This window comes from Jaculus jaculus, chromosome 7, assembly GCF_020740685.1.
Source record: "Jaculus jaculus isolate mJacJac1 chromosome 7, mJacJac1.mat.Y.cur, whole genome shotgun sequence".
Taxonomy (NCBI): Eukaryota; Metazoa; Chordata; class Mammalia; order Rodentia; family Dipodidae; genus Jaculus; species Jaculus jaculus.
The window spans coordinates 132,185,627-132,257,715 of record NC_059108.1 but is presented as its reverse complement, the minus strand read 5'-3'; positions in this window follow the sequence as shown (position 1 = coordinate 132,257,715).

The following is a 72,089-nucleotide window of genomic DNA, read 5'->3' as shown; positions in this document are numbered from 1 at the left end:
ATTTTCCCTTCAAATGAATTAGGCTAATAGTTTCTACAGATTCTAAAACTGCTAAAATCAGTTGCTAATACCCCAACACACATACAGCACTCGTGTTCTAATTTGAGGTCCGTGTGTGTATGAGTGTTTGCATTTTAAATCATATGCTAGGAGCTCCTGTTCAATTTGCAGATTGACTTATCTTTACTATATGTCTTTTCTTCCTATCTCAGATCAGAATACTTAATTTTTGCAATTAAAAAAAAAAACTAGAAGAGCTTCTCTCAATAGTTTCAGATAATACTCCTTTGAGCAGAACAAGTATCCCAGGTGGCAGGGACATCTTCCCTCTTCAGTAACTGCATCTAGCTAGCTTGCACCTGTGTGTGGGGTCGGGGCGGGGGGTGTGCTGCATTTGAGTGCTGGTAGCTACTAAGTTCTCAGTAGGAATATGCAATGGTCACAGAATTTTGATCTACATGGTGTGTAAAAGGAAATAAGGATGACTTGTTCCCAGTGTCTTGTGATCTTTTTATTCATTTCTATGTGTGTATATGATTGTGTGTGATTCCTATTTATGCATGTGTGGGTGTACATATGGTATGTACGTACACATTTCTTGTGTGTTGGTATGTGTGCAAATTTTTCCATGTGAAGTACACAAGTGGAAATCAGATGACTTTCTCAATTGTTCTTCATCTTTTTATTTCTGACAGGGTCTCTCACTGAACCTGGGGCTCAGCAACTAGTGTAGAGTAACTGACCAGGAAGTACCAGGAATCCCATGTCTCTGTAGGCCCAACACTAGCATCATAGGCTTGTGCCACAATGCCCAGTTTTTAAGTGGGTTCTGGGAATTAAAACCTATTGCTTATGCTTAATATTGTAATCACATTACTGATAAAACCATCTCCAAAGTCCCATAGATGTATTTTAAATGAATTTGAATGCTGAGTGATTTAAAGTCCAAGTATCTGTGAAGATCTCTTAGACAAATTTCTGTTCTTTAACTGAATTAGACCAAGAATAAAAACTAAGCCTACTTCTCAATTAAAAGTTTTCTTCTGGGGCTGGAGAGAAGAGTTTGCCTGTGAAGCCTAAGAACCCCAGTTCGAGGCTTGATTCCCCAAGACCCATGTAAGCCAGGTGCACAAGGTGGCACATGCATCTGGAGTTCGTTTGCAGTGGCTGAAGGCTCTGGCATGCCCATTCTCTATATGTATCTGCCTCTTTCTCTATCTGTTCCTCTCAAATTTTAAAAAAAAAAAGTTGTCTTCTGTGAGAATTTAATGAAGTTCATTTTTTATAGCAGACTTAGCTAAACAACAAATGCTGGGAAGATTTTACTTCCAATGCTGACTTTCTTTGTAGCATCTAGGACAATAGGAGTTAATACCTTAATATTTCCTTTCCTCTTCCTCATGTTCTCCCTCGCCCATGATAAAGAATTCTCAGCACCATCACCAGGAAAGAGGATTCCACAGGGTCTGGCCCTAGTCACATTTCAGCCTGAAGATAGATACCTTGTTTAATAGGTAGAGTCCTAGTTAAAATCATATTTCCCAGGCTGGAGAGATTGCTTACTGGTAAAAGTGCTAGATTGCAAAGCCAAAGGACTCACATTTGATTCCCCAGGACCCACATAAGCCAGATGTACATGATGACAAATGTGTCTGGAGTTCACATGTGCACCCATGCTTTTTTTTCCTCTCACTCTCTCTCTATTAATCATCTATCTATCATCTGTCAATAACATCTATCTATCTATCTATCTATCTATCTATCTATCTATCATCTATCATCTATCTATCTATCTAGCATCCATCCATCTACCTCTTCTTCTCTCTCTCTTAAATAAATATATATTTTTTAAATTAAAAAAAACTTAGTTCCTAATCACAAAACAACCATCTGAAATAATCAATGCATAAGGAGAGAGGATTTAATTTGTTTTACATGTTTAGAGGTTGGCCCTATCTTTTAGGGCCCATGATGGGACAACATGACAGGGATGTGTCATAGCAGAACCATTTACCTTCTGGCCTCGTTTGAGAATATAAGGAAAGGACTAAAACCACACTATCATATTGAGCAACATTCGTCTATTGACTTGAATTCCTCTCAATCAGCCCATTTAAAAAAATTATTTATGTATTAGTCTATATTTTTTTGTGGTGGGAATTATGCTCCAGGGCCTCTGTAAATGAACACCAGGAGCTGGTACCATTGTTTTTGTGTCCAGCTTAGGTAGATAGTTTAGGATTGGAATTTAGGCCCGCAGTCTTTGCAAACAAGTGCCTTTAATCACTGAGAGATTTTCCCATCTCCTAACCTGAAGTCTTAAAGTTTATGCCACTTACCAATCACAACAACTTGGCTTCATTGGATCTTGGGGGGCAATTAGCATCCAATCTATAACAGAAACCAATGCAAAATTTAAGGTTTTGATAAACACTCATTTTCTTTAATCTTCATATCAATAAGGCAGGAAAACTAAGATGGATAAACAAGGCAAGGATACTGAAAATATGCAAATCCTACCCTACTCTATTCATGACCAAAGACAACATCACATATATGCACAAGCCCACATGCATACTTTACATCCTCTAACACACATGCACACTCACATACAAGTAGATCCTCTTAAATACAGGGTAGAGGGCTAGATAAGTATAAAGGCTTAGGGACCTCTGTGAGAGCATAGGAAGAAAAGTCATTTAACTAGTCATTGTGTTAATTTAGGGACATTGGATCTTCTTTCAGGATTTCTCTCTTTGAAATAACATCATTATACTTTGGCAATCTGCCTCTGTCTGTCTTATGATGGCTATTAAATGTTGTGCTGGATTTTTGAATACCAAGGTACAAAGCCACAACATAAAATCGCTGGAGCAGCAGTGACTAATCTTACATAAAAAAATGAATTATTATTGATTTTACTCAAATGTAGGCAGGTTTTCCAGGATTTTCAATATTTGTGCAGAAGTTTTCCTTTCGTGGTCTTGATTCTGTCTCAGCTCTTCCTTGTGCATTCCAACCCAGCATGGTCTTGGTTCCAAATCCCATGCATTCCCCGTGCTTAGTAAATAAATGTCTATATATGTGATCAAGAGGGCATTTCCAATTCAATGAATGTGACATTTACTGTGTGATTTTAGCAAGTGCACTTAACCTCTCTGGGCATTACTATCTTTCTCTATAAAGTAGAAAAACAGGAATCTTCCAGGAGTTTACTTAAATTCTCTGATTCAATAGCATTTTAATGTTGTTCCCATAGTATATTTTCATTTCTTTATAAAAATATTCATTATTTTAGACTGATCTTGGGAAATGAAAGTATAGCAAAATAAACACATTTCTTTCAGCCACCTAAATGGCCTCAGGTTTTTGAAAAGATATTAGTTTTAGTTCTTCTTTCCAGACATACACTTCATATTTTCTTTTGGGGCTTCCTCTCTTGGGGAAAATAACCAATGTTTAAAATAAAGCATTGTGTATCACAGAAATCATAGCCTCCACTTATGCTTATCCAAGGACAAGAATACATCTAAAAGAAAGAGACTTTGTCCTATGTTGAGGTTAAATGCTTACCACTCCTTGGGAAAGCTTACATTTCTTTTGTGCCTTGTGTCTGTGAATGTTTTATGAATCCAATTGAGCTTTAGAATCAAGTTTCGTGGACAGACACAGTTTATTCAGAGGAATAAAGATACAGCAGAAAGTTATTGATTTTTGAGGGATCTACGCCTTGTGAAAAATTAACCAGACATTCCTTCAAGATCAATATGATTACCCTTACCACTTCAGAGCTGTAACTCTGCCTCTGACTAAAGAATGTCTCCATTACAGAGGGCACTGCTGGGCTCAGGGGTCTTTTGAAAACCACAGGAAGGTGACTTCGCTATTTGTTATCTCCTTTCCTCCCATGTTTTCATAACTTTTCCTCTTCCCACAATGTAAGCTTGAAAACATTTTTAATTTTTCTCAGGGACTATATATGAGGCTCTTAGACTTTCATCATACTCGCATAGACACCAGGAATTACCTACTGAGTCCACTTCCAGCATTTAGACTGTAGAGTTAAAATTAAAATAATACCCATCTCCCCATTAGGATTGCGTGTGGTGTTCCGATTTTTGTTACAACTTTGCTTTGTAGAACTTATCAGTTTGATTGTATTTTTCATTTCTTTTTTTTTCTCACAGCTGAAAACAGGTTGCCTTTTCCCATCTCTGCTCAAAACAAGAGTTCCCATTGAATCAATATAAATTCATGCATTTATGTATTTCTATCATTGTGTTTAGTTCAATGGCAAGGAGCTAATGTCTACCTCCAAAGTGCATGCCAGGCAGGCCAGAAAGCATGATGCTGCTAGAATGACATAGAGGAGAATCACCAACTGTGGTCAAGGAGATGGCTGATCCATAGAATGTCGTCAAGATTGGCATGTCGTCTTCACCTTTAGGACAGTGAAAGCCCTTTGCCTTGCCACTGGTGCTTTCCAGGCGTTTGCCATCCATGATCCTAGCCAGAAAAGCCATGGCCCCTGTTTGTTATGCTGACAACAAAATGCTTATAAACAAATTTTAGAGAAGTATCACAGGGTTCCTTAGTGCTCACCTTGACACCTGAATTCCAGACTTCTGGGATATTCTTGGAACAGGCCCATTGGCAATAGTCTACTATAGTCTTTGCTTCCTAAACTCTTGTTACTCATGTAAATTCTGGTGCACTCACTTGCAAAAGTGTTTTTTTTTTTTTTTTTTTGAGGGGGAGGTGAATTTCATGTTCCTTGAATATGTCCTTGACATCTGATCCCCCTACCTTCCTATCTCCCAAGTACTATGACTATAGGTATGTTCCATTATTTTCCTTGAATAATTATCTATCTAGTGTATTTTTCAGGGTGATTTTTACAAGGAAAATTCTGTTGTTTCTTCTCTTTATTAAGCAACTGATTTAAATATTTATTTTTCAGTAAGAAGCTGCTAAAAGATAGATATGTGGGAAATACTGATATAAGTTTAAGTGACTATGGTCTCTATCCTTGAAGATGCTACATTGTATTAGGTGGCAAAAAATATCAATCAGATGATCACATAAACAGGTGGAATTTCAAAAATAACTGTAAAATGAAGAGAAAATCCACTGGGCATGTGTAAGGGGAAACCGGGCCTTGTCAGAAATGGCTAATAAGAATATAAACAATTGAGAATTGTCACTGAAGAATGATTTGGAAGGTGATTTGGGATGAAGGAAGGAGGAGAAGAACATGACAAAGGGAAGGGCAAATGTCTTCTCCATTGGAGAGCAGGAAGATTTCAGAGGTGGAGGCCAGGCCAGTATGGGGATGCTCACAGTGCTGTGTAAAGTAAGCAGTTGTCAATGGAACCAGGCTGGACAGCCAAGAGTAATAAGAAATACCTGGAACATTATGAGCAAGATGAGGGAGGGATTCTGTGACACTTTCCTGCTTTTGTTTGGAAAATATTAATGAATAAGCCGGGTGTGGTGGCGCACGCCTTTAATCCCAGCACTCGGGAGGCGGAGGTAGGAGGATCGCCGTGAGTTCAAGGCCACCCTGAGACTCCATAGTGAATTCCAGGTCAGCTTGGGCTAGAGTGAGACCCTACCTCAAAAAACCAATATATATATATATATATATATATATATATATATATATATATATATATATATATATAAATGAAGCTGTAGAGTATGTTGTACATAAGGGTATAAAAATTAAATGATTTCACATTTGCCTAAAAGAAAAATTCAATATAAGATAATTTCAGTGGTCAGAAAGAAGGTCTGCACATAGAAACCCAGAAAAAAACTGGGTCAAGGTTGTATGTTCCACTGTTATAAATTTTTAAAGTGTCTTTGGGGTCTTTCCATGTAGATGGATACATGTTGTTAAAAAGCTGTTAACTCCAAGCATTGGGAATTTATAGGAATCAAATTTCGAAGTCACTGCACCTAGAATGAGATGCTAATCATAGACTGAGTGGCTTAGGGAGAGTAGCGATCCCAAACAGCAAAGGACCAAGCTCTAAAGACATTGTACAGAATGTGCCCAAGCTATGAAGATGTGTGGAATGAGAAAGTACCAGTGGCAGAATTTCTAGATTATGAGAAAAAAAAAATTAACCTGAAATGAAAGCAAAAACCAGCAGAATTTTTGAAGGAAATGGTGTTAAAAACATTAGACACAGAAGATGAAAAATGGCAGGCAACACTGAAGTCAGGTGGGCTTTATTGTTTATTGTTTACCTGGAAAGAAGAAACTGAGGAAAGATGGGAGAATGAATCAAAAGTTAGAGAGAAGTTAGAGAAAGAGGCAAATGTATACTCAGAGTAGTGTATTTCTCTAATGGAGAAAAATTTGAAGCCAGATGTAGAAGATAATAGATGATAGATTAGAGATAGATAGATAATAGATAGGCAGATAGATAGATAGATAGATAGATAGATAGATAGATAGATAGATAGATGGATGGATGGATGGATGGATGGATGGATGGATGGATGGATGGATGGATAGATAGATAGATAGATAGATAGATAGATAGATAGATAGATAGATAGATAGATAGATAGATAAATGAGAGGTGATTAGATGAGAATTGATAGATGATCAATGAAAGACAAAACATGGAAAGAAATACTTGTCCACCAGTCATAGATATACACCTGTATGTATATGCATTGCATAGAAGGTTCTATTTGATTTAGAAACCATAGATTATACAAGATACAACATGCATTGCTAGATATAGAAATGAAAACAGTGGGTGAATTCATTAAAACCAGAACTCATGCTACAAAGATTTGCCTAAAACAGGGAGATAGTCACTCAGTTGGGACATAATGAAAGGAGCATGGGATGATTATTGATGTAGTTGGTTTAGAAAGACAATCAGTATTGTAAACTTTCAAACGTTTAAAATATAATTCATTTATTTTTTTGACAGAAAGAGAGAGAGAGAGTTAGTTTATGGGCATACCAGTGCCACCTGCTACTGCAAATGAACTCCAGATTTGTGTGCCACTTTGCATCTGACTTATGTGGGAACTGGGGAATCAAACCGAAGCCATCAGAATTTGTAAACAAGCACAATTAACAGTTGAACAATCTTGCCAGCCCTGGAATTTTAAATTTTTATATGAGAATAATATGTTGCTTATCTTGGAAAGGGAGAAAATGAAATGAAGAGTAATAAAAGCTAAAATGATAATTAAAGCACAGATGTTTAGTTATATAGAACTAGTCATAGAAAATGTGTAGAACAGGCAAGGTAACTAAAATATAGTTGGGAGCTGGAGAGATGGCTTAGAGGTTATGTGCCTGCCTGTGAAGCCTAATTCCCCCAGTTTGAGGCTCTATTCCCCAGGATCCACGATAGCCAGATGCACAAGGGGGCACATGCCTCTAGAGTTTATTTGCAGTGGCTGGAGGCCCTGGGGTGCCCATTCTCAATCTCTCTCATCTGTCTCTTTCTCTGTGTGTGTCTGTTGTTCTCAAATAAATAAATAAAAATAAACACAAAAATAAAAATATATACTTGGTTGATTATGGCACCAATTCTAAGACAATAATCAGCTTGACATGCATGCATTCATCAAGGTGATGTCTCTGTGCATATTTAATAATTAATATTCTAAGTTGCAAAGCAGGATGCAGTTTTCTGAGTGTTTCTATATTAGATTTAATTTGATATAGTCGCAAGGTACAAATGGAAAGTAAGGAAATATATGTAGGGGTGTGTGTGTGTGTGTGTGTGTCCCCATATATGTGCATGCATGCACATCTTCACAAATGCAAGGTGATAAAAATCTTTCATATTTGAAAGAATTGGGCAGCATTTTCTGTCCTATCTTACTGAAATTTAATTCCTATTCGCAATACCATTTAACCTATTTGATTTTAACTTTTAAGTATGGAAAGTCAATTAAACTTTGGCTTAGAATATTCAGATTAATTGATTTGTTTAGAAAAATAGCTATGGATGTGAAGCTAGTCTTGATACCAGAACTCACTCTTCCACTTATTGTCTTACATTTTAACTCATTGGAACAACTGTGTTGCTTACATGAGGAAGACATTAAATCCACTTTGCAAGACTCTGGTGAAAATTAGAAGAGGATCTTGGTATATATGATCTCTAATGCCACATAATTAATTAATAGAAAGTATAGTTTATAAAATAAAAGAAGTTAAAATTTAATATCAGTCAAATTTTAATTTATTCAAATATTTATAGTTTCAGAGAGGTTTAGTTTATGTGTTTCTATCATTGATATGGGTGATAGTGTCATTTTTTTTCCATAATGAGACAAGATTTCACTATGTCATCTAAAATAATTCTCCCTCGGCTTCCTGAGTACTGACATTATAGGTGTACAGTACCAGAGAACAAATATTTTTCTTTTTATTAATTTTGCAAATATTTCATATTTCTATTCATTTTTAAATAAACATACAAAAAAATGGTTTCCTACATACTTTCTTCTTATTTCATTTTTCCCGTCTTCAGTGTCCATCTCACAGTAAACTTATTGCCCATCAATAGCTCTCCCTTGCCCTCATGCTATAAGTCATATGTACTCTATTACCTCCCTTTTATTCTTCTCTCTCCTCCTCCCTTAAGGTTCTTCTTTTGTCCTTTTCTATTTTTGAACTCATGCTATATCCCCTTCAGATAAAATTAACATTCTGTATTAGAAAAAAAGGGTCTTTTATGAACTTTTAATTTTCCATAAGCTTATTATAAGAGGATATTTTAAAAATTATAGTCAAAGAGAAATGTTAATAAGAGATACATTGTGTAGAATATCTCTTCTATTTTTTTCTAGGCTATAATTGCTCATTATTCACACGTATCTTTTGACAATGCCTATGGCTATTTTTGGAAATGACAACTCAAATTTTGCTCTGCTTTTGTTTTCATTTTAAAGTCTTTGGCCCTCCCATCAATAACTTCTTACATCTTTGACACAGGGATTAGTGGATACTTATTTAGCCACCAAAGCTGACTGCTGACAAGGTCACATGTCATGCAAAAGTCAATCTTGCTTGTATGTCAATTGGTAAAATCCTAAGAATATCAATTAAATTCTCTCATATTACCTGAATTAGCTTGATTTTAATGAACTACTTTAATTTCCAAATGCTTTCTTCTCTAAAACAAATTCCTTCCAGAGCCAGGTAGAATTCAGTGGATAATGAATATCATCAAATTGAATGGCATTGAATGGGATAACTCTTCACAGCTAATTGGGTTAGCTTAGGCAAATCATACCTTTCTTTTCTTATCTATCTGGTTAATGTTGAAAAGAGATCAGTGAATTTCCTAACTGTGTTTCCTGCTGCCTCATAGTTTTAAACAAGTGCCCTGAAGATGATTTGAGGGAAGAAAAAAAAATGCTCAGCTTATAGTACAGCATGAATATGGATATCAGAGGACAATCTCTGGCGTGTCCCCACTTTCTACCTTGTTTAAGTCAGAGTCTGTTGTTCACCACTTTATTTGCAAGGCTACATGGCCCATTTAGTCATAGCAACACTGGTGATCTACAATCAGGTGCATATGTGGTGCAACAACAGCACTGCCTGAGCAATCTCCCCAGCCAGAGAAGAAATACTTTTATTGATTTGTGTTTAGATGTATTACATAACACATTTTATTTATTTAATGATGAAGTCTATGGGAGCACCATTAAAGACACATTGGTCCGTGTGTTTCTTGTTCTTTATTTCTTACCTTGTCTGTGTTGATGAGTTAAAAATCTGAGGCGCATAAGAATCTTTGAGGCATTGGTTAACAAATCCTGTTGTCAATTCAGGTGTTCCTGGAAGAACAAGCAGAAGCATTTTATTACAACGCAATATAGGACAACATACTTAATTGTGCAGAAGTGACTGATACATTTAGCTCGTAACTCTGTACAATTTGCCATCCCAGAGCCCATGATGTATTGGAGCAAGTGGAAACAAATATCTGTATATATATACACAGATGAACATATTGTGTATATTTGTATATATATGTGTATACATTAAGTACTAATGCAGGATTGTAAACAAGCAGTGTAAATGATGGAAGCTTCTTAGTTACTATTGATGTACGCCAAACAGTCTGGTATGGTGACTCAGGACTTGAAATATCTCACAGCAGATATTCTTGAGACTACTTCATGCTTGAGACCTGGAAATGAAAGCATGTCATTATATGTTTATTCTCTTTATTAAATTAATCCATAGGTAGGGGTAGGCCAGTTTCAGAGGAGAAGAGCAAATGAATGTGTGAACACGGGCAGCCATACTCAGGTAGTAGTTATAACAAACCATTCTGGAAAGTTTTAGCATAGAAATGTCAAGTAGGCAGGGCTTCTTGGAGAAGACAGGAAGTCAAGACAATTTGGAAGATCAGGCACAGTGGGCAAAGACCTGGAGCAAGCATGGGAAGAACCAGAGCAGAAAACAAATGAACCCGACATGGGAAATGGTCACATGTGTAATGAACTGGAAAGTGACCATGTGGAGAGAGTGGAAGCAATAAGTGGAAGACAGTGAGAAATAAAGTCTAAAAGATAGATGGATTTAAATAATGGAGAGTTTCTTAAAGGTCATGGTCAGAAGATTGAATTCATTTATTTTTGTTTTGTTCTTTGTTTTTTGTTTGTTTTGTTGTTGTTGTTTTGTTTTCAGGTAAGGTTTCACTTTATTGCAGGCTGACCTGGAACTCACTGTGTGGTTTCAGGCTGTCCTGAAAATCACAGATAGTCCTACCTCTGTCTCCTGAGTGCTGGGATTATAAGTGTGCCCCACTGTACTCCACAGAAGATTGAATTTTATAGTTTTCCAAATTATACACTAAATCATACACATAAAAGAAAATGGCAAAACTCAGTAGCTTAAAGCTAACTTACCTTCTATGCGAATTACCTGATTAAAGCAACAGTAGAAACATAGGTCAGGAGGCAATCATCACTCTGCACATGAAAACATGACAAGAATTTGTTATGGCAGTTGACAGTAATGGAGCACAGACAGATAAATTCTAGACAGAAATGCACTTCAGATATGTATGTGTTGAGGGGCAAAGAGAGGCATGACGTCAGGACAAATAGGGGATGTTGCCATATAAAGAACACTGGAAGGAGCAGGTGTTGACAGCTTAAGAAATGAAGAGATTTATTTTTTTTTCTGTTTTATATAGTTATTCATCATCCAGATGGATTTGGAAACTGAGCAATGAGGTATCCCAGCTCAGGGGCGAAAAAGACTCAGAAGCATTTATCTGGTCTTTATAGTCATTGGCAGTGTATATCACTAAGGAGAGTATAAATAGATAAAGCAAACAGGAGACAGAGGGATTCGAGGTCAGGAAAAGAGGAAATGGCCAACGAAGGAGACTACAGGTAAACAGTTCTATCATCTGATCACATCAACGATACTGCTAGCTGTAGGGAGACTTGAGTCTCCCAAGGGAGGTTGAAAGGACAGGGGAAAGTGAGAGGGAGAAAGGGAGGAGGAGGGGAACTTCATACTCATTCAGGAAGAGATAGAGTAAGATTCAGTGTTTACAAGATAAGGAGGAATTACTAAAGCTTTTTGTTTTCTTGGTTTGGTTTCAGAGTGGTTTGTTCAAAATTATTAATTTTAGCTTCTGAGATTAAGTTCATCTCTTTTTTGGGGGGAGGGGAAGGTCTCATTCTAGTTCAGGCTGACCTGGAATTCACTCTGTAATCACAGGGTAGCCTCAAACTCATGGCAATCCTCCTACCTCTGCCTCCAGAGCGCTGGAATTAAAGGCATGCACCACCAAGTGAGGATGGAGAATTCAAAAAAATAAGAAGCATGTAGTAGAGCACAGTTTGTACACAAAGTTGGTATGATAGAACAACAGCTGCTCTTCCAACCCAAGATAAGACAAAACCATTGAAACGAAACTTCATTAGCACACCATGCGATGACTTAGACCACTTGGTAAACATAGGTATTCCCCAGGACTATTTTCTCCATTTTGAAAGTCCAAGTTTCTTCAAGTCTCATTATGACTTTTTAGTAGCTCCTGTTTTTATTGCTTGGAATCTCCTAATGTGCAAGCCCATGGACTTATCCACAAGAAAGACCAATACAAAATGCTACACTTGTGTTATTATTTCTATGAACTTTGGTACTTAGAACAGTTTCACTATGAATAGCATAAACATTTGCTGCCCTCTTGTGGGCAATGACTGGGGATCAAAATCTGTGGGTCTTTGGTGGCAAAAGTGTGTGTGGGTAACACCAGCATGAAACAGAGAAGTCTAAAAAAGAAGGCACTTCATACACATCAAGACTGTCACTCATAGCTACATAAAATATTTACCTGGATACTGCCATTGAAGTTAATGGGATACAGGCTGTATATTTATTCAAATGGCAACCCTACTGTCATGGTTTGATTCAGGTGTCCCCCATAAACATAGGTATCTGAATCTTAGGTTCCCCAGCTGATGACAATTGGAAATTAAAGCCACCTGCAGGTGGTGTATTGTTGGGGGCAGGATTATGGGTGGTATAACCAGTTTCCCCATGCCAGTGTTTGGTATACGCTCCTGTTGCTATTATCCACCTTATGTTGGCCAGGGGCTGATGTCAAGCCTCTGCTCATGCCATCATTTTCCCTGCCATCATGGAGTTTTTTTCTCAAGCCTATAAGCCAAAATAAATCTTTTTTCCCACAAGCTACTCTTAGTTAAGTGATTTCTGCCAGCAATGTGAACCTGACTGCGACAGCAAAGTTGGTACCAGAGGAGTAGGATGGCTGCTAGACACCTGACTGCGTGGCTTAGGCCTTTTGGAGCTGATTTTTAAGAGAACCGTGGAGAGATCTGAAACCTTGATCTAAGAGATGCCTTGAAGTGCTGTAAGTACAGCCTGATGGGCTATTCTAGTCAGAGTTGAAAGACCTGAATGTAGTAAGAACTATGGACTGTGAGGTTTGGCTTATGAGGGCAAAAAAGAGCTTTGCCTGGACTGGGCTTGAATCAGTTTGTGTGAGAAGCTTGCTGTTATGCCTGTGTCCTGAGAACTTGTGTAGGGTTGCTTTGCATAAAAATGGACTGGTGTGTGCAGAGGGGGATGGCACAGAAAGTAATGTTTAAGCCGAAACTGCTGCCTGTTCAGCTGCATTTGAGACGTTACAACCTTTGAGATTGGGCCAGCTGACCTGCACGGGGGCCATAGGAAGAATGTAGACTCTTTTGAAGGGGCCTGAGTGCTGAAGGAGTGCCCTGTTCTTCAAAGTCTGATTTATTCCTTCCTGGATTAACAAATTGGTACCCTATCTGGTATTATGGAGTATAAGAAATGCAGGAAAGAGAAGGTCTTTGTATTTGCAGTGTGGTCTTGTGTTTTGGAAACAGCCATGGGCAGTTTGTAGCAGGATTGCTGGATGCCTGCATGGAGACCTGATAGAGCCATGAAGATTGACCATGGGTGGCAGTGGAGACCCACTGGAGATGCCAAGGTCATGAAATGGCTGCTAAGGAGAACTGCCAACTCCAGATGAAGTTTTCTAGGACTGTGAGTAGCCTAGCTGGAGGGGCAGAATTGGACTCCAGAGATGTGTTGCTGATTGGAATTATTGGAATTGGAGAATTATCACTGACTGAAATTGTTGGACTTGAAGCTACAGAGTTGGGTGTTTTCCCTATTTAAATCTTATATTGGTTGAACATTTCTTTGCTATTCCCAATGCCATCTTTTGCAGTGTGGATTTTTATTACGAGCCATTATGGACTTTTTTGTTTGTTTGATATTTTTGTTTTGTTTTTCTTTTAGTATTATGGTTCAGTTAAAATATCTTGGACTATGGGAATGTTTGAACATCATTAGGATTATTGAAAACTATGGGAACTTTTAAAGTTTGACTGAATGCATTTCATTTTATATCATGGATGGCTATCAGTTTATGAGGACCAGGGGTGGAATGTAGTGGTTTGATTTAGTTGTCCCTTCCATAAACTTAGGCGTTTTGAATGCTACTTTCACAGCTGATGGCAACTGGAAATTAAGGCCTCCTGGAGGCGTGTATTGTTGGGTGCAGACTTATGAGTGGTATAGCTGGCTTCCCCTTGCCACATTCTCCTGTTCCTATTGTTCTTCTGATATTGGCAGGAAGGTGACATCCACTCTCTGCTAATGCCATCATTTTCCCCTGCCATTACTGAGCTTCCCCTCAAAACTGTAAGCCAAAATAAACCTTCTTTTCCCCCTAAGCTGCTCTTGGTCTGGTGATTTCTGCCATCAATGTGAACCTGAAAAAAGCACCTACCATTTCATTTTTCACCAGAAGTCAATAATACCATGATGTGGCCTATTTCTTTATTTATATAATTACTGAAATTCTGAAATTGAATATGATGAATGCAGGTATCATCATAATTCAAATGCCTGGGTTTACTAAAACTTAGGCAGGTTGTGGAGTAAAAAAGACCCCTCCACTAAGTTTAAGTATCTATGCTTCATATTTATTTCTTGTTTGGGGACTGATGAAAATGCCACTTTCTTTAAGATTGGCACCACTGACTCTACTAACAATGTTATGAAGTTGCCATCAGGTCCAAAGGAAACAACTGCTTCACCATACCACCTTACCTTTAAGATTCCCTCAACTTTACTCATTTTCATACACTTCTCAGTGCTGGAATGAGCAATAACTGTCAGTACCTTCCTACAATAATTACAGCTCAATTCTCACACAGCTACTCAGAAATGACAATATAAACCTATGAGAAAATCAAAAATTATGAAAGGTTTTTATGATTTTTCTTATTGTTATAATTTCTATAATGTATACAGTGCATTTGATCCTCCTACTTCCTCAAACTCCCCTTTTAGATCCCACAGTGGTTCTATTATTATTTTTTTTTAATGTTTCACTGTTTCTTTTCAAGGGTGGCCTGTATTACGCACTTTTAAATGTTGCATCCAATTGTATTTGCCGTGGAGAACAATACACTGGCAAATCTATGATGTCTATCCACATTCAAACAAATAAAGATCTACATGATCTATGATGAGTAAACATTTTATTTTCATCTAATAAGATTTTTTGTTTCTTGTTTCTCTTGACAAATGTACTGTACTAGTTCGTTTCACCAAGGTAAATTCACATCTGAGGAGAAGATAGGAACTATTTAAAACCAGTTTGAAAATATTACTGTCAAATAAAAAAAATATTGCATGTTATTTCCTCTATGTTATATATACTAAAACTGAACATACATGTATAGTCAATATACATATGCATATACATATATGCATATTCATATATGGAGAGAGAAAGGATGTCGCACTTGAACTATAAGAATTTAGGATATCAGGGCTGGTGAGATGGCTTAGTGGTTAAGCGCTTGCCTGTGAAGCCTAAGGACCCCGGTTCGAGGCTCAGTTCCCCAGGTCCCACGTTAGCCAGATGCACAAGGGGGCGCACGCGTCTGGAGTTCGTTTGCAGAGGCTGGAAGCCCTGGCGCGCCCATTCTCTCTCTCTCCCTCTACCTGTCTTTCTCTCTGTGTCTGTCGCTCTCAAATTAAAAAAAAAAAGAAAAAAGAAAAAAAAATTTAAAAAAAAAAAAAAAAGAATTTAGGATATCAAAGAGACCTTGTCCTGATCTGAGAAATTTGAACTCCTTCAAGGAAACATAAACATAAGAAATGCATCTGTTTAATCCCTACTCTCAGACCCGGAGGTAGGTGTATAGTGCATGTGCAGTAATAGTTGACTCATCTGAAACAAGGCTGCAGGGACTTCAGGGAAAGTGACAGCAGAGATAAAGTGAAAGTTGTAGGCTCCTAGAAATAGAAGATTACTAAAGGAAAACACTTAATATGACTTAATATTGGTTAACAAGAATTAAAATTTCTAAATTACACTTTTAATTAAGAATCTCTGAGTTACCATCATGAATCCTTCTCTGCAAATTTATAATTCGAATTATTGAATTAGCCACAATGATGGCTAAGTCCGTGGGTTCTGACTCTGCTAGGTGTGAGGATGAGTCTAGATACAGAAATTAAGTAGATAATTTGATGCTGATATAATCTGTCTTTAAGTAAAATATTTAACATTCTACTATGAAGAAAAGATTATGTACCCCTAAAGGGAATTATCCAATATATCATCTCTACTGTTGCGGCATGAATCGTTAAAAGAAGACTCTGAAAATGTGGGTAAAACATAGTCATAATACTGTGAAAGAAATATTTTAGGCATGGTGGAAAGGATGCTTTGGGAAAGAAATAGGGTAGAATGTCACTTCCCTCCATGACAAGACAAGGTATAATTTGATATTGTTATCTGATAATAAGTCTTTTATTGGATGGATTCTCTATCACATGTTATATCAAATACAGTAACTAAACTCAGAATTTCTGTGGTCTCCCCTGGAGACAATGTCATTCTTCTAAATAAATTTCCCATATTTCCCCCTAAAATAAAATATTTTGTCAGGCTTGGTGGCACACACCTTTAACCCCAGCTCTCAGAAGGCAGAGGTAAGAGGATCACCATGAGTACGAGGCCATCTTGAGATGACATAGTGAATTCTAGGTTAGCCAGGGCAAGAGTGATACCCTACCTCAAAAACCAAAAAATAGCAGAAAATATTTTTTAACTTTACTTGTCCATAGGTAGAAATATAGGACACAACACAATCTTTTGAATGAGGGTTTGTAAGCTTTTATGGTGTATTCTCTCAGTTTTCACTAATAATGGTCAATGACATTTCTCTTTTCTTCAAATAATGAATAAAGATAACAATCAAAAGCTGGAGTCAGAGATTTTAACTCATTGTTGCAAAAAACTTAATAATATTTTGAACCCTGAATAAACTGATTTAGTTTTAACATGATTCTTAAGACCTCAGTCATAGGTGACATTTTGCTTCTCATTTTTTTTTCCTTAGAGCTTTCTCTACATAGAATTGGGATGTATAAATTGAAGTTCACCAAGTGAGCTTCATCAAGCTGAAATGGGTTAAGCAAAGATGACTTTAAAATAAAGTAGCATAAATTTCAAAAGTAAATCTTTTATTCACTTTTAAACAGATAGAGCAAATGAAAATAAAACTTTGCTTCAGAAAAAAAGAAAAACTGTTTGAGCAAGTTACATAGCTTCTTTTTGGTCATACATAAATTTTAATGGTAACTTTAACATATAAGCATATACATATATATGAATAAAGATAACAATCAAAAGCTAGAGTCAGAGATTTTAACTCATTGTTGCAAAAAACTTAATAATTTTTTGAACCCGCAATAAACTGATTTAGTTTTCACTTGATTCTTAAGACCTTAGTCATAGGTGACATTTTGCTGCTCATTTTTTTTTCCTTAGAGCTTTCTCTACATAGAATTGGGATGTATAAACTGTATACATATTATATAATATATATAAATATTATATAATATATTATATATATATTTGGTACCATTGCTATCAAGTTATCCTTTTTGCCCCTTCTCTGTAGCCCCTATTCTAATGAGAGACCTCCTCAGTGGGAATATGGATAATGACTAACCGGGGGGGTCATGATGGCACCAGGAGGTTCCGGGGCAGAGATCAGTGACTCTTCCATATCTTCTTTAATATCTTTCATGATATATTAAAGTATGTGTACCTCTGCTTGCTAGAGCTCTTTTAAAGATTGTGATGGTTAATGATCATTGTCAACTTGACTGGATTTACAACAACTATGGAAATACACCCCTGTATGTATGTATGTATATATATATGTATGCATGCATGGATAAGGCTGCTTCCAGAAAGAGCAAAGAACAATCTTAAGTTTGGCCAGCAACATCCTATTGACTGTAGTACTAGATTAAGCATTAAGAAGAAGGCTGAAGGCTGGAGAAATGGCTTAGCAGTTAAGGCTCCAGCCTGCAAAGTCTAAGGACCTATGCTCAACTTTTCAGATCCCACATAAGTCAGATGCACAGGGTGACACAAGCCAGCAAGCTTACATGTGTGTACAAGGTGGCACACACATCTAGAGTTCGATTACAGTAGCTAGATGCCTTGCAAACCAATTTTCTCTCTCTCTCATAGATACACACACACACACACACACACACACACACACACAGAGACATTTAAAAAGGGCAGTTGGGCTTTCCTCAAAAAAAAAAAAAAGAAAGAAGAAGAAGAAGAAGAAGAAGAAGAAGGAGAAGGAGAAGGAGAAGGAGAAGGAGAAGGAGAAGGAGAAGGAGAAGGAGAAGGAGAAGGAGAAGGAGAAGGAGAAGGAGAAAGAGAAGGAGAAGAAGAAGGTGGTGGTGAGGTGAGTACCACTGAACACAGCATATCTCTCTGTTCTTCTCTCTTCCCACCTCTCTCCTGACAGGTGATGCAAGGTTACCAGCTTCCTTATCCTCCTGTTATCCTAACTTCCCTGCAATAAAGGGCTGTGCCCTTTGACTATGGCCATGAACATCCTTCTGTCCTTAAGTTGTTATTGCCAGGTACTTTATTACAGCAATGACTAAACATAAACTAACATAATGACTAAATGGAATAACATCTGTTACTTAATAGGTGTACCTGAGACAAATAAGTACAAAAATGAGATTAAATGTGATTACTTCCTTTTGAAACTAAAAATACATTTATTGTTTCCAGACCTTACTGAAGCATTCTATTACATGTCTAGTTCAAATGAGCATTTTCAGCAAAATAAGTTATTTATTTAATATATGAAGAAATTTTAACAGATAAGACCTGAAAAATGTCAAGGCACATTAATGTGTGTTCCATAATTATGCAATTTATCTCAAATAATACATGGTAAGTGATTGGAAAATAAATAAGAGCAGGGGCAAAATCAAGAAGTATACCAGACCTACTGCATTGAATTAGTGGCATTAAAATGAATAGAAAATTAATATGATTAGTGCTTTTCTCTAAATAAGTGTTATTGCATAGAACTCTCCAGGTAACTGAATAAAAGTATATGATGAATCAATAAAAAATATAAGAAAATTGTTTCTTCTGTATCTTAGGTAAAGTGACTTAAATTTGTTCTTCTACAAATACACTGTCAATGTCCCTGACTTGCTCACACAGTAAGATTAAGTTTAATTCTTTTAATGACAAAGTTTTCTTAGGTGCTAGATGAAGTTAACCAGGGCACAGTAAGTATAAACTGAGTTTTGAATAGGTGAGCAGACATAAAAGAATGCAGTAACAAACCCTGCTAATGTTTTAGGAATGATTTAGGCTATGCTTACTGAATTGAGTACAACTAGAAATAAACAAAGGGGCTCATCAGCATCTGAAGTTGGAAAGAATTTCTTTCACTTACTGAGTTTTCATATATACACAACATATGTTTTAGAAAGGTCATACCACCCAGACCAAACACGCAGGCATCCCTTCTTCCTTCCAAGCGTTTGAAATAATAAATAGCTTCATCAGGTCCAAACACAGCTGGATGTTTCCTAATAATATCTATAGAATCCAACACCAGGTGTGTTGATGTATTTCCTTCCCCAAATATAAACAAGACATCAATAAAGTTCAGTTTCATTTATTTGATGGGACGAGAAGCTGGGAAGATAATGGCAGATGTTTCAATCATTTTGTCACTAGCTTGCTCTCTAACTCTTTCAGTCAATAGACGTTTGCTGTTTTATGTTGCTGAGTTGGTCAATGGAAATGCAGTTATCCATACTCTCCTTTGACTCATTTATTACAGCCAGACAAATTTAAAGGCAGCATTTATTAAGCATGTTTTACCAAGTACTGTCTGCATGCGTAATGCCTTCAGAAACAGTAAGAGAATGCTTGAGATGCAGTTCAAAACATTCACAGGGAGAATATTACAAATTACAGGCATTTATTTGGCTTTGGGAAACATGTACTATGCTACTCTAGCGATTTCCATAACCAATACTTTTCTTACCCCCTACGTTTGGTTCTCTCATTAGTACATGCTACCATGAAAACTTCCCAGTATATATATATATATATATATATTTTTTTTTTTTCAAAGCGTCTCTCTGACACTCACTTCACCATTCAAGTATCACTGTCACATGGCCATTTGGCACAGCCTGAATTGACATTGTGTAGGTTTTTGATCATACCATCTAGAAAAACTGATAGTGAGAATTAGTTCTGCACATCGGTTCAAAATTTATCTGACTTAACTTTCCATAGTAGTTGTGTTTGGCAAGGTGATGGTGAAGAAGCTGAATTACAGCCCTACATTTGGGAAGAAATTACCAACAATAACCAGCTCTCTTTTGGATACAGGAAACAAATCAATGGGAGGGTCTATCTATCACTAGAGAAATACTGCAAAATAGCTACTACCTACTGCTCATGAGATAACAGAATCACTAAGGATGTAGGTGGGATTAGATGTGGTGTCTAAATAAAGAGTGACATGACCTTTGTTTCCAGGAAATAAATAGCTTTCTCACTTGCAAGAGAACATCACCTGTAATAAATGTGACCAGCTAGATCAGAGGAGCACCATTCAGGAGCTGTGTACCTTCCCTAGACTGTCACCTAATACACCCAGATCCCTGCTGAGAGAAGCAGAGCTACCCCTCCCCTCCCCACGCACCTCATTGCACACGTCCTAGATGAGGAAACGGGTGTATAGGAAGGTCAATTCATGTGTCTGCTGTCATTCAGTGAGCAAGTGAGTATGAATACTAATTTTGGCTCTCAAAATAGCTTCTAGATGTACAATGTAAAATTTTCTGGTAACAAATCAAATACTAATAATTCAGAACATTTTTGTACATTAAATAACTCTGATAGCATCCTAAATACCAGCCTAGAATCAGTTTCTGTGTGCTTTCTTCTTGAAGAAAAGCCCCCATGACTTACCTGCCCCTGCTTCCGACAAGACCTTCAGCAAATTCACTGCCCTCCTGCTGGACTCCAGTTCCTCAAATTCCCCATCCCCTCAAACCAAACCTGCCCGTCCTGTAACTTTGTATTTTCTATTTCCTTTTGCTAAAAACTTAATTCTCTATGCTTCTCCAACAGCCTTGAGTGTCTCATACTTCTTATCCCTTTTACCTAGGCCATTTTGCATCCTTGGAATTATACTGCTTTGCACATTCAGAAAGGTTCTCTCCATCTTGCTAGCCTATGCTGGTTCATCTAATGTGCTCATGAACTCAACCTACAGTTCACATTCTTTGCCTAATAATAATTTTGTACATTCTCCACTGAAAAGAAAACATTAGGAGGTCAAGAACTCTGGATAAAATGATGTTAGGGAAGAGACACAAAATGGTATATCTGCAATTTTAATTAATATTTACAGTGTTTATGTGTTGAGCCCAAGTGCAATTAAAAAAAAAAAACTTGTAAAGAAGGAAATTGGATACAAACAAAATAAAATACAATTTAGTCCAAAAACCTGCTAGCCACAAGTAGACAGATTAGATAGAATTCAGATTTGACTTCACTCCAAACTATGTATTCATTTTTGCTCCTGTATTTCATCATATCTTGTCAATGCTGAAATAGGATTGTGTGCTATTAAGAGAATGCAAAGAAATTAATGGAACAGTGATGTTTCGCTGGCGACAGTTAGAGATGCTTCTCAGAACTCAGTCACAGGGTTTTGAAACTTAGGGAGAATTTGACAAGTGAATAAGAGTGACAGGGAGACAATGTCAACAGCGAGGAAGGTATGTGCAGAGACGCATTGCTGTATAAAGAAACAGAGGTCCTTTTAACACCTGCCTTCTTGAAAATAGACTCCCCAGTGGCAGTGGAGTTTTTATGAGATGTTTGTAAGGATAGCCACTTAAAAAGATTTAGCCCCTAAAATTCAAGCCAAGACATTGATAGCTATCATTCAGCCCACTGGAAGGGTCACAAATCCCCACCTGCTGCTTTCTTCCCACAGTCGACCATGAAGGTCATATGCTGTGCCTACACCTCAGAAGCTCACTGGGAAGGGCAGCTGAGGACAGAGGTCACTTCCATGCCTAACTAGTGGACTCTCATCAAGGATACAGAGTTCCATCTGCCATTTTTTAGTCATGTCCATTTGAAACCCACCACCACATCTCCAAGGTTAGCTGCCCTCTGAATAGCAGCCCAGCGTCTGAGGATGAGAACATAGGTATTGATTGTCAGGCTTCATAAGATGAGCTGGAGTTAGAATTTCCTGTGAGAACAGAATAAATATTTGCACACCCCATGTGTCTAGAGAATTGTTTCTGAGGTATATTTAAGTTATAATTCAATGGTTTGTCAAAAATAATTCCTTCTTTATGCAAATATGCAAATAGGTGCTGCTAGTTCATGCCTGTGTATTAGCAAGAAAACCTTGCTCTGCAGAACAGTGTAGTGTCGGTAAGGAGGCAATTTCCTGGCAGAATGTAGTGTGAATGTACCGGTACATCTCAAAAGTGAAGTGCAGATTATTTTTTCTGCCACATTGTCCTTAACAGGTAAATTGAAGTAGAATACAAACAAGATAGTTTTATTGAAAGGACTTCCTTACCAATGATATCTGTTAACTGGAATTAGGGGCTTTGATGTGCATGTATGTGTGCACATGAGTGCATGTGCCTGTGTGTGTGTATGTGTGTGTAGGTATGTGCTTGCCATGTACATGTACAGAGGTCAAAGGACAACTTCAGCTCTCCTTCTTTGCCTTGAACCTTGTTTGAGACAGGTTCACTCATTGTTTACCACTGCCTATGTCAGGCTCGATGGCCCAAGGTATTCAGAAAGACTGAGAATCTACTGTTTCCACCTTTATTTTTACTTTAGGAGTGCAAGATTGCAGACACACTACAGTGACTTTACGTGAGTTCTGAGGACTTGAACTCAGGCCTTCACACTAGTTTGGCAAGTATTTATCCACAGAGCCATCTCCTTTGCTCTCACTCCCATCTTTAACCAGAATGAGGGGAAGTCCCAGTTAATCAAAATCAAAGAATATGAGGGCCATTTCTCTGATAAATTCTTTCAATGGTTGCTTTCTCAGAGGTATGTCTTTGGGCTGCTTGCATTTTAAACATTGGTAATAGGTTATATGCCACTTCTAACTATGTTACAGCGGAATCATTTGCATTTCCAAGAAATTAAATGGTTTCATTAACTTTTTATTTCATGACCATACACATGTAAATGTTTTTGGCATTTTTGCTACTCAGGGGTTTTGCACACATGTGGACATTAGAACATGGGAAGAGATTTAACCAACCCATCTCACATCCCTCTTCCCAGCAGCCAGTAGGAGTGCACTTATGAGGTAAACATAAGGAAGGCTGTTAAATGCACCTTTAGAACACTGTTCAAGATACAATTCAAGAGAAATACTTCTGTTTCTGCTTCACGTCAACCAGTTTTGATTTCTACACAAAGGGAATATTAAACCTTGAAAAGTCCTAAAAAAGATAAAGAATATGTCATTATGAACACATTTAATCTACCAGACTTATACTTTGTCATAAAATTTTCATGATTAGATATAAGGTAAGCAACAAATGAGGGGTCATTGCTTTTTTTCCAAAAAAAATCGATGAGCTCTTTGCCCATCAAATCATTATGGATCCCATTAAAATGTGAGTTAATGAATTGGATGAGTTATGTTATAGAATCTCCACTGGCCATACAATCTTCCCACATTTTTTTATTAGATAACCCAATAAACAAATTATTTTAGAAGGAGGAGGTACAGAATGAGATAATTGGCAAAAGGTTCACCAGCATGCTCAGAGTAAAATTATGTAAAAATCTCACTTTTGATGAAAATCAAAGAAAACATACAGAATAAATGATTTTATATAGAGGGGAAGCATTAAACATGTTAAAAAGTAATCTCCTAAAGTCAAACTTATATTCAAACAAGTGATATTTATAGAAGTTGCATTAAATATACTCTTTCATTCTAGAAAGGATTCATGAATATATTATATGATAAATTTTTATTTTCATGTAATTTACAGTCAAATGAAGATATATAATAAATAAAACCAACTGCTACTGGGTCATGTTATTTTAGCTTGACTCTGGAAGAGAAAGAGAGAGAGAGAGAGAGAGAGAGAGAGAGAGAGACAGAGGGGGCGAGCTAAGATTTGGGGTGGCCATGATCATAAATAAGCTTGTGAAAGACATTACACAGTTTCAGAATTGAAGAACATCCCCACAAACATTCATTAACCCATCAACAAACTGTTCTTGGCTTTCCTAGCAAAGAGGGTTCAAATTCTTCCTTATTGAGGTGTTTCTAGGGCTTGTTTCTCAGTGGGCACAGTGCTTGCCATATGAACCACAAAAACAATCCAAATCTGAGTTAGATCCCTAGCACCCAGGTAAATGCCAGGCACATTTCTGTGGGCCTGTAACTCTACCTCTGTGAACCCAGGGACAGGGGGATCTTTGAGAAAACCTGCATAGTAGAATCAGTGAGTTCTGGTCATGCTGAGAGATCCTATCTTAACAAATATATATAGTGGAAAAGTGAAGAAAACACTCAATGTCAACCTCTGGCCTCCCCATGTATGCACACAGAAGTATACCCACACACAGATGTAACCACACGTGCATGCACACACAGGCACATACTACCCCCCACACACATATGATGGGATTAGTTTATACTAAAACTCCAAAAGAAGAAGAAATTTGTCAGTTTTCTAAGACTTACTGAGGAAATTTTAATTTATTTGGGCTTCCAATTTTAAAAGGTGAGTTTTCATAGAGGTTAATGGTCAGTATGCTTTCAAAGGTTTAGATTTCTACAACAGCCCTTAACACTGCTTACAATAATGCTTGGCACTCTGGATATTGGGAGCCTTTTTTTCTTCAGAAAGGGAATGGTGACTTTGACTTTTCATTAAACCAGCACTGTACTAAAGTCAGTCTCAGCTATGGAATTCTTATTTCAACTGGATTCTCACAAAAGCTGCCTACAAATGCAGAACTACACCAGGACCTTCCACTGACACCCTTCCTACAGGATGACAACACTCTGTTCTTTGGATTCCTATAATAGAGGAACTGAGAAGAATGCCATGCACCCCCACACTGCTATTTATATTGCATCAGAGTCTACATTGCACAATGCAAAACTGGTCTATTCAAAGTCAGCAAAGCTAAAGGAGCCCTCCATTTCATTTTCCATAATGGAAGAACAATTTATTTGTCACATGGAGTGACATTCTGAAAAGAACCCAGTCCTAATATTATGAGAAAGATAACCTTTTAATTTTGAAAGTTAATAAGATATTTTTAAAAGATCTTTTGTTTTGCATGGACAAAGAGTGAATTTTTATACAATCACTTTGGAGGGGGGAGGATAGGGAGAAGGATAAAATGGTCTCAACATGGCTGTTTACACATTGAGTATGTACATAACTAATAAAGAAAAAAAGCCTACATAGCTTTGCAAAAAAAAAAAGAAAGCAGTAATACACACAATCATGAGTTCTTTGCAAGTTTTATGTAGTTACAGTCTCAAAGAGCAGTGTGCTGTGTGATAGCAGCCAAAGTTGGAGATGTTTTAACACTTTTTTTTTTTTCCTTGTAGTATGCAGAGGCATCTTGACTGGCGTTCCTTGAACGTAGGAAGCTAGTTATCTTAAAACTCTGGGTATATGGTCTGAGAAGAAACTAGAAAGGGGGATATCATCAAAACAGAACCCAATAGGCTGAGTAAGATCTTTTCTTGAGCAATTGAGGCCAGAGCTGGAAATTTACTTGTAATCATACCTGCATAGTACATTTATGAGGCAGTCACTCAAAATCTGCAGTCTGTCATATACCATCATTTTTATTATTCCCACACCAGATTTTTCTTTGTTTGGAAGCAAATGGAATTTGAACTTGCCAGAAAGTTTGCAACAAGAAAACTTTCTGAGTTCTTTGAAGCCAATACGAATCAACTGGTATATGTAGTATTAGTGGAGGGACTAGGAAGCAGGAGAAAGAACTTTGCTATTGCTTGAAACTCTCTCTGAATTAATTCATATGATCACATTGCATCCATTCCCCATCACAAATGATATTATTATGGAAAAATATTTCCATTGTTATAAATCTATATTATTTGTTTCATTGATGTGAGGATTGGAACAACAGGGCTTTGTTTTCCCCTTAATAGTGCAAAGTACAAAGTTCAGGCTAAATAAAAAATTTTGTTTTGTTTTGTTTCATTTTGTTTTTAAGGTAGGGTGTCACTCTAGATCAGGCTGACCTGGAATTCACTATGTAGTCTCAGGGTGGCCTTGAACTTTCTGTGATCTTCCTACCTCTGTCTCTCAAGTGCTGGAATTAAAGGTGTATGCCACCATGCCATGCTTAAGAATAATTTTTAGCAATTGATGTGACCCTGCTTTATTCTCTATTTACCATTTGAAAATATGCATATGGTCTAACATATCACATATATTAAAAGGCATAAATGTAGCCTTTAATATTTCTTCTCTAGGCCATATCCAGATCCTTTCTCAGTGGTGCCTGTAACTTGTAAGAAGTAGGGCTATCTTCATTAATACTTTATATTCACTCTTTATTATTACCCTAATCGGTGTCTCCTTTATTCTTTCTCTTGTTTCCTTATCCTCATATTACTTAACAACCTTAAAAACAACCAGCCATTTTCTAATTCCTTTTGTAGGTGTGTGTGTGTGTGTGTGTGTGCTCAACAAGAGGAGAATGTCAGGTGATTACTTTCACTCTTCTGCCTTACTACCTTAAGACAGGGTCTCTTACTGAACCTGGAACTCGCCATTTTCTGGCTAGACCAGATGACTGGTAAGTTCTGTCTCCACACCCCTGCCCTCTGCAAGTGCAGAGTTTACAGGAATGAGTGCATGAGCGGCCATGCCCGACATTTTACATTGGTGTTGAGGATAGAACTCATGTCAGGTCTCATGCTTGGTCAAAAAGCACTCTTGTCTGTTGCTCCATCTCCCCAACTCTCAGCATTCTAATTTTAAAACTATCTTGGCATTCCAACCTACCTGTTTCTCAATAATGTACATAAATTTTTGATCATTCTAACACAGCTGTTTTATAATATTCTTTTAATATAAATTACATTGAAATCATCATATTCCTCAGTTTTAGCTCTGACTCTTTTCTCATGCTCAGATCTCATACTTACTTTGTGATATCACACATAACTGTGGATTTGCTTATGCTGCTCTCCTTGTATGGTAGTTGGAATGTAATAGTTCATATGGCTCCATACATTCAGGAATTTTTTTTAAAGTTTTTTTTTGTCCATTTTTATTTATTTATTTGAGAGTGACAGAGAGAGAAACAGGCAGATAGAGAGAGAGGGAGAGAGAATGGGCACACCAGGGCTTCCAGCCTCTGCAAAAGAACTCCAGACAAGTGCGCCCCTTTATGCATCTGGTTAATGTGGGTCCGGGAGAACTGAGCCTCAAACTGGCATCCTTCGGCTTCACAGGCAAGTGCTTAACCACTAAGCCATCTCTCCAGCCCATTCAGGCATTTTTTATTAAGCATTTGACTTGAGCCCCTGCTATACTGATTCCTGTTACAGAAGGGTGTGTCATCAGGGATGAATCTTATTGTCTAACCTTAAGGTGTGCTTTTTTTTGGTGGGGGGGGTCTAAATTCCGACCCAAAGGTTTGGAGAAACAAGTTTGTTTCTGGCTTACTTGCTTGGTGGTTTTGGTGTTTGCTGGCTGTTTGGTTATTTCTCTTTGCTTGGGCCTATGAAATGGAGCCAGCTCCTTCCTCCATTAATGGAGTTTTCCCTGGATTTTGCAAGCCTGAAATAAATCCTTTCCTTTCACAAGCTGTGTCTGGATGGATGTGCATTTCAGCAATGTGGAACTGACTACAACAGTTAAGTTGGTCCCAATAGTAGGGTGTTGCTGTGGATGAATTTGACCATGTAGACTTTTGTCTTTTGGAATGTTTGGGCTGTTAATGGACTTTGTACTTGGCACTGCAAAAGCCTTACAGAGTGGTAATCTAAATTTTATGGACTAATCTGGTGAAAGTTTGATAATGGTACATGCAGAAAGAATTGTTTTACCTTATGAACTTTCAAAGGCTAAGGAGATACAGCACAGAACTGTTTTTGGAACTGAGCTACTGGCATAAGGGCTGGCTGCATACTTCTCCCCATGCCCTAAGAATGCAAGCAAGGTTGAATTTCAAGGTAATGGACTAGTGTGCTTGGCAGAAGGTATAGAATCTGAAAGATGTAAAATTTATAGTTGGAAAAATTCAAACAAATTTAAATTTCCTGGCAAAGAGGCTGGTTTTAGGTTGCTAAAGTTACAATTGTTAAGCAAATTACCACCATTAAGAGTGAGCCAACTGATGTATATTGCAATAATGGGGTTAAGTCCACCCAGGAAAGATGTATATATATATATATTAAAAAACCAGGTGTGCCACTCCACATTTGGTATTGATTTTGGAAGCATGAAAAACTCATGAAAGTGGATCATGAAGTGTACATGGTTACAGAAACTGCTGCTGAGATGTGAAATGGTAAGCAGGGTTTAAATAAACCCCATATTAGAAGCCAAAGAGGTCATTGCATTAAGATAGAACATTGTTTGCACTGGAGACCCAACAATATTTTGAATATAAAAGAGCTGTGCAAAGACTATAATGGTGCAATGTTTGTTCAGGATGAAAGTTTACTTCTGGCTACTCAGGCCAGCTGGAAGGGTGGAATAAAAAAAATCCAGAGATTGTTATCCCTGGTTATGGATGTTGGACTTGGACTGCAGATATCTGATGTTTACCTGCTATTGAATGCGTATTAGCCCAGTCTCCTCTTGTTATGTCCTATTATAATGGAAATGTTTAACCTGTGCTATTTTGTGTTGGAAGAACGTAATTTGTTTGAGTTTATGAACTCACATTTAATAGACAGTGTTAAATTTCAGATAAGACTTGGGACTTTTGAACTTAAGTCTTGAAGTAGGTGAATTCCATGGGATGCTTAAAGTTGGATTAAATACAAATTGTATTGTGAGAAATTATCATGAGGCTATGGGGAGCAGAGGAAGAATGAGACAGTTTGAATATGATAGTTTGTATGGTCCTATAAATACAGGGTTTTTGTTTGGTTTTTTTTTTTGGTTTATTGAGGTAGGATCTCACTCTTGCCCAGGGTGACCTGGAATTCACTCTGTAGTCTCAGGGTGGCCTTAAACTCACAACAATACTCCTACCTCTGCCTCCCAAGTGCTGGGATTAAAGGCATGAACCACCACGCCTGGCAAATATAGGCATTTTGAACTAAACATCTTAACTGAATCTATAACAGGCAGATTTCTGCTACAGGGGTGCATGTCACTGAGGGGAAGATCTTATTGTCAAGCCCTAAGGTGTAGTTGAGGGCAGATATGGAATCCAGACCAAAGTTACAGAGAGAGTAGTTTGAGCTCTCGCTGTTCTTGCTTGTTGCTTTTGGTATTTGCTGCATTTTTGCTGTTTTATCTCTGATTAGATCTTTGAAAGTGAGCCTCTATTGAGGGAAGTTTCCCTGGATTTGTAAGCTTGAAATAAATTATTTCCTCCCATAAATTCTACCTTGTTAGCTGTTTGTACCAGCAATATGGACCAGAAAACAACACTCTGAAAATGAATACCACAATCCTGTTAATTTAAAGTTCACATCTTTCAACTCATGTTTAGCCTTAAAAATTCTCTTGTCAACATGAAGTTCCTGTTTCACCTAACCTCCAAGGTTTTCAATTTCCCATCATTTTCATTGACTGTACTATATACCCAGAATCTCTACATGTCAGTAGAACATGGTCTCTAGGAATATAAACGCTATGGTCCAATTCTTGGCCTCACAAGTTCACTAGGTTGACATTACTTTTGTAAACTCCCATAGAGAAGGAGAAATGAGCAACAATAATTCTCAAAGCTATGATTCCCGAACTATCTGAAATAAATTGACTACACCAAGTTCTGAAGTGGGGCTTTCTTTCTTTGAGGATCAAATTCTTCCTGCGGTGATCATACATGAGAGAAGAAAGGATAAAAGAGGAAAGAGATGAAAGAGATAGAGTCTGAAGCAGAGAAAGAAATATGTATATAAAGATGGGATTTGGTTTATGAAAAATAAAGATACTAATTCTACTCATAAATATTCTATCTTTATGATACAACTACCTCCAAAAACTATACCTCCTAAATCATCACATTTCAACATATGAATTTTAGGAAAAAATGTTAATTCAAACCATATTAACTGATGAAATGAATATAGTAGTAATAATATTTATATGTAGATTTTATTCAGAGTTCTAAATCAATGCCTTTAATAAATTGTACTACATATAAGTTTAGAAAAAATTCACCACCATCAACGTCACCATCATTACCATCACTACTAGGTTCATCCATTAATTTATACCCACCACATGCAACCTATAATTACAAATGCAGTTTCTAAGGCATTTTAAAGTATTTTAAGTCTGCTCTCTTTCTACTTCTTTATTATCCCACTCATCCAAACCCATAGCATCTCTTTTTTAGTTTATAGTCCTCTACGTGTTATTGTTCCTTACTACTATCTTCTATTTTCACTGAATAAAAATCAACACATCACTCATATGTTCTTCAATAACTTATTATTGTAATTGAGAAAAAATAAAATTTTCATTGACTCTTAAAAAGTGTTACAGACTATGAGCATGTATCACGGTTACAATATCTTTTCTTAGTTTCTACTCTGATCATACAAAAAGTAATGAAGCTTTAAAATGATGTTTGGTTTTGTTTAGAAGATACCTAATCTCTTCTTGTCACAATGATTTTTCATGCTATTTCATCTACCTCTCTTCCTTTACTTATCATAATGCATTTCTTTACACTAAATTACATTTAATATATTTAAGATGAAATATAAATGAGATATGAAAATTATCCAAACTCCCTTTCAGTATTAAAAATATATGATTTCTTTCCACAAAATAGTTAAATAACATAAATCATATAACTTTTCAGAATCATTAAACAAAATATACAATATATAAAACTACCAAATGAGAACAAAAAAAAATGAAAAGGAGTAAGAAAAATAAAATTAAATAACAACAGATGGATAAAGGATATCTCTACTATGGGAATACTATATGGCCTAGCTGTTATTGTACAGCAAGTAACTTTTCATACAGGAATGTATTCCAGAGACTTCATTATCAGCAGTAAAGCAAATGATGAAGTCCTTATTCTTCTTGACAAACTAATTTCATATATTCAGTGATCATTAATCATGTAATTTCAAATAAAATTCTATAGACAATAGAAATAATGATGAAGAAAAATCATTAAAGAATTAAACTCAAGTGAATCTACCATTAACCCTTCTATCTAATGATACCACCCTTTATGAAGTGCATTTCCAAGTCTGTAAAAACTCTATGTATTTTTTCTTAATTTGGCTTCACTAGTAATTAAATTCCATCATCTTTTTATTAAAGGAACAGAAATTTGAAGCTCATTAAAATATAATCATTTGGTGAGATTCCTTTCAGCTCACTGAAGCACAATGTTTCTTGCATAGGGATTCAGGAACCTAGGGAATCAAGCACGGTTTCTCAGATGTCACACAGCTTGTAAATAATTTCAGAGTCTGCCAAAAAATGTATTTATGATGAGCTTGGCACAAAATGGTGACTTACCCAAATATTCATGCTGACTAAAGAAAAACCAAGTAAACATGCACAATGTTACAACAGATTCAGACTGAAGCAAGATTAAGTAAGACTGAGGCACAAATGTGAAGAAACATTGCTGTTTCTGAATAATAAAATGGTAGAAAACCTCAGTTATCATCAGGTATTTGAAGTAAGAATTCACTGAAAGGAAGTAAAATAAATTCCATTTTAGCAGGCAAGGCCATATTCTCATTGCAGTTTCTAATTTCATGCCTTCAAATACCATCACTTCGTCATGGTAAATGCATGTTGTTAGTTTAAAATTTATTGTTCACTTTGTTTTGTTAGCATTTATTGTATAATTTTTTTGACTTCTTAGTTTTATATAAAATACAAGTAAATGACTTTAGAAAATTCATGTTCATATTTATTTAGCTAACATTATAATAAAAACAATATAAAGCAACAAGAATGGCTAAGTAAAATCATGAGTTCTCATGTTATGCAATACTGTACTCAGGAAGTAAAGATAGGGGATCTATGTGCTAAGCTGGCTGGCTAGACTAGCAGATGGGTGAGTTCTGGGCTCCAGTGATAGACCCTGTCTCAGTCAATAAGGTGGAATGTGAGCAAAGAAGACATTTGATATCAACTGTGAACTCTACACACACTGGCATGCACACCTGCACACATGTGTCTGAACATGTGTCCACACACATATCAGAAAGCGTATATATGCATGCACACCACAAACACACACACACACACACACACACACACACACACACACACACACACAAAGAAGTGAGACATATTGGGCTGCAGAGATTTCTTAGTGTTAAGGCACTTGCCTGCAAAGCCAAAGGACCCAGGTTGGATTCCCCAAGACTCAAGTAAGCCAGATGCACAAGGTGGCACATGTGTCTGAAGTTTGTTTGCAGTGGCTGAAAGCCTTGGTGGACCCATTCTCTCTCCTTCCCTTCCTCTCTTTCTCTCTCTCCTCCTATCTGCCTTCCTCTCTCAAATACAAAAAGTAAAAATAAGAAGTGAGCAATATCAAAATTACCTTTGCTTGTGAACTTTCAACTATTCCAAAATCATTTGCTGGATATTTGCCTTCAGTGCTGAAAGGACTGTGTGTTTTTCAAAGATCAGTGGAGCATATTTGTGTAGGTCTATTTCAATACAGTATGATGTGCTTTCATGAGGTGTGGGTATTCCGTCACATTGTCAACCTTTATTTCTTTCAAGTTCTTTAAATTGCACAAACCCATATAATTTCTTAAACTTGCTTTTAGCTATTTATCTTTTTTTTCCATCATCTCCTTATGTTTATGATCATTATGCATTGTGTGTATTATATAGGTAGGTACATACCTATAGAAGCAAGCTATAGAATAATGAACTTCCCCAAACAGAAGTACAAGTCCATATAATGATGCATTCTGTGAAAATGAGCACAAAATAATGAACAATAAGCAATGGTTCCTCAGTCAGGTCATTATGTCACAAGGTCTTCAAGGACTTCTTTGTGCTGACCCACCATGCCTTTCCTCCCTCTCTGGAGATAACAAATTTCACAGAGGAAATTGTACCTTTTGCTTACACTCTGAAAGCACAGTGAATGATGATGTGGAAAGAGATCCTTGAACTACAGGGTCAGGTGCTGAGATACCATTGGCTCATAGCTGAGATTGAACAGCATTTTTTTTTTCTTTCTTAGTTTCCTTACCTAGAAACTAGGTACAGTAATGCAGATGTCTTAGAGCTGTAGTGAAAATAAATGTAATTAGATATTTATAGTATACCTGGTTCTTTGACAAAATTCAGCTATCAAATTTAACTCACCAAGAAACTCAACCAGAACATAGCAGAACTGTTACATTTCAGTCATGGCTTGCCAGGAAGTGTTGTCATTTTAGTGCTTAAATCAATTGATTGATGTAGACCTTTGCTTACTCAATCTGCAGTCAGTTGAATGAATAAAGATTTTATATTTAATTTTTGTAAATGTTTCATATTTTACATTGCCCTAATGTATAAGCTTAGCAAAATCACTTGACAAACATTAACACCTGCTGTCTAGGCTCAGACACATTCTCATATGTTACTATACAGTTATTTTCTTTCACTATCCATACCTGACTCCATAAGCTTTACTCCATAAGGCATATGATAAATATGCCATCTAATTTATATTGCAAAAGATATACTTTCAATATAAAATATCTTTTTGGATGGGAGAATTAATTTCACCAGGTATTATGCTGACAATGCATAATTTTATTTTATTTTATTTCATTATTTTTTGTACTCAACATTACTTATGAGAAGTAGCCTTTGACTGTATTTCTCTTCAAGAGTTATACTTCACTGCATGAATAGATTCTTTTATAAAACACTTTAGGATTCATTTTTCTACCATGTAACATCCTGCACTCAGAGGGCTATGTCACTGTTGTTGACTGATTTTGTGTGTCCCACCTATCAGAGAGTTAGTACCCAAAAAGATCACTACAGAGAAAAGACTTAAGGAAGACAGTTAAGATCATGAAAGTTATCTAAGGTCACAAAGGTTAAGACATAATTCATAGTCTTAAGAAATGTTGTTTTTTAACCAAAGAAAAAGGCATACAAGTTTTCCTTCTTCTGAATGTCTAGAGAAGAAACTCAGAAAGAACACGGTAGTAGCAGGTCATCTGTTGATCATCAATGAAAGCCAAGAAATACCCTCAACACTAATGGAATTTCCCAGCATGTTAATTTTGGACTTCTAGACTCCAGATATATGAGAAAAGAACTTCACTGTTTAATGCTACAAATATACTGTGACATTCTCTTATAGAACCCTGAGATTACTACCACATTAGATAGTGTTCCTTTCTGGGTTAAAATAATCCTTGTTTAATAGTTTAGTGCCTATATTGTACTTAATAGCCATGTCTAGAACAATACTTGAATGCAATTACTAAACATGATACTCAGCTTTTCCTTAGTTATTTTTTAATTAATTAATTAATTCGAGATAGATAGATAGAGGCAAATAGGGAGAGAATGGACAGGCCAGGGCCCTCAGCAACTATAAACCAACTACAGATGCTTGTACTCCTTACTTGTGCATCTGGCTTATGTGGGTGTTGCAGAATCCAAACTGGGTCCTTAGGCTTCACAGGCAAGTGGCTTAGCCACTATGTCACATCTCCATTCCCCCTTAGTTAATTTTATTTTCTGGCTATGACTCCAGAAAAAGCCCAAATTTTTGCCCTGTGTTTCTCATCGTTCCTTCTCTTACAGGAAAGAGAGAAACATCTCATGAAAATTGGTTAATATGAAAGAGTAGCTATAAGTTTGAAATGAAGACAGATTTACAAGGGTGAGAAGATAGTTTGGTTAGAAAATTTCTTGTTTTGCAAGCATGAGGACATGAATTCATACCTCTACAATCTGTATAAACATTGACCTGATCAGTACCCTATTACTCAGCAAGGGAAGGCATGGGATCACCAGGAAACATGACTAGCTAGACCAGCTAAATTGATGAGCTCATGGTTCAAATGAGAGACCCTGTCTTTGTTAATGAGATGTAGAGTGTTTGGGGAAATTAGCAAATATCAAGCTCTAGTCTCCACATACACAGGTGTACCCACATAAACATATACCCATACATATAGGAATGCACATACACATGCCAATGCATACCACACACATACATATGCAAAAAAGGCAAAATAATATTAAAATAATCAGATGATTTTTACTAAGTGCATGCTGTAGCCATATTGGTCCTTTTTTGTTCAATTAGTTGTCTAGTGGATACTTGTGGCAAGATAGCCACTCACCACACACCAAATATGTTCCGGCAGCTTAGCCAAGCAACAATGAGAAAATAATGATGGAAATAAATACATTCAAGGATAAGATGTCTTGAGTCAATTGGTGGATAACATATCAGACAACAAGTCATTAGATTCTAACTTTGAAATTGGCTTGTTTTGGTGATACATCTCAGAGGTACAGCTAACATGCACAAAGTCCAGAGTTCATTTTATTTTTCTTTTCTTAAAGAAGAAAACTGATGACACATATGTTTCAGACATATAGTGTAGATAGTTTGGGTGTAGAATTCTGCTCTTTAACTCCCACCCTCTTTTTCATTTTAAAATCTATCACTCAGGCTAGAGAAATGGCTTAGCAGTTAAGTGCTCGCCTATGAAACCAAGGGACCCCGGTTCGAGTCTTGATTCCCCAGGACCCACGTTAGCCATATGCACAAGGGGCGCATGCATCTGGAGTTCGTTTTCAGCAGCTGGAGGCCCTGGCGGGCCCATTCTCTCTCTATCTATCTGCCTCTTTCTCTCTCTGTCATTCTCAAATAAATAAAATAAACAAAAAAATTAAAAATAAATAAATAAATAAAATCTATCACTAGTTCATTAGTACTAATGAAAACCAGACTCATATTTAGCTCATTAGGGTCCTATGGGCATCCTTGAGACACCAACTCTAGATGTAATGAGGCTTTCCTGGGCAGCCAATACTAGGTAGTAAAGGCGCAGATGGAGTAGGTCCTTCAACAAATGCTAGTGACGAAGGACCACATTTTCTAAAGGAATATAGAAAAGCATTATTTAAAGGAGATAGAATGGACGGTGGTGAAGGGAAAACAATAATGTTCTATCTTTACTTCCACTTTGCTCCAATCCTCACAGAACAGAGCTGCAATCAAGAATAAAGAGGAAAGTCATTTGAATTACTTTCTGCCTATGTGGCATCATTTTAGCACTTGTTTAAAAAGAGCATTCTCATCAAACATGAGTAATTTTACAGATTATATTTGGAACAGAATAACACTTCACATACCATTGCTTATATAATTTAGGCAATGTGTAAGATGTTTCGATTTTCCCTTCCTTTCTTTTCAGGCTATTCCAAACAGCTAAGAAATGTATATTTGCTTAATGCAAATTCACAATAATATAATAGTGAAACATGGTATCAGCACCCACAGAGAAAATATACAATCAGTATCAACATATATATGCACATACACATGTATGCAATAATTAAAAATACTGTAATAAAGAGGGCAGTGGAGGAAACACACTTTACTATCCCTTGCAAGCAGAAAGGACTGCTAATGTACACAACCTTCCAAAAGAAGTCTTGGCCACTTTTGAGCCCTGAACATAATAAACACATAGGGGTACTGAATTACAGTAAAATAAACCCCAAATGATAGTAATTCCCTGCATTTCAATAAAGATGTTTTTATATTTTCTAAGTACATGGACATATATCTCATTTAAAAAAAAACATCTTAAAAGGGATTAGCAGAATCTAAGGTTTCCAGAACTGTGATTTAATAATCAAAACAGAACTATTGCAATGCTTGGCTGAGGATTGATCAGTGGAGACCAGAATGTGTTTTAGAAAGAGCATGTAACATGGACTGAGAGGAGCAGACATCACTGTGAACTAAAAGCTGACTCAATGTATGACCCTATTGTAAGAGCCATACAGAAGGAAAAATGCCTAGGTATCCATGAACTCACAGTGCCTGACACTACCTACACATGACCTTTATAATAGGAGCTCAGTCATTTTAAGTGTAATGTTTCTTTAACATGAATGAAATAAAATGCCTTATACCTATAGCTCTCATGGAAAACTAAACCTAATCAAGTTTATAAACTAAATGCACTTAAGTTAAATAAGCATCCAAATCAATAAAGTGAAAATTATCAACATAAATAAAAGATTCAAAGGCCCAGAAATCAAGAGTTGTGGGTGTCTCTGAGATTGTCAAGGGAAAGAATTCACTGAGTTCTACAAATCTGTTTCTAAGTGTGATCCCATATGTAACCCTTTGAAGATTTACATGGTAATGTTTCATCCTTCAAGATGGTTTGTCTATATGAGTTTCTTAAATGTGGCAGCTGCAGATTATTTTGTGTGCAGTGAACAGAAGCTAAAAGTTGAAACTTTGTCATGTACATCAATAGTTATTTTTTGTTTGTTTGTTTGTTTTCTTTCTATAAGACAAATTGATAAAAGCCAAAATGGAAGACAGGTTCATTACAAAATCAACAAGCAAACAAATAAACACAAACAGTAAAGTAGGTATGTCAAGCAAGATGGTTAATCTCTACTGGCAAACTTATTGGAAGAGGAGAGAAGTGCGAAGAAACCTGCTGCTTGGTCTGATCTGTGAGGGTGTGTCAGGAAAATGTAAGGCAGGGAGGAAGACCTTTGCTCATAATAAAAGCCCTTCCTGCTGCAGTCTATCCATAAAGGGGTCCCAAGGAAAAGCAGTGCATTGGACTCCCCACCTTCTCAGCTTCTTGGTGACCTTGTCTACAGTGTGGCTGTTCCTTCCTTGATGCTGGAACCCAGCTTCGTCAGCCATCCAACTTGGACTGAGGATCATCACCTTTCCAGTAATTCTCTCAGCTTTCAGGGCTGGGGTGGGATTAGTAAGGCATCCAGTCCTTTGGATTGGGCAGATACTAGGCTTTCAGTCTCTCTAGCATGCAGACAGCACTTGTTGGACTGCCAAGCCCATGCCAAGTAAATAATTCTAATGAATGTCCACTGTAATAAATGTTCAATGTGTTGGTTCTGTTCTTGTAGGGAACCCTGTCTAATGAGTCCAGTTGAAAAGCTTGGTGATTCTTCTGGCAGGATAACAGCAAATTTTAAGTCCATTTATTATAGAGTTGTGAAAAAGGAAGTTAAGCTCTTATATATAGGGAAGCGATTGAATTAATCTAAAATATATATAATAATATATATTAGATAAGCACAAATAAATAACATGTCATGGAGTTGAAAGAGGATATGCTATAAAGGACATTTTGGAACTAATATAAATAATTTATATTATTCCCCATATTACTATGTGAGGAGATAAATATGCATTTCATATTGTTTCTACAAAATCCGTAACTAAAATATCCACTATAGAGTGCAACACAAAGATATCCCAGAGGACATGTGCTTAAGGCTTAGTCCCGAGTGTAATCTTAGTGCAAGGTGACAGAAACATTATGATGTGCATTTTAGTGAAAGGCTTTTAGGTCCCTGGAGGTGTGCTCCTGAAGTGTACTAGTCTGGTAAACAAAGACCTTGTATTTCTCTTTTGCGCCATGGATTACGAGAAGAAAGGATTTTTCCTTTCTGTGTGTTCTTCATCCTTACTGTCTGATGCCTCCACCAAATGCCTCAAGTTCATGTCCCCAAAAAGCATGGACTGAAACTTTGAAATCTATAACAGAAAATAAAGCCTTTTCTGTTTATTTGTTCTTGATATCAGATAGTGTGCCACAGTGATGGAAAGCTGATTGAAACAGATAACAGAGACATGAAGACAAGAAGGCTCTGAAAGCTAAAACGAGAAAGGCAGACCTCAAGTCCTAAGGAAAAGCGTGGTATGAAGTTTTGTTCTAATTGCATATTTCCCAGACTTTGAGTGCAGGAAATTAAGCATCTTGGATATGTTAGCAAGTACTGACAAAATGGCCTAACAAAAGCTTCCTCTTGCTTAACAACGAATAAAAGTCACAATACAAACATTTTTGTACAACTCTTCTAATACAGACAAGCAGTGCAGAGATGGAAAGAAAGGAAATCTCTGGCTCCTACCACTACTCCCACCAGCAGATACTTAATGGAAAGCCCAGACTTCCACTTTCATGGTCTGCAACGTGAGTTCTTAACTCCTCTGACTTGGCAAAAGAAGCCAAGCAAGAAACCAAGACTTTCATGCCCACCATATGACAATGAGCCCCAACCCACCACTATATTAAAATGATAGGAAAGTATATGGGTATCCTGGATTTTCAGCCCAAACACAGTGTAGAAGTATTCTTTGCCTGCTTCCCTGAAGAGGCAGCAGGGGAGACAGAAAAGTCAGGGTTTTCAACCACAGGTGGAGTCACTGAGAATGCCACTCAGTGAATGAAGCTTAGTATTCCAAGGGTCCAGTAATGAAGCATTTCTACCCCTTGTTGCCAAGGACATCTCTATGGAGGCCAAGGAGCAGGTAAAGCCACGTTCTTACCTAGTCAAGTGCAAAAGGCGGGAAGCTTCACTGTGCTTTGCAAGTAGAACTATGAAATCAAGGCTCCCTTCAGTTGCTGAAGTGCTGACAGGGAAAGAAAAGCTAAAATTAAAAGTTTAAATAATGTTCAGTGCACCAAAACACAATCTAATAATGTGCAATTTTTAATAGAAATACCACTAATCACATGCGCAACCAGAAAACATTCACATGGAACTAACAAAGACAGCGGAGAAACAAGGAAGGGGGTGACAAGGATGTTACAATTAGATAAAATATCACAAAGTAGTTATCAAAATAAGTCTAAATTATCAATTGCAAACCATCTTAAATTAAAAAAAGAATAATCACAGGGCTGAAGAGATGGTTCAGGCACTTAAATGCTTGCTGCTTGTGACGGTGATGTTCTGTTGTCAACTTGATCTGGTTAGGAATTCACAGGTGTTCCTCTTTGTTGGGTTTCTGAGGCTGCTTCCAGAAAGGATCTACTGAAGGAGTAGGTCCTTCCTCTAGAGTGAGCCCTTCACCCGAGTAGGTGATCCTCCCGGTGATTGGCTTTAAGAAAGGAAGGCATGAGAAGAAAAGCTCCTTCCTCCTGCCTAGCTGCTTCCTGGTGAGTTCCTTCACTGGTACATGCATCTGTCCTGTTTGGCTGTCCTTCCTCCCTGACATTGGGGCAAGTTTCCTCAGCCTTCCAATGTGCAGTAAAGACCAATGGCTCTCCCGAAAGCTTTAGGTCTTCAGTGCTGGATTGGGACTGCTGAAGTTTACAGCCACATGAACTAAGCAGCTATAAATGTTACTGATTCTCAAGTCTATAGACTGCCATTGTTGGATTTACATAAGCAAATCAAATTAAAACCCCATTTTAAATTTATTTATTATTTATTTATTTAGGGGGACAGTGAATGAGTGCTTCAAGGCCTCTATCCACTTCAAACGAACTCCAGAAGAATGTGCCACCTTATGCATGTTGTTTTATTTGGGCAATGGAGAATCAAACAGGTATTCAGGCTTTACTGTCAAGCACCTTAAACAAGGAGCAATCTCTCCAGCCTGAAAACCCCCTTTGAATACAGTTCCATCTCAATTCTGTTACTCTGGAAAACCCTGACTGCATAAGCACAGAATCCTGTAATCTCAGCACCAGGTAAGCAGGGAAAGGGTTGGCTGGCTCATGTAGCCAACCAAACCCATGACAGTAGAAGCCCTCAGGCTGCATCACAACTAACCAGACTAAGAAGGGATCCGTGAGGTTGCCAGGAGCACACGTTCTTTCCATACTAATAACCTGTGGGAGAACTTTTAAACCTGGGGGTGGGGGAATATTCCAAAACTGCTACAACTTCTAAAACTTAGAGAAATACAAACTCTTTCATGTTCTGAAACCCTAACTCTTCTTTCAGGATTTAAAAGCTACTTCTTGTGCTGAACCACATGGCCGAGCAGGAAAAGCAGCTTGCTTGTAAAGACTGCCAGTCCAGTTTCAACTCTCTGGAATCCAAGCAAACCTGGACGCAAAGTTGCATATGCGTCTGCTGTTCACCGACAGCAGCAAGAGGTGCTGTTGAGCCTCCTCTCAGCCCACGTGCGCGAGCATTTTTTTTTTTTTTTTTGTAAAGAGCTCCTTCCTCTTGATCCTTACACTTGACTCATGAAAGCACTGCTGGTATTGCAAATGCATGCTCTGTAGTACTTAAACCACAATTACTTTGCTGTATATCCATTAGATTCTCATATGTATAACATGTACTTATATGTCAGATATCTATGAAGAAATTTTATAGTTCAATATGCAGAGTGAAGATGTACTGAAAACAAAAATCATGGAAATTTAACATTCCAGCATCCTCTATTTAGTATAAATCCTAGAATATAACACCCCATCTATTAAAATCTGCTTTCATATAGGAAATGTAAGACCAGGATATTTACAGACTCCGTGATTAGGAATCCTTTTGCTATCAAAACATATGCAGAGACATCACTATTAAGTATTAACATATATCTTTCAAAATAATGATAAGAGTATTATTTTCCTTTCAGGACGCTATACTGGTTAGGCAGATTTTGTTAGATTTGAGTAAAATTGTATAAATTTTATGACCATGTGCCTTTATATCCCATGCATCTTTTTGAAGCCTTCTTTGTAACATCAATGGCATGTTTTTATTTTATATAGTAAAAATGATTCTCTTGATAATAATTCCCTTAAACTCATTGAATAGCCTTTCAAAAGTCAAAACTTGCCAGTTATATTTGAGTAGTAAAAGAAAATGCACAACAGTGGAATGGAGTTCAAGAACATTCTACACTTTCCTACAGAAGTAAATGATGGAATGAGGACTGACTCTGCCAAGGCAGAGCAGGGACCAGGGTGCCCATTAGAGCTCCACACTGTGAGAGCAGAGAGCTCATCAGGAAAGTTCTCAAAGCTGAAGGACTCTTTCCAGTGGAGCATATGGAGAACATCATCTAGCCAGCAGGATGAATTAATGGCCCCCTCATAAAATATGTTTTCACATGCTATTAAAGCTTTTGTCACACTTCATTGCATAGATGACTAGAAGTTCATGGTGATGGAAGGTGAGGTCAGTTTCCTAAGCCATCCTGAGATATAAGTGGGCAATTCTTTCCCATAAAGTCTCTAGAGTTTTGGGGACTTTTCCACATTCAGTCTGGTCACTTTCTTTAAGGAAAATAAGCAAAGGCCCTTCCACACATGGAACTGAAGCAAAGATGCAAAACAGTTCTTGTGGATAGGCATTAGGACTGAGGTTCCATCCAGATGGTAAAAACAGAAAGGTGACAAAATGTCCATCAGAAAAAGCAGCTATTTTGGGCGGTGTCTGGATTATGGAAAACAGCTTATAGTTCCTGTGACAAGGAGAAAGAACTGACAGTTTTGATGCTAATGACTTCCAACAGGTGTTTACATTTGCTTTCAGTGCACAAGTTATCTATAGATATGTATGGATCTGAATTATGGACCACCAAAACTAGCAGTAAAAACAATTTCCTTCAGTCCATGATTATTTTGTGACCAGGTTATATTTGGTTGCAAACATAAGTTTCAAAGCTTTGAAGAGTATAAAATGTAAACATACTATAGTGAGTTATTCAATTTTTACCACAATTGCTGTTCATTGAAGTTTTTTATTTGGTATAGATGAGTGTGATATATATATATATATATATATATATTTGTGTATATATATATATTTGTATATATATATATTTGTGTATATATATATATATATATATGTATATATATATTTGTGTGTGTGTGTGTGTGTGTGATAGAAGAACTTACATTGTGTTGTAAATCAAAGTTTTATGCCAATATTTGGTTTTAATCTTATCTTTGAACTGTATATAAATCACCAGTCCTTTCAGAATCATGTTTGTCACAAGTATATTTTTAATTTAGAATAAACAAGATACTGTGGATTTTATTCTCTCTCAAGAATTTCATGACACCAGTTAATATCAACTTCTGTATTACAAAAGTTTCAGTATGTTAAAAGTATCAGTTAAAAATATGTATTTTCAATGAGAGAGTGAAAGAATGGTTGCCCCAGGAACTGTTGTTCCTGCAAACCAATTCCAGATGCATGTGCCACTTTGTATATCTGGTTTTATGTTGGTACTGCTGAATTGAACCCTGGCTAACTGGCTTTCTAAGAAAGAACCTTTAACTGCTTAGCCAGCTCTTCAGCCATAAAAGTGTTTTTTTTTTTTAACAAATGAAAAGGTATTCATAAGTACTAGGCAATTTATAAGTAATGTTTCATAATCGTTCACTCTAGCATTTTTGTAATCATTGTGCATATTTGAAATATATAATTACAAAATTATTCTGATTAAACAGGTAAATGCTTATATTGTCTTAGATGTACCACAACCACAGTCATCAGGCTAGGACAGAATTGATTATTGTAAAAGGAATTTTCAACTTCCTTATTTTGCATTTCACATCTTAACAGAATTTGCTGTTATGCTTTTCATCTCCTCCTCTAGGATTTTGAGCTCTTTTTCTCTTTAACTCATCTCAGACTCAATTTATTGAACCTAATCTTACAGCTCTCTGCATTTGGCTATGACAGGATTGTATAAGGTTTGCAAGGTCAAGTTATCAGTGGTCAAAGTATATGCTGACAGCTTGAAAAATCAGGGAGTAGGTTCACAGAACAATGTACAGTTAATTGCACCATTACTGTGGACCTCACACAATCTTCTAACCCAAGGATATAGGTTCCAAAGGAGTAGTGGAAAGAAACAAATGTATTTTATTAACTTCTTAGAGTATTTTAAGTACCTATAAATCGAATGCAACACTCAATTTTTGTCAATTTGAGAGTATAAAATCACATCTCCTGACCAAATTTTTTCAAAATTCTAAAGTAACTCACATAAGATGAGGTAATCTAATTACTTTCCATATTTAAAAATTTAACAAGCATAGATAAAAATATAAAATAATAAATAAAGATGACCAAATAAGAATATTTGGCTTATTCTCACTAGTCATTAAATAATTATAATTAAAATTAAAATACTATTTTCATTTTGCTAAAAGCCATTAACACATGCAACTTGGAGTTTATGTCAATCTAGGGATATATTTTTTATTCTTTTAGGCAAGTCTTAAAGTCCTTAAGTTATTTAACAATAATGTTTTTTTTTTTGTAAAATTGTGAATTTACTTAAATAGACCAATAGAATCAATAACCTATTTAGTATGTTGTTCATAAAACAAACATAAACAAAAGATGATATATTTGAGATATAGTAAAGAATAAAATGATGCAAACATGCTTCCAAAATATTCTGAAATGGAAGGAATCAGATCATGAATCTACACAAGAAGTCAGAAATAATCTAGTAGAGAGGGTGAAAATGAGTATCAGAAATAGATGGCAAAGACAATGGGGAATATATGGATCAGTGGGCTTCAGTGCCTGCAATGACATCTACCTCTTGGCTTTTGAAGTACTATTGCGGGCACCCTCAGAGTGCAGTGCCATCTCCAGGGAGCAGATCGTCAGGGTAGCAGGGGGAGCAGCACTGTCTTTAAGTTGCCGCATCCTCTGTAGTGTTCCCTGTGTCCTGGAAGATGTGACAGAGGAGCCTAGACTCAGGGTACTCGTCTACTATGTTTTTCTTGTCATATTTGTGGATCTCAGTTCTCCACAGATTTTCCTGCCATGTGTGTTAAATAATGAACAAGAAAAATAAATAAAACAAAGAGATTCTCCAATTAAGAGTGAGAGTAGCATGGATTACAGGTGATAAGCATAGTTATGAAAGAAACTATCGGAGGGGTATGGTCAATCTTCTTGCCCAAAGACCAGTGGGCAAAAAAAGAAAAAAAAAAAAAACACACATCTACTCATCTCTTATGCATTAAATATCTCATACTACCAAGTGCTAAATGGTACCAAACTGCATCACTCAGGGCACTCAAAAGTCATCAAAGCCAAAATTCAGAGACTGCAGAACGTTCCACACCGAAGTAGACTTATAAAACACCTGTCAAGGCTCAGAGAACATTGCTGAGGAGGGGACAGAAAGGTTGTAAGAGCCACAGGGTGGAAAGGAATATCTTGTGGCATTCCTTAACCCATCCAGAGACAGACTAAGACATTCATAACCCTATGGTGACTCCCAACAACTCCACCGAGGTGGGCCCTCAGTTGAAGAGAGGCAGGCAAAAGTGAATATAAGACCATAACTAGAAGGGAATATGCTTTAACGTAAAGTTTATAATTAATACAAATAAATAAATAAAATATATATTAAAAAAATAACTTCACAATGCCCTCAATGAATGAACATTTTTTATTCTGTGGCTTGAAGGGATGAATTATAAACCTAAGTATCTCACTTGCTAGTATATTAGTTTTCCCTGACTTCATATATTTTAGTGGATCTTTCTAAATGAATTGCGCTTGTTTTTACTATTCAAATTCTCCTTCCTTTATAATATTTGAGGCCAAAACATGTCACTATGATTTAAACAAAATCTTATCAAGACAAAGAATTTAAAAAGTAGCTTTCCATGAGCACACATGTTGCTTCAATAGACCTGAGTACCACACTTAATTCTTTTGTATTTTGCTGAAGCTGTGCAGGCACCTGGACAGGGACTCCATTCCTTCCTTGGTGAGTTACTTTGGCAGTAACATGCCTCTGTAATTTCTCATCTGGTAGTCTGTCTTACTAGTATAACAAACTAAAGCATGTAGATTTGAAAGCATCAATCTTAATAGTGTAACAATTGAAGGATTGGGAAATAGAGAGACCAGTTAGATTTGAGGCTGCAGAGGGTAATTTAACTGATTTAATAAAAGGTAAAGTAGATATTTAAGCTAGGCATGGGGCACGCATCTTTAATCCCAGCACTCAGGAGGCTGGGGTAGAGAATTGCCATGAGTTTGAGGCCACCCTGAAACTGCATAGTAAATACCAGGTCATTTCCCACAGCTCCCACAAAAAAAGATAAGGTATGTATTTAAATAAATATTAAATTTATTAACTCATAACTTTTAATAGCCAGTCCCATGTTTCATTTTTGTTTGTTAACACTTCTGTGTGACATATTTCTTCTAAATAAAAAAAAAAATTCTTATGAGTACTCTTTGATTAAATATTTTAGAAGAAAAACTTATTTCACTCAGGAAACATTTTGTTTCATTATTTAACATTTTATTTATTTTTATAGAATAATTTGACTTGATTAACAATGGTACAACTATACCTAGTGACCCTGAACATGCAAGGTTTAAGTGTTTTTTCTTATACATGCAATTTTAATTAGTAATTGCATAAATATATTTGAATATGCTAATTGTTCAATGATTATCCCTAGCTAAGTTTATGAAACCCAAAGTAGGCACTTCACAGCAGTATCCTATAATATTACAGCATATTTTACAAATCCATTAGGGAAAATATTCTTTCCCTAACACTTATTCCTGAAATTGTCATGTTCAACCCTCAGATCCAGTCTCATGATTAATTCAAATTCAGATTGTTCTTCTCATCCCTCTCCTATGCATGCATCATTCCATAGGGAAAAAAAAAATATTTATAATAGAATTAAATCAAAAATTTGTATATGCCCCAGTCATTATGGATAATTAATTTTCCTTGCTAGGCTGCATGAAATACATCCACTGATATTCTTAGCAGAGGCTGAGGTCTCTAATTTATTTCTCTCCAACCTCACCCAACAACACCCCCTTTTTAATGGTCCAGGTTCATGCTGGGATCCTCATTAGTTTCCTGCTAGCTGTTCTGCCAAGTAGGCTCTGAGGCCTCAGCATCACCTCAGAAACCGTTAATGTAACTGGTGCTGCAGGGTCCACCTGCCAAGCACACAGGAATCATTTAGAGATGGAAACATGCTCCTCCATAAATGAGCATTCTGGGAGAGAGGTGGGGAAGGGAAAGCTAGTGTGCTAGAGTCATTTTCTCAAAACCAACAAGATCCAGGTACCTGAATAGAGGAGGCCCATGTTTGCCTACATGCTGCTCCTAGAGAGGGTAACAGAAATGGTTTTGTTTGAAGCAGATGTGGCTTGCTGAATGTAGAAATGGTGATAAATGGAAGGACAAATGATGCTTACTCACTGAAGTGGCTTACTAGATCTTCCTTTCTCTACTTTACTCTTGTTTGTTTTCATCTCAGAATCTATCCTTCCCTGTGGATGTGATAATCCTATTCTTAACAAAGGAAAGGAAACACATTCAAATTTAAACTAAAAAGGAGTGCCTATACTTTCATGAGTCTGCTATTAAGAGGATTTGTGGTTAGAAACACCACAACTGGACTTGCCCTTAATGTGGGCATGCAAAGTTATCTCCACCTAGGCTTACTGTTTGTTACCTTTTTGGTTTGGATAGGAAGTAAATCCCAGCAAGGAGCCTGTGTTGAAGGCTTGGTCTCCAGTGCAATGTTCATAGGTGGACCTTTGGTCTCCAGTGCAATGTTCTAACGTAGAGCCTTGCTACCCAGTGCACTGTTCATTGGTGGGGCTTTGGTCTCTAGTGCAGTATAAACAGGTGGGGAGTTGGTCCCAGTACAGTGTTCATAGGTGGAGCTCTGGTCCCCAGTTCACAGGTGAGGCTTTGCCTAAGTGACTTGAACATAACTCCTGACCTGAGCAGTAGATTAATATATCGATGGATTTGTAATTGAATTGGGTATTGGGAGGTGATGGAAATTAATTGTACACTGTGGAACTTGATAAGAGGAAATGGGTCCTTGGAGGCATGCATTCCTCTGCTTTCAATTCTTGGATGTTGTTTTAGCTTCACATTGGGTTCACAGCCAAAGGAGCCAGGTGACAATGGGTTGAAATCTCTAAAATCATGACACTGAATAAAATTTTCTTCCTACAAGTTTCTTGCATCAGGTATTTTGTCACAGCAAATTATAAAGCAATTAAAAGAGATCTCAAAATGCAGATTTACAAATAAAAACAAAAATAGTATTCAGCCTACACTCTTTCTACATTCCTGACAGCAGATGAGTCTCATGAGCAAAACTGCAGGTTTTAGTTTGTAGGTGTTGTTGTGGACAAGAACCCTGCCCTTCTTTCTTTGAAATTTCATGATCATTGTCTTTGTTCAATATGTTTGGTATCTGCAGATAATGGCTTGGTTTTCTAGCTCAAGGCAACAAGGTGGAGCTAATAGGCTCTGGGTCTTTTTAAAGCCAAGAAAGATTGTAATGTATACTTCTATAACAAGTATGAAGGAGGAAAATAGGAACTTTTGTGCTGGGCATGGTTGTACACACCTTTGATCCCAAAACTTGGGAGGCAAAGGTAGGAAGATCACTGTGAGTTTGAGACCACCCTGAGATTACATAGTGAATTCCAGGCCAGCCTGGGTTAGAGTGAAACCCTACTTCCAAAAACAAAACAAAACAAAATAATAGGGACTTTATATGGACTAGAGTTTTGTTTATTAGCTGTGGCCTGAGATATGCATCATGTGTCAATCATCTCTGTAAGCACTTAAGGAAGGGAAGGTTTATCTTGGTTAATAATTTAACGATACAGTTTACCATGTAGGGGAACACATGGCAGCAAGAACATGAAGCAGTGGTGACATTTAAACTGGAATCAGGAAGCAGAGAAAGATGATTGCTGTTGTTCAGGTAGCATACTCCTTTTCATGCAGTCCAGAAACCTGGTCCATTGGATGGGGCCACCCACATTATGATGGATTCCCCACATCAGTTTAGGCTAATTTAGAAACTATATCACAGACACAATCAGAGATGTCTCTGCTAAGTGTTTCTAGATTTAGCCAAGTTGACAATGTTAATCATCACATAGGCCTGGCTCTATCAAACCAGCTTTTCATTACATGCTCATTCATTAGTTTTGAAACTAGTATAGAGCATTTGGGAAAGAATAGATGAAACTGAGAAAGGAGTGACAGTACAAATATAGTAAAGTGTTCTGTCAAAAAATGTATATTATTAACAATTCTCATAAAGTTTTTCAGGACTTTTAAAAATATTTTATTTATTTTTACTTATTTAAGAGAGAGAGACAGAGAGAGAGAGAGAGAAAGAGAGAGAGAATGGGTGCACCAGGGCCTCTAGCCACTGCAAAGGAACTGCAGATGCATTCCCCACCTTTGACATCTGGACTATGTAGGTCCTAGGGTATTAAACTGAGGTCTTTGGCTTTACAGGCAAACACCTTAACTGCTAAGCCATCTCTCCAGCCCCAATAGTCGTTAAGAAGATTATTGTTAAATAGTTTGACTTTCTATAAATGTTGTGTTAAAGGGGCAGTTTTTAATAATTCTCATCCTGGTACAAAAATCATATTGTATCCAACATTATTATATATATATATATATATATATATATATATATATATATATATATATGTAAGATATATATGTATGCAAAAATTAATGCATACCAATTTTAACCAAATTAATAACCTTTTTGGTGGAGAGATATGGTACAGCAGTGAGAAAATGATGCAATGAATGCTGCAACAATTATTTTTCTTATGAGCTTTGCCAACGTGGCTGATCTCACTGGCAAAGTGCGGTGTGGCTCTGGCTTTCTGCTGAGTGTGCAGGTGGTTTGTGGCCATGTGGTTTTGCTGAAGTGAGTCAGTGAGACATGAGATCCCCAGTTGCTAGAGATACAAAACACGGCACTATCAGACCAAAACAATGAGACCGCAAATTAATTACCTCACTTATACATCTTTAATAAGTGTGGAGGTGAAAATTCTTACTTTCACGAGATTTTGTTGAAGGTTTTTTTTTTTTCTGTCTTTAATGACCCTCTCCATTTTTCAAAGGGGAAAATATGCAGCTTTAATTCATCATCATCCCTTTTTATTTTTTTTATTTTACAGTGAGAGTATGAAGTAACTGTTAATTCCCACCACAGTAAGAGAAAGATGTTCCAGTGCAGTCAACACTAAAGCAGGATATCCCATGTAACTATAAGAGACATGCTGAGTGTTGATCCCAGACAAGATCATGAGAAAGACAGAGAGGAGTGAAGGGAGGGCTAGTGTCAATGTGAAGAGTCATGTATTTTACAGTGTCAATGATACAAAAATCTATTTTAAACTTATACAGGAAAATGAGAAAATAATTGCTCCATTCATGTCCAAATTTGGCAAGGAATATATTCATTTACCAATTGGTAATTATTCCTAATCTCCTTTATCTGCTCTTCCTTTCATATCCCTTCCTCCAATTTCCTTTCTTTCTTTTCCCTTCCTTACCTTCCTTTCTCTTTCCTTCCATCAACTAATTCATACATTATGTGTATATAATGATGTGTATGTATAGTATATAATTCTGTCATTTTGTTTGGCCTTTAGAATACCCATTAGTAAGTTTTATACTTGTTCTCAGAGTCCAAAGGAGATAACTTTACTATTGTAAATGAATATTTCATGATGGGTAAAGATGCGATAATTAATCCATGTGATAGAGATCATAAAAATCACTGTTTCTTTATTTTTAGCATTCTTAGGCTTGTGACTGACCTGTTTAATACATAAACATATATATATATATATATATATATATATATATATATATATATATATATATATATATATATATATTTCTTTTTTCCTGCTAATAAATGTAATCACCATTAAGTTTAGTGGAAAAGTTCAGTTAGATTGCCCTGAGCCATAGATGAGGATGGGCCTACATAAGAACTTGCTAGAATACATACAAATACTGATTAAAAAAAAAAGATATGAAAAATATCTTCCGTTCTTATGTATTTCATCTGGCCAACAATTCAGTGAAACCCGGCAAAATGCATAAACATGCTGCCCTTCCTGAAGACAATTCCTACTACTTAGCCCTTTGATTGGAGCTCATCAATACTATGCAGTAAGTTTATATTTCCTCAGGACGCCTGACATAGACCCTCTTACTTCATCTAGACCAGGGTCTGCCCCAGTGCACACCGTTCTCCTATTCACACTACTGGTCAATGTCTGTAGTTATGCATTTAGTGTTTGCATACCACTGTCCCCAGCTACAGAGTGGCTTCTGCCATGCTTATGATCCACCATCTGTGGAGAATATAGACTTTCCCCCATCTACAGGGAATCACTAATATAGACTGTAAAACACTGGGGGAAAATAGAAATCACCAAATTAAGCCAGTTTCTTTTATCTCCCAAGCAAAACATAAAAAATATTATGGAGTCAGAAATGAGTGGCAATGTCCCAGGAACATAGATTTAGGCTTCTCTGAATTCCATGTTCCAATGTGAGAACAGTTTTATGAAGTTTTAATAGCAATTGAACACATAAAATCACCAAACACATTCATGAATATATTAGGAAGTTGGGTCACAGGAAAATGGAGTAATCTTCACAACACTCAGAGGCTATCTTATATTACATTATTACATTCTTAGCTTTTGAGTTGATGGGAATTAGAGGTCTGTTCACACATTCAAAAAGGAGAAGATGTTAGGTTGCAGAGAGAGACAGACAATAAATGGCTTTTTGAGGGGCTAAGATAGCCGAAGATTCTAGACCTGCAACATTCCACCTCTCCTTAATCATGGAGGTTCTAATTAGCCTTGAATGCTCTATACAGGTACAGATATTTTGTTGTTGTTTTTCTGAGAACGTTAGCTCACAGTTCCTCCTGCTTTTGAAGAATCTCATTTTGCACATGTGGAATCTAAACAGTGTTTCATGGTCCCCACTACTTGAAATACTGATTCCTAGGATCAGAAAAATATGAGGGTAGGCAAGCACTGTGTACTAACTCAGGCGAAGGATAACTGGTGAAGCAACTTCTGAAGAAATCCCTAGATCACATCGAACTGACAAGCCCTTATGATCCAGGTTTAATCTTTTTTTTTTTTTTTTCTTTTTCATTCTTTATATTTTACATAACATTTATATGTGACATGTAAAAGGAGTATCGCCTAATGTTAAAACAATCAAGAACATAGTATGTCCTACAGAAGAAAAGTCAAGGCTGGAGAGATCGACTAGTGGTTAAGGCACTTGCCTGCACAGCCTAAGAACCAAGGTTTGATTGCCCAGGACCCATGTCATCCAGATGCACAAGTTGGCACATGGATTGAATTTTTTGAATTGTTTGAAGTGGCTAAAGTCCCTGGCATGCCCATTCTTTCTCTTCTTTATCTGACTCTTGGTCTCAAATAAATAAATTAAATTTGAATAAAAAGAAGTAAAGATAGCAGACAAAGGAATCAAGCATTATATACAATCGAAATCCACATTTAAAGAAAAGAAAATTAAATTCGTAATGTTTTCCTCAGTACCCATAGTTATGTGTACTGTAGGAAATATAATCTTCCATATTTGGAATATTTAAACATGTTATCTTTTCATTGTAGTTCTTCTTTGAATTTTTTTTTTTTTTACTTCATCACTATAACCCCTTGCAGTTTCTTAACAGTATGTATATTCTACCCCCAGTGGCATAAAAACATCCATATTTGGCAATGGCTGGAGTGCTAAGATGTAAAGTATGACTTTTGTGTAAGATTTTTTTTTAAGTTCTAATTTCTCCTGTCAGAAGAGTGGGAAGGTTAGGTGAAGTGTGTATTATAAAGGAATGAACACAACTCAGACAATTTTTGTAAGCTTCCCAGTTTGCATCTATCTTGTGGTTTAAGTTTTGCCTTTCAAAGAAAAGCTAAGTGACTCCTTTCTGTGTCATAGCCCTCTGATTAGTTGAAGTTGTTCATTTTATCTTCAGGTTAAAATACCCCTTGGTTCATTTATCCTGTTCTTGTTCAATAAATATCCAATTGAGTACTTAAATCGGATTTGTAAAATCATTAGAACAGTGGGAGGCAGACGTCAAGTTCCACAGAATATTTATGTCAAGATGTGAACACTAATTAATGGATTCTTCTGAGGATGTTTTAATGATAGGTTTTGTTTTTTGTTTTTTGTTTTTTATTCTCTGTTGGGGTATTTTTTTTCATGGAAGGTGGAATAAATTATTGGATCTAAAGAGTAAATGACACCCACACTTCCTCAAAATAAAGCAACCTGGTGACTGTGGCATTTGGGAAATTATTCTAGAGAAGTGAACGCCACGAGAGAAAATCCCACACTACCATTTCTCCTAGAAGGACTGACTATATTTCCTGGCACATTTCTTGGTGGAAACAAAAAGGCATGGCTTATGTTGCATGTGCTCTTTACCATTGCCACCTAGCTTGACTTGTAATAAATCTATGGTCCTGCTAATAAAGAAGAAAACCACAAAGCACAAGTTGAGATAATGTGGCATACAAATGCAGAAACCTATACAATAGAGGCTCATAGCCTGTGTGGGAAATCAACAGCTCTTGGGTTGGATATGAGGCCCATTCACTGGGAGAGACTCTTACTTGGTACTGAAAAGTAAGTGGGGATCTCATAGATAGGAAGGCCATAGACTCCACAGAGAAGCTCCCACTACTCTGTGCCCAAAAAGAGTGGCTATACTCATCTAAAAGTCTCCTAAAGGATTAGGGTTATCTCCTTTAACCCATGCTGCTTTCACTCTTAACTTGGAGAATCTGCTTTGTTTTATAGAAAGCAGTGAAAACTAATTAGACAAAAGATCTATAAATATGACAGAAAAACACTGTACTGCCAAGCATGAGATAACCCACCTGTATCATATCAGACAGCTCTGGGAAACAATACAGAGGAAGTGGAAGAAATGATAATCTCAACTTGGGTGCTGTTCTCACTCCTAGCCTGACAACCAGCTCCAGGAAGATGGTGATTGACACAGATTACACTAAAAATTCCTCAAAGCAGGGCTGGAGAGATGGCTTAGCGGTTAAGCGCTTGCCTGTGAAGCCTAAGAACCCCGGTTCGAGGCTCGGTTCCCCAGGTCCCATGTTAGCCAGATGCACAAGGGGGCGCACACGTCTGGAGTTCATTTGCAGAGGCTGGAAGCCCTGGTGCGCCCATTCTCTCTCTCTCCCTCTATCTGTCTTTCTCTCTGTGTCTGTCACTCTCAAATTAATTAATTAATTAATTAATTAATTAATTAATTAATTTAAAAAAATTCCTCAAAGCAGAAATTCAAAGATTTCAGAGAGTGTTCTACTAAGCTAATCTTATAACACACCTTTCAAGACTCAGAAAACATTGTCAAAGAGGGGAAAGAAATATTTTAGGGGGCACAGGGTGGGAAGAAGTATCCTGTGTCATACATCCCCCACCACTAGACACTGGCTGATGGATTTATGAGCCCACAGAGAACACCAATAACCCCACTGAGGAGGACTCTCAGTGAATTAGGGATGGGGGATAGAGGATATAAGAGTATAATCTAGTGAAAATATATTTAGTACCTAATAGAGTCATACAACAAAATCCATATTCAATCAATAAAATTATTTGGAAATAATATCAGACAATGAATCTTGCCCCCAGTTTCCTGATTGGATATAAAACAAGGAAGGCCAATGATGTAGAGCATGCAGAAGGAGAAGGAGGAGAAGGAAGAAGATGATGAGCAAGAGAAAGGGAAAGATTGTACATGTAAACTATATTTCCCTCATTTACATAGGGAATTATCTGCATGCATTTGTGGTGGTTCCATTCAGGCATCCCTCATAAACTTACATGTTTTGAATGCTTATCTTTCCAGCTGGTGGAAATTTGAGAACTGAAGCCTCCTGTGATGTATTTCTGAGGAAGGACTTATGGTTATTATAGTCAGCATCCCCTTGCCAGTGTTTGGGACACTCTCCTGCTTCTGTTGTCCACCTGATGTTGGCCAGAAGGTGATGTCCACCCTCTTCCCATGCCATCATTTTCCCCTACCATCATGGAGCTCTCCATGGAGTCTGTAAGCTAAAATAAACCCTTTCCTTCCACAAGCTGCTATTGGTTTGGTGTCTTCTGTCAGCAAAGTGAGCCTGACTGCAACAGCATTATTTTCCAAGATTCATCTTCTCTGTATAAAAGGAAATTTAAAAAAAAAAAAAAAAAAACTAGGCTTGGGAATATCCAAATAGAACAGATAGTTACTTTATTTTTTTAAAATAAGAATTGAATAGATTATCATACGTAAATGTCATGTGTTCTTTTTAAAATCTGGATTCCTAGAAGAAAATTAATTACCAATAAAGTCATGGATAATGAATCTATATATAATTCTTTTAAAAACTCACTTAGGATGAATGGCTGCTAAAATCTAGTGAATTAAAAATAATTAGTTTGAAAATAGGAAAAATAATGAACAAAGTCATAATTCAGAACAGAGAGAATGAAACCATGAAAAACAAGCAGTGTGTAACAATAGCTAATAAATCATGTCATATCAACTTCAAATTCCCACAAACTTAATAGTGAGATACTAACACAGAAAGAATGTAGTTAATATTGCATGTGATTTCTGCATTTTAAGAACACATTTAAGGTTGGTTAAGTATGCGTTACTTTTAAACAACAGATTGTAAAAATGTCTTAGTTTCTATCTGCTGCTGCTCATTTGTGTGACACCTATAGCATTAGAATGAGACGTCAGGGTGATGACAAAGACATGCCATTACATTCATACTGTAGCATGGGGCCAAAACATGGATCATTTCAGTTCTCTATTATTATTCATGAAAATATAATATCAAAGATATTTCTGCATCTAATTTTGCAGCCCCAGCCTTCCTCAAGTCTTTATCAAGTCTTATAGAGTCAATGCTATTTGTACTCACAGATAGCGTACACACAATGACTGGTAGAACAAAGTTCAAACACAGGGTGTATCAACGATTTTCATTTCCACTCACTGATCATCAACAACTTCTTACTTGTTGGTTCTTTCCATTCAAAAATGATTTTTATGGCTATCACTAAGAAGTTATGGTATTAATGCTGTTCATTGCAGTATTGATTTTAAATTAATTTCATAGTAGCTTTATGGCAACAGCACGCATGATGAAATTGACTAAAGCTTAAACATCATTGATATTTTCTATTCATAGAGTTGTGTGGCCTTAACTATTAGATGTCTTTAAGATATTTTTGCCACCCACCACCTCATAAAGAAAATTTGCACGATTGTACTATTAGGCATTACCCTCGTTACACCTGCCCCCAGTTTGTAGCAGAGTTCCAGTTCTCTATGGATTTTTGTGTTGTGGGCATTATAGATGAATGAAATTACACAATTGTAGTCCTTGATTAATGGTCCATTTCATGTGCCATAATATTTTCACAACTCATCAATATTAGTCAATCTTTCCATTTCCTTATCTTTTTGTCAAAAATGTTTCACTGGATGGATGTATCATACGTGATTAATCTACTCATCAGTCAATACTCATTTGGGTTGTCTTTACATTTAATAATAACTTTGTTAATGGGATAGAGAAGTCACTAAGTGGTTAATACACTTGCAAGCAAAGTTTGACAACCCAGGTTTGATTCCCCAGAACTCATGTAAGGCCAGCTTCACAATGTGGCACATGCATCTGTAGTTTGTTTGCATCAGGTGGAGGCCCTGGTGCATTCATTGTCTCTCTATAGCAAATAAATACATAAGTATTTTTTTAAAATTATTTATTTATTTATTTGAGAGCGACAGACACAGAGAGAAAGACAGATAGAGGGAGAGAGAGAGAATGGGCGCGCCAGGGCTTCCAGCCTCTGCAAACGAACTCCAGACACGTGCGCCCCCTTGTGCATCTGGCTAACGTGGTACCTGGGGAACAGAGCCTTGAACCAGGGTCCTTAGGCTTCACAGGCAAGCGCTTAACCACTAAGCCATCTCTCCAGCCCTACATAAGTATTTTTAAGATGCTACTATGAATCTCTTGTTAACCATAGGTTTATAGTCTTCTGTCACATACTTGCTTCCTTACAAGTTTGTTTTCTTCTGAGTTTATACTGAGAGTATCATTTATGGAACATATGGTAAATTTAATAATTTGATCAAATGTGAATCTGTAGTAGAAGCATTTACAACATTTTAATCATCCCACTAGGACAAAATATGTGTTCTCTGGTGAGTCTTTTCACATCCTCAAGACTGAGTGATATATTCTAATTATAGAATGGTGTATGTGATGAGGTATGTCATTATGGTATTGATTTTTTTTCTAATTAAAATATTATTAACTGTTTCATATGTTCCATGGCCATTTGAATATATTGTTAGAGAAGTAGATATATAAATATTTTCTTTTTATATCTTATTGTTGACTCATGTTACTTGTATATCGTTCAAAGTAGTTTCCTCATCAGATGTATGACTTGCAAGTTGTTCTCACAATTTTATATGCTGTTTATTATTTCTCTTCATGGTGTCTTCTGAAACCCAACAATGTATTCAAGTTAAATTTATCTTGACGCGTGAAAAGTTAGTTAAGAAAATACTTAGACCTGTGCTTTCTTGCAATCACTGATATACCTTTAACACCATATTGATGCAGGCTGAAGTTTCAGTATATGGCTTTTAGTTTTGGGTCAGTGTCTAATTTTATCCTATAGAATGTGAATATCCAGTTATTCTACAAAATTTAATTGAAAAAATATTCTTGCACATTATTTTGGCACTCATTAAAAAAAGATATTGATCATTCACACGGTCTTTTTTTTTTTAACTGTAAACTCTAGTTCAGTTACTCTTTCATCTGTCCTAACATCAGTGCTACTTTGTGTGGATTCCCATAGCTTTGCAGAGCATTCTGATTTCAGAAATTTTGCTTTTTCTATTTATCCTCATTTTCCAGATTATGTCAACTATTCTGGTATCTTTCATTTCTGTAAATCTCAGGATCGGTTTTCAATTTCACCAAAAAGCAACTTGATATCATATGTTTTATACTGAATATTTTTATCAATTTGAGGAGTCTTGTTACTGTATTATGACTAGATATTCCATTCATGAAGCAGAAGTCGCTTTTAATTTTTCTTAAATTCATTCATTTATTTCAGTAACACATTTATCATTTTTAATGCATATCCTACATATCCTTTGGTTTACTATTCCAAATATTTTAATACTTTGTTTTATCACAAATGGAATTATTTTCTTAATTCAATTTTCATGCATCAAGATTAATTTAACTTGAATACAGTCATTACTGAAAATTATGAAATAATTGCAAATATATGACACAATTTCTAAATTATCACATTTTCATCAATGTCATCTTCATAATAACTCTATGAGGTATCATTTGACAAAAGAGATGCAAGGAGGTTAATTTAATATTTCTCATTTAGGAAATAATAGCTGCAATAGTGTATGTCCTTATGTATCTCAGGAAAGCAATCAAAATTTCACTGAATTAATGTGTCTGTCCCCTTGTGTTGTTTTTCCCATATTTTATTTTCTAACAATTTAGAACATGGATATATATGTACTCCTAACTTTTCCTCTAATATCCACACTGAACCTCTCCTTCTTCCTACCACTTGCCAGTGGCTACACTGCTAAAGAGAATGGATGGCCTTTCTTCAGCATCCATTAATGGTCATTAGCTATTTAAAGAGGATTATGGTCTCAAGAGTCCTTCCTCCATCCATCATGGAGTGCTGATTGATATTATCATGTGCAGGTCTTGAATAGGAATCCAGTTCTCTGAGTTCATGAGTGCATGGCATGCCCTGTCCAGGTCACACAGGCCCATAATGCTAGTTCACTATTTTGCAGTTTTCACATTTTTTCCATGACCTCTTAGACAAGGTTCCTTTAGCTATAAGGGTTGGTAGACATAGATGCCTAATGATGTTAAGCAGAAATAAAAACTTTTACATTTTTCAATCAAAATTTGTTCTTTCTTAACATTCCCCAGTAGAAGTAATCCTTAAGTATTGAAGATGGGCTATGGTAAGTGGCAGGGACTTACATGTTCGAATCAGTGTTGATCATATTGGGAAGAACAAGGAGGTCCAGTCATGCCAAGTCTATCTTTGAGGGGCTGAATGGAACTTTGAGATTTTGTAGGAAAGGGAAACAAAGGCAGAGGCTAAGGTTTTGCACAGCAGATAATCATGGTCAGGCCAGTGGTCTATTTAATCAGTGTCTAGGTTCTTCTTTCAAGTGATCCTGGAGAATTCACAGTCCGTCTCATCATTGAGGGGCTCAGTCTGGTTCCCATGAGATAATCATTCTTCTTATATATACAACATCAGTCTCCAACATGCAATAATTAGCTCCCATTTGGGAGTGATAACCTCAAGGAGCGATCTTTTTCTGCTAGGTTCACCAATGTTTGGGGTTAATTTTATTTATTAGTCATAAAGATGTTTGCTGACATGTCCTGTTGTTCCTGGAACCTAAGGTAACTGCTGAAAAGGAATAGGGGAGGCCAAAAATGTTAGAGGCAAAATATAGCCAGTGATGGAGGTTTAGGTTATATTGAAACATATTTTCAAACCTAATACTTTCTCATTTCTGTTAATAGTATACTGATACTACATTGCTTATATTTTTTGTATTTTCTTTTTTTTATTAACAACTTCCATGATTATAAACAATATCCCATGGTAAGTCCCTCCCTCCCCCTACATTCCCCTTTGAAACTACACTCTCCATTATATCCCCTCCTTCTCTCAATCAGTCTCTCTTTTATTTTGATACCATCATCTTTTCCTCCTATTATGATGGTCTTGTGTAGGTAGTGTCAGGCACTGTGAGGTCATGGATATCCAGGCCATTTTGCATCTAGAGGAGCACATTGTAAGGAGTCCTACCCTCCTTTGGCTCTTACATTTTTTCTGCCACCTCTTCCACATTGGACCTTGAGCCTTGGAAGGGGCGATAAAGGTATTGATTGCAGTGCTGAACACTCCTGTCACTTCTTCCCAGCACCATGATGCCTTCTGAGTCATCCCAAGATCACTGCCATCTACAAAGAGAAGGTTCTTTATCAAAAAAGTGAGAGTATCATTAATATAAGGATATGAACATTAAGAGAAGTGCTTACTGGGCAGTTTGATAAGCATAGTATATATACATTTAGCCATACAGAAGCAGATGTTACACCCTAGAGCTCATGACTACCCCTATTTTCAGTTTTCAGCATCAGGGATGTATTCTTTTCCATGGAGCAGGCCTCTAGTCCAATTAGAGGGCAGTTGGTTTCCACGATGACAGATGTGCCACTATTGTGCCCATTGCCTAATTTAGCCTGGCTGGCAAAATAGAAGGCTTGCAGTGTCCACTGTTGAGTATCTTCACTGGTGATATCTCACTCCCATTAAACTGCAAGCGGAATGGCTTCTTCCAGTTTTTTGTCAGCTGGTCTACATGGAGGAGGTTATCAGCTCAGTTCCAGATCAAAAAAATTAAATTTATTTCTGCCTATTTTCCTTTGTGTGTGCATTTATACACACACACTGTATGTGTGCATTTTCTAGTTTCTCATAATGCTATTTTTCAAACTTGGAAAACATAGGCATGATAAGCAGTCTTCCCAGAAATTGTTACTTCACACTTAGTACTCCAATGCTTTAACTTACTAAAATTGTAAAGCACGAAGAAACTTCACAGCAATGCTGTGTTAGAAATGAGAATATCTGACCAGTATGATTGCTCATAGCACAGCTTTCATCTGTTGGACCTGACAGGTTTCTGCTTTGATGAGGAGTCTGTTTCTAGGAAAATTTGGGCACACTTGCTATCCTAGTCCATGTGTGCACCCCTATTCCAGATCTCAGTTACCTGTCTGGTACAAAAAGGAACTGTGATTAGAACCATTATATATTAAGGATGAGAGAGTCCAGAGATATTTAGTCACAAAATTATATTGCCTGTTCTTTACTACATGAACTTTTAAATTTTATCAAAATTGATTCAAAAATTTAAGAGTATTGATTTCTGCTATGAGGGTTTAATCAGCGATTACTTTTTCTTAGTATTATGGATGCTATAAGATAGGTTAAAATTATCTTACCTCTGTATATAAGGTCATACTAAAAAAAAAAAAAAGAAAACATCTGTTAGTTACATTTTATCTTACTATTTATTTTCTAAAGAAAACTTGAAGCAGTGGTTGAGTTTCTTCTTGAAATGAATAGTAAATTTCAAACATATAAATGGTTAACCATATGTCACCCTGCATGGGTCTAGCAGGAAGAGTGTATATTATGGATCAGAGCTACAAAGGGATTTGGGGAAAGTTGTCATCAACTCACACACCAAGTACGTAAATTTCTCAGTATTCTTAATAACTATTTCAGATGTGAATGTGGAGAAATTAGTTTCTGTTTACTTTTATTCAGTGTTTAAAAGGAATGGAATTTTATTTATGCAATTTTAGATTTAATTATCGGATACCCAAGATCTGCTGAGCTCCACTGTACTAATGGAACTGTGCTGAATTTAAGCAACTTATAATTTGAGATAAAAGGCCCAAACAAGCAGGGGTTTATTTTTCTTACATTATAAGAAGTCTGGAAATTGTTTCTGCTGGCATTGTTTCAGTGACTAGCTATCATCATTGTTTGTACATCTGTAATTTTCTGGTTACTGCCACAGTCAAAAGATTATAGAGAACATGCTAAGCTTCAAGTGCACATTCTTGGAATGTCAAGAAGAGGAAGACAGAAAAACCAGTTAAAACTATCTCCTATATCAGTACAAGTAAAAACACCACCAGAGCGCTGGAGAGATGGCTTAGCAGTTAAGCGCTTGCCTGTGAAGTCTAAGTACCCCAGTTTGAGGCTCAATTCTCCAGGACCCACATTAGCCAGATGGGGGCGCATGCATCTGGAGTTCGTTTGCAGTGGCTGGAAGTCCTGGCACTCCCATTCTCTCATTCATTCTCTCTCTCTCTCTCTCTCTCTCTCTCTCTCGTAAATAAATAAAAATGAACAAAAAATATTTTTAAAAAATCACCAGAAAGTCATCAATGTAATCCAACATGTATCACCTTGGTAGCAGTATTTCAGATAGGCATTCCTGATTTAGACGACTAGAATAAGAAATTTCACTGTCCTTCTGACATATGCTCATAAACCCATAGGTACTCACAGGCAGTCAGCACAGAATACCTGCTACTATATTTCGAAAGTTACAAATACGAATTGTGGCAGGATTCTAGTGAAGTAGATGCTTCAATTGAAACCTTCCTTCCTCTTCCTCCCCCTCTTCCTCTTCTTCCTTCTCCTTCCTTTTTTGCTCCTCCCCTTCCTCCTTTTCCTTCTTCTTCTTCATCAAAAGAACTTTACTCTTTTAATAGTATAAGTTGTGAATACAGGACTCCATCAAAATTCTAGACGATACTCAGAGCAACAAGCTCATAGTCCTAAAACCTTGTTTATGTAGAATGAAAGTATTATGGTTTTATTTATTTTCATTAGTGAGTACTAACTTACACATCAATGGTGTTTATTTTCTGTTTCTTTTGGTGACATGTCCATGCATGCTTATCATGTACTTTGATCATACTCAGACTTTCATTACCCGTTTTTCTCCTCTCTTGCCCCACCCAATTCTCTTCATGCTGCCTAAGAGTTTCCTTCTGTTTTCATGTCTTTCTTTTCTTTAATCTAGACTCTTCATGGGACCAAACATGCAACATCTGTACTTCTGAGTGTGGCTTTTCATGTGTAACATGTTGATCTCCTGTTTTGTTCTTTTTCCTCCGCCCTTTCCCATCCTTCACCCACTGCAAACTGCAGAGTCCTGATTAGCTGTTTGCTAAGCAGTGGAGACTGAACAGCCATTCACATGGTGGCAGTCCCACTCATATTCCCTATTCCTGCCACAAATATTCATATTCACAAAGGTGATTAACATTGCAATAGCTCATTCCATAGCCCAGTGGGAATTAAAAACTAGTAAGAGGTGAGAGCACATGATCAAAATTGCTGGCACTATGATATCAGTGGTACTGGCTGCTACATACACTTCTCTGTCCCTGACTATACAAATAAGTAAATACATAATTAAAAAATACATAGTTGGTAATTTAGAATGCATAATATTAAATGATGAATGAATTAAATAATTAAAATTAGGAACTCAGAAGCAAGTGCCCTTGTATACAAGAGCAAGTGGACAGGAGTAGTAGAATTCCAGAAGGAAGGGTGAGTTTTATGTTTCAATAACACTTCAAAGAATTGGTAAGAAACTGAAATTCTATAAGGTAGAATCATTTATATCAAAGGAACTGATCCCTTTAACATTTTGATTTTGTTGTTCATATCTAGGCAAAATACAAGAAAAATCCCATCATTCCTTTATCCTTTTTTTTTTTTAGATGAGCTTTTATCACTTGAAACCACTTGACTCAGATTGTTAATGCAGACACCGTGTTTGTGTGTGTAGATTACCAATCACAATACTAATCCAATTAACAACTCCTCCTAAGAAATTCAGAATACTCACTGGAAAATAACAAGGCTCTCATCTTTAATAAATCTCTTTATATAAGATCTCACAGAAATGTAAATATGGAAACACAAGTCACTTTTAGCATTATTTGCTGGCAAATGTATCCATCCTTTCAGATTTGTTGAGGTGGTTCCTCGACATGGCTGGAAATTTTGAAAGATGTGTCATTCTTGGTTTTAAGAGATGACAGACTTATGAGAAACCCATTTAAGTTATTTATGGTATGAAGCTTGGAAATATGCATGCATAATATAAGAATTGATCTATATTATGAAAAAAAATTGACATATAGTAATCTTTTCAAAACATCTCCCTACACCAAAACAGGTTCATAATAAGCAGAAGTAAAAACGCATCTGGGGAAAAATCAACTAGTATTAGTTCCAACTAGATTGCAAATTGCTAAGCAGAATCCTGGATAAAGTATTCATGGAAGCAAATGTATGGATTATGCATAGGATAATATACTTTGATCTTCATAAAACACTATCCTGCTCTAAGAGTCTACTGACAGATATACCATCCAGTGAAAATATGAAAACTAATTAAGCCATGGACATCAAAGAAACAAGGCAACCACCAAGTGGCATTGGGTCATTTTTTCCCCATTGTGAAGTCCAGGATTCATCCACAGTGAGCTGCAGTATGGAATTTGTTTTGCATATTCAACTTAAAGATAAACCTTGTGTTCTTAAGGCAATGATAGCGTCCCATACAGCAAGGTTATTGACCAAAGACCTCTATATACCAAAAATAAAAATCACATAAAAATACAAGGATAAATATAGAAAGGCATTCTACCAACTAACACTGATGTGAAAATTTTCACGTACTTGTGACTCAGAATGGCATAACCATTTAGAACGAAAGAATGGCCTTTAATGCTTTAGCTGTGCTACGACTGCTGTGCCGCCTCATATGACAGCACAGATGTCTCGTGGGACTGTCCTCCCCAGACTAACACTCATGGTTGTACAACCAGGAGGGAGAAATGGGAGCGCAAATCTTCCTATTACATATCATTATCTATTCACAAAGTGTTTGCTTTTGTTTTTCCTTTATTGGTATTATTTTCACTCATAACCCTAGAATAGTATATTCTAGAAGATTTATTACACAAGGAAGGAAACCATTCATAGTGAAGACAGAAGGACCCAATTCTGTTTAAATGGAAGTTAAATTATCACTTAAAATGTCAGGATTTTCATGTTCTCACATGAACAGAACAGAGAAAGGTTTTATGAGCTGACTGACTCTGAATAGCTAGATGAGCCAGGGTTGCCACCTGCTTAATGGAGATGAGCAGACACAGATGCCAACCAGTACTTATTCTATAATGTTCTATTATTACTTTGTTTAAGGCCAAAGAATTAATAAAATTCTATAGAAACTTTATTCAAGTTAGGACAAAATGAAAGATCTAAAATTCTTAAAGATTTGGATCAGCACAACCTAAAAAGTAGCAACAGACTGAGATCTGGGTTGCAGACACATGAAACATGGCCAATTAATTTAGGTAAAGTCACAAATTCTACAGAGGGGCTTACAAGTAGACCTGGAGATCTGGAAATAAGGGACATGGTCCATATTTTTGTCAGGCATAAGTGTGCATGTGTGTGTGTTGGATTGTTTAAGTTCAGCCTAAAATCGTAAGTATTCAACAAGATGATCTAGTGATTCTAGAAAAATCTTGCTATTAGGGTTCATTATAATATTGTACTGGGAAAGATGCTGAGTCTTAGAGAAAACTGTGATCTCATTGAACAGCTATAAAAGAAGGATGTATTCTAAATTATTTCAGTGTCCCAGCATTGTAAAGGAGTCCTTATCCTGAATATATCTTATTCCTTTGAGGTCAACATCATAAAATTGAGACTTAGGTAGATATTCTAAGGAAAACACAATGTTGCTCAGATAAATACCATTTCTAGAGAAATTAAATCAGGTTTACTTGTCGCAGGCATATTAGGTTTTACCCAGTTGGGATATCAGTTAATCAGCTAATCGGGTAATGAGAATAACAGAACTCCTTATACATCCATGTTGTTCTGGTCTTAAGAGTTGTCATGTTGGAGTAACATTGTTGCTTCTCCCAAGAAGCAACATATGCATGTGACTAGATTTGTTCTACACATGAACCAGCACCTAGAGATTGTAACCAAGGTCATGATACCAATAAATGAAATCCAAACTCTGGAATGTGGTACAGTATTCAAAGCCTGTAATTTAATACCTACAAGGTTCATTAGATATGCTGAATATGAGAAGGACCAGCATTTTTAAGATCCCAGGCATTTAAAGTCTTTTATAAACATATTATTTTCCAGTCCATGACATTTATGGACTCAGAAATGTGGAAAAGATAAAGTTGGCCTTTATAAATAAACTCATACTATGCTTTATGCAGACTCACTAAAGATGTTCCTTAAGTAAAGAATTAGAATATTTATAACTTAAGAAATAAATAATTGTATGGTTCATGTCCCCTCTCTCTTCCTGACTTGGTTAATTATTCAGAGGGTGTTTAAAGTTTGAGCATAAGGATAGAAGTTATTTCATCATCACATTTTATAAAATAAGTACAGAATCAATATCTTTGTTCCTAACTTAAAATAAACTATAGCATCATACTTGAGAACAGTATATACATATAAATGCACATACATTTACATTTATAAGTTTTATATATTTTTCAAGCAATTAATATTTTAAAGTGATTGTCCCTGGAAAGATCACAAAGTGTCACCTCATGGTCAAATAAATCTCAGAGGTTGCTTTGTTCTTCTTTTAACTCAAATTCTAGGACACAAGCAGCTTTTGCTGACCTCCCCACCTGGGTATAAACAGCTAGGAAATAGGAATCCCTTTTTCTTGAGTTGATACATAACTATGCTCCAGAACTAGTTAAGGATGCAGGAAAATAATGATAAAATTGTTAAATACTCTATAATTCTTAAAATGTAAACTAATAAAGGAAAAATTAAGTCTAGTAAAAATTGATAAGTAGCTTTTTATTTGTGGGAATACTTTAATTTACATTTCATTGACACAAACATAATGTGCTTTTCTTTACCTGAGCTTCCATATTGACTTTAGGGCATGAGCCACCCATCTTCACTGTGATTTCATCCCTCTCACTGAGACAACAAATAACTCATAATCTCACCATCCTTTACAGTGTTTTTAACTTTCAGAATGGATCAACACACTTTTGAGCAGAGTACCAGCTGAAACTTTTGTATTTGTCTCTTTGGGCTAATAATTGCATTAACTCTGTAACAAACAAACTTCATTGATACAATTATTTACTCTAAAACCCAAGGCTTAAGATTTTGTTTAGCATTGACTGACTATATGTCTCAAATATTATTTTATTTTAATGAAAGGGGTTCAGAAAATGTTAAGGATAAATGGTCTGGCCAGTTGTGTAGCTGGCTAGGTTCACTGTTGATGGCTTTTCTGCCACATTAAGCTGTATAATACCTTCCAGCACAATGGCAGGTGGTGAGCAGGGAGGAGGCCCCCAACTTAGCTCTAGCTTGATTTCTCATTGTTCTGAAGCTGAGTCCTGATTTCTTCAACACGACTAGCTTACTATCTAGTTCTGGGGGCTACCAATTGCCTTGGTAATAGCCTATATTGTATGGGGGGTCTTCCAGGGGCTTCCTAACCAATTTCTCACCCATGAAGGAAAAGGTAAATTGTGCACATAAACACGAGCATAGGGAAATACTCATTCAAGACTGATTTCATGAATCTTAAAATTTGTTCATCCTTTTGGAGTTTTGGTGTTGCTTTTTTCCTGAGCTTCTATTTGGACATTTTGATTTTATTTTACTGCCAGTGGAATGATTAGTTTCTTTAATCAACATATGTTAGTACCAAGAGTGACATCATTCTTTTATTATTTTTCTTTAGATGTCACTTTAAGAAAGCTGTGATTCAATATATCAGACATATTTCTCAGAAAAAATGAATACCTCAAACACGTTCCAGCAGAATAAAAGAAATTACAGAAAACAAGAAGATACACACTGCCTTGTAAAACTGAAAGGGAACAATAATTCCCCTCATTCAAAAATTAAAAAAGAATACTTTATCACTTCAATATTTAGACAAAGAAAATCTCAAGAGGCAAATTATGTCTTCTTGGTCTTTTTGTAGCTGTGTTCTTTGTCTCTTTCTGTAGCTGTTTTCCTAAGCTAGATCTAGTGTGCACATCACAGAAACAAACACTACATAGTGAAGATATCACATTACACACACAGCACTTTGTATGATAATTTTTTCTTGATTGCACTTTACTTTTTAAAAACGCAAACTGTACAAGCACTGCCAAAAATGTTCTTCATGTGAAAAAAACAAAAACTGATTCATAAGATTACTATAAATTTTGCAGAATAAGGGGCTTGCAGACTAAAATTTTAAAAGTATACAAGGGTACTATATTAGATAAATTATGGAATAAAAATTACACTAAGCTCAAGTTCTTTAAAGCTAGAAGTCTCCAGGTTGTTCCTCATAAGTATTCTCAATTCAACCTGAACTCTTCCAAACATTGTTGTCACAAACAGAGTATGTTTTGTTATTTTTCTTCTAATAAATTATTAATCATTGGCAACTTTTAAGTATCTGAACATAAGTATATGGATATCAGAAATATTATAAAAAAGAGTCTAATCTAAGATCATGATTAGCTATGCAAACGATAAACATGTTTCAACAAAAAGTTGTAAATGGAAAAAATATTCTCCATATAGTGTAGTCTGGACAAATTTTGTAGATAGATTTTGAAGTGAGCCAACTAATTTACTTAAAGGAGAAAGTTGTCATGAACCTTTAGGTTAGTTAATATAAGACCTAAACTATCTTGGACACTTGCAATGTGACAAGGTCTACAATTGTAGAATTATGAGATTTTATATAATCAGATCTTCTACCATTTCAAACTAGAAAGTCTCAATACTATCTAATTTTTTTGACAAAAATCTTTAACACAAGAAAGATGATTACAAGGCATACCACAACTGAGATTAACCATACTCTCCAGCATCCAGTACATGCAATGCTATACCTACTTCTCTCCACCTAGGAGGCAACCAACCTCCAGTTACCCAGCTTTACTGGGCATTTAAGCAAATGAATTAATTAGTATTTGCTTCAGTCACTGTCATCAGATAAATTGTAAAGCCAATTTCTTTTTTTGCCAGACTCACAGAGAGCCTGTGAAGCATTGTATTAATGAACTTAAAAGCTGATATGTAAACATAAACCACAGAAGCCTTTGAAAATCTAAGTCGTTAATTCACTTGTATTATTATTATTATTTTTACTTTGATTCACAAAGTTTAGAGGACAAACCAGTGTATGCAACGGAAAAATACTGTCTTTGAAAATGAGAACAGGAAATCAAATCCTGAATCTATTATTTAAAAGCTATAGGAACCATAGGAAGGACAAGCTGAGATTAATGTCCTTTTTTTCTGCAAAATGGCAATCGTAGTATTCATTTCTTTAGTATTATGGGAAGAAAAGAAATAATGCATGACAGCAATTTGATAGATAAAAGGCATTAAAAGCATGTATATTATTATTTTATAACCCAGGTACATATCTGAGCATCAAGTCAAAGCAGGAAATATTGAATGAAATACCCATTTACATACTAAGCTTGTATATAAAATTATTTGCATACTAGACAACTCTATATTTTAATAAGTAAAATGTAATTACACAGAATCTCATTTCCCAAAAATATCACATATAATGACTGGATTAATCAAATTATAGAAAGCTATTCTAGCTAGTGAAACTTTGTGGAGCACCATTTGAATTTACAATGTGTATATAATGTCATGTTCAACTATAATTTACTAGGTATCAATTACATGTGAAGGATCAAGTAATTATAGATGCTCATAGCATGTTATGTGTTGACAGAACACTTATCCTGGATTTATAAAGAAATTACGGTTAATAAAAGTTCTGTGATCCTCTAATGCCCAAACCTTTATAGCATTATAGGTAAATGCCCAGGTACAACTATACATTTTATAAAGATTTGAAAAATAATAAGATATTTTAACAGTAAATTTTGCAAAGAAATTTACTGTGTGTTCACTCCTGTCCTTTGTGGCAAAGCAATAGGCAATCATTTCTGTGCTATGTCTACTGAATATGGCTTTGAAGAAACCATACAATGAACATGACATATATTGTGTATAGTGTGGACACAGAAGACTGTGGCTTGGCATATGTCAGAAGAAAACAAGGCCTTTGAGGTCCAAGGCTTCATGGTGCTTCTTCTAGAGCAGATGAAGCTTTGTGTGCAACCATTAGGTAGGGCATGAATTGGATTTTATTTACGAAAGTCACCTTTAAATAAAGGAAATAAATAAATAAATAAAGGAAAACTCACAAGACAGCTGCAGCTTTCTTCCTCTTCTAAAGAAGAAGCCAACAAACAGAGGAAGCTAGAGTCAAGAGAAAGGCCAAGTAGAGCTCTGTGAATGAAATAGAGCTTCCCACTTCTGTGCAACCTCTGGCACCTTAGCAACAACAGTGAACAAATCAATAGCACTTAAGCAACATTCAGCCTTGGATTCTGTTTCTATTAGGCAAAAAAGTTATAGTTAGCACATTATACAACCCACAGTGTTAGTGAGATGATTAGAGGAAATGTATTAAATGCTATTAAAAAAACACCTTTACACATAACCATCATGCACTGGATATAGGGGTTTCTTGAGGTTTCTAAAAGAAAAGAGGGACAGAATAAATGATAAAGATATAAATAAATAAATATATGAAGGGAGATTAAAATACACAAAAAGTAAAGTACATGTTGAACATCATGTAAGATTATTAGTTTGTAGTAGAAGAGATTGTGTCTAGTATTCATAGTTTGTCTGACCATGTGCCAATCAAGGTTCTATAAGTCAAGCTTAAACAATGCAGATGAACCCTAATTGTCATAGAGAATAAGGAATCGGATGCAGATATTAGAAATGTCATGATCCTGAGAGGTGTTGGTTAGGTCTATGCAGGGCTATTGCCTCTTCACATAGTTTTGGACCCAATAAAGTTGAAAATCTCTCTCTCTCTCTCTCTCTCTCTCTCTCTCTCTCTTTCATCCAAAAATGAAAGAAATGACCCTAACCTGAAACAACACATGTTAACTTCATAATTTTGTATTTTCAAGCTTCTATAACTGTGAGAATAAATTTTCAGCCTTTATGTCAGCAATTCCAGGGAAGTCCCCTGTGACTGAAAACACTATCAGGCTCTTCTGTTTATGAATGTTGAAGTACTGAATTTTGGATCCTATATTCCAAAAGGGGCTTTGGATTGAGTGTTTGGGATCAGTTTGTGGTTGACAGCAAAACTGACAAGTATTCAGGCATATTTCAAAAGCAAACTTTTAAAAACTTATGTGAAGTCTGATATTGGGTGAGTTTTGAAGGTGAGGAAGAGTTTGGCCAGATAATGGACTTAGAAAATTGTTTTGTACCAGACGTCAAAAGGTCTCACTAGGTTGTTTCACTGTGTAGACATCAGGGAACAATTAAAACATTTTAAAGATCTGATAGAAATAGCCATAGCTTTGGTAGAGGGAATCCTCTGATAAGTTGTTTACTAATAAGTGAGGTGAATCAGAGATAGATAAATAAGTGTTATGCGACAGAATTTTTGCTACCTTACCACTGTTTGCATAAAAATCAATTTGGTTATTTTTTTTAATTTTTGTTCATTTTTATTTATTTATTTGAGAGTGACAGAGAGAGAAAGAGACAGATAAAGAGAGAGAGAGAAAGAATGGGCACGCCAGGGCTTCCAGCCACTGCAAACGAACTCCAGACACATGCGCCCCCTGATGCATCTGGCTAACATGGGTCCTGGAGAATTGAGCCTTGAACCGAGGTCCTTAGGCTTCACAGGCAAGCGCTTAACTGCTAAACCATCTCTCCAGCCCAATTTGGTTATTTTTTTGGCTATTGGTCTATTGTGCTTGTTGCCTTTAGATGTATAATGGAATTTGAAGATCTAGATTTGTTCGTCACGGTGGTTGATGGATGGAAAACCAAATGTTACTTGGCTTAAGGGAGACATATTCATGCTGATATTTGAGTTCATATCCAAGCTCCCCAGACAGTTTGGTTGCCAAGACAGTTCTGAAAGTGTTGTAGACATATCTCTAGAGCATTTTAGTACTGCTGCTTTCAATCTTGGCTGGCAACCATAAAATAGTATTCTGTTCATTATACTGTAAAGGAAACTCTCAGATCATTTTATTTGAAAAGTGGACACTTGTGGAGATGGTAACACATTCATAAGCTTAGCAAGGCACAAAATTTTCAAATAATTAACTTGTGACTTAAAGAATATCAATTAAATGATACTATCAATGACTGTCAATTATACAGTCTAAACAACTATTTAGAGAAGAAAACACTATGTTTAGGTAATAAAATTATATCAGTTCCTTCTTGAACAAACTTTTCCTTACTCTAATAAGTAGACTTTTTTTTTTT